The sequence below is a fragment of the Ostrea edulis genome, chromosome 2 (assembly GCF_947568905.1).
Source record: "Ostrea edulis chromosome 2, xbOstEdul1.1, whole genome shotgun sequence".
In the NCBI taxonomy this organism is placed as follows: Eukaryota; Metazoa; Mollusca; class Bivalvia; order Ostreida; family Ostreidae; genus Ostrea; species Ostrea edulis.
In genome coordinates this window covers 62,291,997-62,364,085 of record NC_079165.1, presented here as the reverse complement: position 1 = coordinate 62,364,085, position 72,089 = coordinate 62,291,997, and the positions used below count along the sequence as shown (strand labels likewise).

General features: G+C 35.3%; 5 protein-coding genes across 7 annotated transcripts in view; 2 read left to right on the top strand and 3 right to left on the bottom strand.

The window, feature by feature from the left end:
- Positions 1-14,339, top strand: part of LOC125667217 (sushi, von Willebrand factor type A, EGF and pentraxin domain-containing protein 1-like) — a 14,804-nt gene extending 465 nt beyond the window's left edge. The window contains exons 1-8 of one of the 3 annotated variants that reach the window (XM_056154747.1): positions 774-797; positions 4,687-4,778; positions 5,029-5,586; positions 6,747-6,920; positions 8,650-8,763; positions 11,126-11,371; positions 11,754-11,963; positions 12,987-14,339. In XM_056154747.1, the coding sequence (XP_056010722.1) occupies positions 4,712-4,778; positions 5,029-5,586; positions 6,747-6,920; positions 8,650-8,763; positions 11,126-11,371; positions 11,754-11,963; positions 12,987-13,144 (1,527 nt within the window). In that variant the 5' untranslated portion in view covers positions 774-797; positions 4,687-4,711 and the 3' untranslated portion in view covers positions 13,145-14,339. Of the gene's footprint in view, positions 1-773; positions 798-4,361; positions 4,496-4,686; positions 4,779-5,028; positions 5,587-6,746; positions 6,921-8,649; positions 8,764-11,125; positions 11,372-11,753; positions 11,964-12,986 lie in introns of those variants that run through there. The other 2 variants (XM_056154745.1, XM_056154746.1) reach the window with 2 other exon arrangements.
- Positions 14,340-30,687: 16,348 nt separating this feature from the next.
- LOC125678183 (low-density lipoprotein receptor-related protein 4-like) lies at positions 30,688-49,302 on the top strand. The gene is made up of 19 exons (XM_056154730.1): positions 30,688-30,988; positions 31,995-32,460; positions 38,774-39,029; positions 39,381-39,528; positions 39,634-39,744; positions 39,877-40,125; positions 41,402-41,546; positions 42,762-42,902; positions 43,405-43,510; positions 44,028-44,175; positions 44,545-44,664; positions 44,850-45,080; positions 45,181-45,364; positions 45,692-45,819; positions 45,945-46,101; positions 46,386-46,498; positions 47,687-47,809; positions 47,988-48,201; positions 48,714-49,302. The coding sequence occupies exons 1-19, from the start codon at positions 30,895-30,897 to the stop codon at positions 48,829-48,831; spliced, it is 3,252 nt and encodes a 1,083-aa protein (XP_056010705.1). The 5' UTR covers positions 30,688-30,894; the 3' UTR covers positions 48,832-49,302.
- Positions 49,303-57,457: 8,155 nt separating this feature from the next.
- LOC125678166 (potassium voltage-gated channel protein egl-36-like) lies at positions 57,458-59,622 on the bottom strand. Its single transcript, XM_048916400.2, has 2 exons — positions 59,155-59,622; positions 57,458-58,861 (listed from the first exon to the last, which is right to left on the bottom strand). Exons 1-2 carry the CDS (start codon positions 59,620-59,622, stop codon positions 58,058-58,060), a joined length of 1,272 nt encoding a protein of 423 aa, XP_048772357.2. The 3' UTR covers positions 57,458-58,057.
- Positions 59,623-60,555: 933 nt separating this feature from the next.
- LOC125678171 (potassium voltage-gated channel protein Shal-like) lies at positions 60,556-63,978 on the bottom strand. The gene is made up of 2 exons (XM_048916410.2): positions 62,923-63,978; positions 60,556-61,325 (listed from the first exon to the last, which is right to left on the bottom strand). Exons 1-2 carry the CDS (start codon positions 63,373-63,375, stop codon positions 60,993-60,995), a joined length of 786 nt encoding a protein of 261 aa, XP_048772367.2. The 5' UTR covers positions 63,376-63,978; the 3' UTR covers positions 60,556-60,992.
- A 6,827-nt stretch (positions 63,979-70,805) lies between these two features.
- The window catches only part of LOC125681355 (potassium voltage-gated channel protein Shaw-like), a 9,791-nt gene continuing 8,507 nt past the window's right edge, over positions 70,806-72,089 (bottom strand). Inside the window, exon 2 of the mRNA XM_048921405.2 lies at positions 70,806-72,089. This exon is cut by the window's right edge and continues 3,703 nt beyond it. The gene's annotated coding sequence lies outside the window, so the exon portion shown is untranslated.

The following is a 72,089-nucleotide window of genomic DNA, read 5'->3' as shown; positions in this document are numbered from 1 at the left end:
TCAAGTTACAAATAAATTAGTACTTACGCACTAATAGATATTTTTATGACTATTTTTGCTCTGGATGACTGAAATCTTCACTTTACATTTTTTGTGTAAGCCAGAATATTAATTGGATGTAAAATTAGGAAGAGGTATAAATCTATTGCTGCATATGAACGGTTATTTGTTCATTCATTCATTGTCAAAATAGACAAAGTGAATAATCATTCGTCAAGCGGTTTTGTCGGAAAAACTACAAATCTTAAAAGATGTGTTTTGTATATGAAAGGTGAAGATAACGAACAGTGATCAATCTCCTATAAGCAATACAAAATGGATGATTGGGCAAACATGGATCCCTGGACACACCAGAGGTGGGATCAGGTGCCTAGGAGGAGTAAGCATCCCCTGTCGACCAGTCACACCCGCCGTGAGCGGGAAGATTGACAGTTTTTTGGCAGTCGGAAAGATTTTGACTGAAAACAAAAAAACTGTGTCAATGTCAATCTTTTTTACTTCTATCGCACGTAGAACTATCATTTTAGTATAAATTTGTTCCTGAGAAAATCCTTCAAATTTTGATATAAGTTATGTGAAAATTCGTTATTGATAAAGGTGTTATTTATTCGTTTGAATTTTCCCTTGTGTTGACTTCCGTCGTCATTTTTTCCGGGTGATAGGTCATGCCAAAGTCATGTGATTCGCTACCATGAAATTATATACATGTATATATTATACAATTATTGACATTTTTGAGGTCAATAAGATGCTACAGCTACTTGAGAAGTACAGTATTCACCAAACCCATAGGCGAGGTGAATATTTATAATTCTTTTCTTATATTTCTTTTATTACATGATCGTTTAAGTCAATGATTCAAAATTCACCTTTATTTTATTTGAAACTTTAAACACGAGTCGATGACATCATTGGTGATGAATTGATTTTAAACTATTTCCTTTAAAATTCACAACGTAATTCACTGTAATAGTTGATGAATTGTGACAAAGTTGCAAAATATTGAATATTGCTCTGTGATGTTTGAAATTGGAAGAAAATCCTTTCTCCACCAAGGAGTTTTGAAATATTTTCCCAAGCATTTTTGTGGCCTTGTGAGTGTTTTCTGCATTTTTATCGACGGGAAGCCGTGTGAAGTGCACATCGTCTAGCGATGCAAATCTCGCCATGTTTACTTACCTCCCTGGGCTTGTTCATGTCGTCTGCAAGACCTACCATTGGAATATCGCTTAGCCTTTCCCGTGCGTTTTATCTTGACTTGACAGAGAATCCGAGCAATGCTTCGATTGCAAGTGATTTGAGAGGGAAGTTTTAAATCCTCAATAATTTTGGCTTGATGTTGGAGAAATCAAATGTTATATTAACCTCGAAGGCACGTGAAGGTTATTGTAATGTCCTAGTGTTGTTTTTTTTTACTTTGTTGGATTTCAGGTTATCGGAAAGCTATAAATTCTGGCATGTAAAAACTTTTTACAGTTTATAATTATCTCAACTCTAGAACACCAGCCAGTATCAGTAACATAATAGACATACTAAGTGGTAGATCTGATGCTTGTTGAATCTTGAAGCACGTTAGTCATTGTTTGTACGATCTCTTCTTCAAAATGAATCCAGTTTCTGTGAATTTCCTGTGATGAATAAATATTTTGATGTCGTTAAGTAGTTAAAAGTGATAGGAAAAGGTACTGATTCTCTCCCCATACTATTATTTCTAACTCATCAGACCCATTAGTGAGCTTTTACGATTAACATTTATCTCTTGTCTGTCTGTCGGCCTTCTCATGTTTTTTTTTTTTTTATCTTCCTTTAAACTTCAGCACCAATTTTTACTTTATGTCAGCCAAATTTGAGAGAATGGATTCCAGTTTGTTCAAATAAAGGGGGCAACAGTCTTCTCAAAGGGAGATAATTAGTAGGGATGACAATCGAATATGGAATTGCCGATCAGTTAACCGCAACAGTGACCACCGCAACTTGTTCCGACCAATTAACCTTATCAAATTATACATTTCGTGACATAGTTAATGGTTTCAATTTCCCAAGTTTGCTCTGTTTATATGCACAAAAAGACGATGCAACACACCAGTGATATTCTGCGTATGGATGATTAGAACATTAAATGCAATAAATGTGCAAAACGAAGAAAGCATGAAACGTGCACGAGACTTAAGATTTTGCCAGATAGTTCTCCTTTGAAATATCTCCATACGTGCGATGTCGAAGGGGGCGGCATGTTCAATGACAAATTTAGATGTAAGAGATACATATTAAAACCAGTTTACAGATCACAATAACAATACTCAACAGTGATTTTATTTTCATTCATACATGCTTACGTGTTTCACTGAAGGGTTGGAGCAGTGAAGCAGAGTTCAAACAGTTAGCATATTTCCTCACGTACCGCCAATACAGTTAATTATCTCCAAATTAAATAATTAGATATGTGAAAACACAAACACATCACTATTCAGAGCCTTTAGAAATAAATTGGAAAATTTGTTGTTAAAGATACATTCAAATATACTAATTTCTTATCTTTTTTACGGATTTTGCAACAGATAACCGCGATTAAAAATTGCCACCCCTAATCATTAACTATATGATATGATAGCGTTATATGCAAATGCTTTATACTAGTTTTGGTTAATGAGATAACAACCATTAAGCTCAATTAGTAGACACTGGACCGCCAGCTAGAGGTCCTGGGCTCGATGAATTAGTAGACACTGGACTGTCAGCTAGAGGTCCTGGGCTCGATAAATTAGTAGACACTGGACTGCCAGCTAGAGGTCCTGGGCTCGATCAATTAGTAGACACTGGACTGTCAGTTAGAGGTCCTGGGCTCGATTAATTAGTAGACACTGGACTGTCAGCTAGAGGTCCTGGGCTCGATAAATTAGTAGACACTGGACAAGACCTAGATGTCCCGGGCTCGATCAATTAGTAAACACTGGACTGTCAGCTAGAGGTCCTGGGCTCGATCAATTAGTAGACACTGGACTATCAACTAGAGGTCCTGGGCTTGATCAATTAGTAGACACTGGACCGCCAGCTAGAGGTCCTGGGCTCGATCCTAAGCAGAGGCATGGCCTGTCTTTGTTAAATATGGAGCCTGCGTTGGGACCGAGTTACCTATTTACAGGTGATAGTGATTACCTCCCAGAATTTCGTCCTACAGGCGCTTGCACCCCGGGTCCGGATACTTATTTCTCGGGAGGGTGAAGCTTTGGATTGTGTGTAACATAATGTAACTCTTTAGAAAAAAGGGTCGCTGGTTTTGAAACTATTTTTATAAAAAGGTCATTAGGTCACAAATGTTATAAACAGCTGTATTTAAAATCCCTTTCTCCAGAATAACAATGTTGCAGTTTGTTAAAACTATACATATATATATATATATATATATATATATATTAACGTGGGGATAGAAAATACACAAAGAGTTGGATAGTAATTTTTATCATATTTTATCCCAACAGACCATTGAATTCGCATTTTCAAAATATCCTGCTTGTTTACCTCAACCCACATTCGTCACGTTAACATTACGCTACAAATAGTTCGCTGGGAAATATAAATAAAAATGAATATTGACTATCAGAATGTTTTTCATAAAAGGTCATTTTTAACTGAGAAAAATTACACTTTAGAACGTTTTACTTTGAAGTTGTGTGATTGTTCATGAATATGTCAGTCATCCGCATCTGTGTCATAAATGAAGCGCAGTATTTCTTTGGATTTCTCGTGTGAATGTTGGCGATGAAGTTTCCACCATGTATAGCATCATTCGTTCTAATGACGGCTTATAATGAGTATTTCGTACCTGGAGTTGTGATGACAAATAGAAAAAATATGTAAAGATTAAGTAGAATAATAAATCAATACAATCTGGTACGTACATGTATTATACATGTGTTCCAGGGGTCCGAGTTTGTCCTACTCTTAATGTTGTATTCTTTATGGGTTTTATGAGATCGACCATTATTCATTGTCTTCACTTTATATACTTAGAGAAAATAGAGTATGTAAATTTTGTAAAAATGACATAGAGGACGCATACCACTTTATATTAATTTGCCCTCATTACGAGGAATTTCGTCATAAATATATCAAAAAGTATTATTGGCAAAAACCATCTGTTTTCAAATTTGTACAACTATTAAGTGTTCATAATATACATTAACTTTGTTATTTACGGAAATATTTATGTCTTGCACTTTTAAAAGTTGCGAGAAAACCTTGTTTAAAAGTTATTCTCCGTTGCTTGCTTGAATTTGTACACCGCCATACAATGTCATTTTTATGTATTTATGAAATTGATGTGATAAAACATATATGTCTTGAGCAATAAAGAGAGTTTTTTAATTCACATGTAGGTTAGACGCAGCGCCGGGGGGTCGTGAATGTAATCTGGTCCACCCGTTTGCGAAGCGAGAGCCCTCATCACTACTTTACCACATCAAGCATAAAAATCAAATATGCTCACAATTCTGCGGTTCATCTTTCATGGTCATAAAATTGACGTGAACTATTCATTTTCATAATACTTTTTTCAGCTTACGTGAAATCTTGAAGTGGAGATTATTCGGTTTTAGATGTGCTTTCTCTGTCAATTTCGTAAGGAGCTGTTAGGACAGCTGTATATCTTTCATTCAATAAAAGTTTTAATATTAGAAATAATTTCAGCGGGTGCTCCAAAATTCATTTCAACATGCGGCTTTCTGCAGTGGCCGTCGTTACTACCATCCTTCTATTCCCCTTTTATGAAGTTGTTGCTGGTTAGTAAATTCAACAATTTATAATATAATGCTTCATAATGTCATTCATATGAAAGTGATTTTTTTTTCAAAATCCGTTTTTATGTATAAAAAGATTCCAACAAGAAATACTTTTGTTTACGATCTGTGTAAATTCTTGGTTTAAATCAATTTATTTAGGTTGCGTTAAGATATTGCATAATGTTCACCATTTAGCATTTGTTTTGCATTGAAAACGTAATGACAAGTTAATGACCTCCTTAATTAACAGATTGTGGAAGCACCGCAGCTGATATAGTTTTCATTCTGGACTCCAGCGGAAGTGTAGGGGCAGGCAATTTCCAAACAATGAAGAAATTTTTCAATGGAATGGTGGATGGATTTCAGATTGGTAGAAACAGAGTCAGAATCGGATCAGTCCCGTACAGTAGTTCGGTACACAACACATTTCAGCTGAACTCTTATATGTCAAAATCTGAATTGAAAAAGAAAATTTCAGAAATTCCGTATGATTCTGGGGGTACAAACACGGCAGATGCTATTAAATATGTTCGAATCATCAGCTTTTCGAGGTCTTACAGTAGATCTAGTGTTGCCAAAATTGCCGTGATTATAACTGACGGAAGGTCAAACGACAAATCTAAGACCTTATCGGAAGCCCGAGCCTTACGAAACAGTGGGGTCACCATAATCTCTGTTGGTGTGGGTGATGGAGTGGATGCCTCTGAACTTCGAGGAATGGCATCGAAAGAAAGTTACGTGTTTGATGTCTCCACTTTCAGAGCCCTGGATAGTATTCGAAAAAAACTGACTGAGACAACATGTGAAGGTACTATCGATATCTAAATCCTGAAAATGAAATACCCTGTGCTCGGGTGGTATCACAAAAAAAAAAAAATATTGTGAAATACATGTGAACGGTAGACCTTCGTGGAACCGAAGCATTGCTTCATACAAAAATAGACTGTTGTAGCGTAGATTTTAAGTTTGTTCTGTAGAAAAATACGACAGAAAAATATTTCCTCGGTAGGTCACCAATGAATTTATTTAGATAATACATCTGACGACCGAAAATTGTAGCCGGAAAGGCTATTTTTGTTTGTTCCATGACGATGCGCGGGAATATTTGTGTTCTCAGCAGTTTCCGTAAAGTCACGTGGTAAAAATTCTTCTAAGTAATTCTAAGTACTATGATACACTGTAGAATTTTTTAAATGATTAATTGAACATTTCTTATAACCTCCACTTGCATAAAAGGTAATAAATGTGACACTGGCACTCTAATCTTTTTAAAAAGATAAGCTTGTGTAGTGATCGCTGGATGATTCATTGAAATATTTTTTTCTCAGGCGTTAACGGACCACCGCATGTTCTAGTCTTAGGTATACAGTATTGTTGATCGGGCACAGAACACACTGACTAATGATGTGAAAGACAAAAATTTTTTTCTTCATATCTGCCAGTCCTGGGTATTAAAATATATATCAATGAGGTGAATTTTTACATAATCCTATTCAATTAGAAATGCAATTGAATTACTCGTGACTCACAGGTGCGATTGCTACATTTTTATAGACAAAAACAGGGAAGTTAATCAGAATATGTGAGATGCCTAATCTTTAAAAACTCATGAGTGTACTGGTTAGATATATGTATTTCCAAATGTCTCTTCCGTTATGCAAAGTATAAACTTTGTGATAAAGATTAGACTAGTACCACCACGCGTCTTACCACATGCAAGGGAAATAACTATTCAGCAATTCGGAAGAAATTGTGTAGTTGGCATATATTCAAATGACTTTCAATCTCTTGAAGCGAAATTTGCTTTATTTTTGTCACATTATCATATATAGTTCTGTTAGGAAATACAATGTTTGCTTGAAATAGTCCAACACTATGAGAAATGAAAATACTTCAACTTTCAAATTTACTGTGCTTCTAACTTTTCTGCAAAATTATTTCCCATCAACTTTTACTTGCTTTTTGTAGTTATGGCTTGTGGCAACCCTGGATCACCAGTTCATGGCTATTTACATGGGAGAGATTTTTCGCATGGGACTTCCGTGACTTATAGTTGTATTAAAGACTACAAACTCTTCGGCGATGGAAAGAGGACTTGTCAAAAAAATGGAGTATGGACTGGAAGTCTTCCCAAATGCATATGTAAGTTTAGGATACATCTCGTGAGTATTGGAGATTCATCAATGTATCAGATAATTGATAATAAGCATACTAATTGTTAGGAGATTGAGACTGAGATGTATTGTTTCAATATTTCAAAGATTCCGCTCAAATCAAAATGTCCGATATAATCTATTAGGTTTAGGCAGGATGATTGATGATATAACAAGATCTTTGTCTAAAATGGTTTGAATCGGCATCTCGTGTTGTTGCATTAAATTATTTAACAAGGTCTCTAAAGAAATAACTATAACATTTCAGAAAGATAATATAAGAGGGAAGTAATGCTTGAAACCCCAATTTTCTTTTCATACAAGTTAGTGAACTTTTAAATCTATTTTTGTCAATACTGTGTGCTAGTTTGGTGGGTCTGAATGACAAAATCTTGTTGATGTGAAAATGTCATTTATTAATGTAAATGGCATATAATATGCAATGGTAAATACAACCAATAATAAACAAGATATACATGATGAAACATCACAATCAACACACATTTAATATCCACAATTATATGGCCCACCAAAGATGGATTATATGTATTTCAGGAATAAAAGAATGCTTCTTTTTTATATAGCTATATAAGTTGCACACTTCAGACAAATGCAATTTAACTCGATCGGATTAAATATTAATCAAACTGATTTCCTATTTATCTATTCTCGATGGCCACGTGACTTCACGAGCTGAATTCAGAAAGTAAACAAAAGCGTGGATGGTCTGCGGGCTGTATGGTACAGGCGGACCACGTTCAGCGATAAAAGATAAACGAACGTGACACGGGGTAGGGGGAACCATTTTGATCAATGGACGAGTGACGAGGAGTTAAATTTCATATTTGACATACACCACGACATATTGTAAATAAAATCCTCTTCCTCCTTGATATTTATAATAATACTTTCCCCGCGCGCTTACTTCAGAATATGCATTTAGAAAATCACCGGTTTCCCCCTGCTTTGAATAGGGCCCAAAAAAAATGTTTCCACTTTCACCTCAAAATTTTTAAGGGTCGGTAGGTAGGTAGGTAGTTTTTTTGTTTTTTTTATTTTTATTTTATAGGTTGAATAATTTTCTGATGATTTAGTATTCTACTATGCATAAAATAGTGATTATTTAGTAATCAAATAAAATTTATATGATGAATCAATACATTTCTTCACTTTACTGTAAACAAAAACTCTCTGTGTTTTGGAATCTGTCCAGTATTAGTGCATAATGAATAACTTGATAAATAAGTCAATAAATATACTCTTGTTGTAGTGATGACATTTGCAAAATCTGTGAGAATGGAAAAAAATGTGTTAGGATCGGCAGAAATTTTAGGGTAGGTAAGGAAAATGGAAAACAACATTTGGGGGGGGGGGGGGGGGGGGGGGGGGGGGGGGCTAGATCAGTACTTCGTTCATAGCATTTGATAATTTGTTGAAATTGTCAGATATTATCATTTTACATAGTTTATCACACTGACAAAACTTTGGTCTGTTTTCCATCATCGAAAAAATACTGTTTAATACGGCACAGATACCTCAAACGTAAAGACTTTAATAATGGTTACGATTTTGCGTCTACACGTAGAATAACAAATTCACCATGCACTTAGTCTAAAAGGAAATTCTAGGAATGACTACCATCAGCATGCCGCATCCCCCCCCCCCCCCCCAAAAAAAGGTCACATGTACACTGTATATGTTTTTCATGTATATTGTAGTTGCGAACGCATGTAGAAGTAGCCCATGTCAAAATAATGCCACTTGTGGAAACGTAGGAAGCGATTTCAACTGTAACTGTGTCAATGGCTTCACAGGTGCTCACTGCGAAAACGGTATGGACTACCCGTAGCTATTGCGGATCAATGAGAATTATTTTTTATAAACTCGTCGTTAGCTGGAAGGCATTAAATGTATGTATGTTGTTGCGATGTCCAAGGTCACGTTTTCTGAATTTTTCTCTAACGGATGCATGTACAGTGTTGAAATTTCCCTCCAGAAGCGTAACAGTGAGTTTGCATTTCAGCTGGATTGGTGCACCATGACCTACTTTTGGGCTAAAAGTAGGTCAAATAGCTTTCCCAACCCTTTTCGTTACGGATACAGATATTGCCCTGAAATTTAGTCACAAGCCTCCTTTCGGAGGAATACAAGTCCAGTTTGCATTTCAGCTGGAAGATGTGCACCTGGTATTTTCATATTGATTGGATAATTTTTCTTTAGTCACAAGCTTTTTTCTATTTATGGACTTAGTAATTTTTAAACTAAAAAAAGTATATCTTAAATTTTTTTGAGGAGATGTGATTTAAACATTGTAAATACATTGTTCATACATTTCTTATTCAATTAGAATATTTAAAGTATTAAAGAGTTGTGCTAATTTCTATTTTGCTTACGAATATGTTTGAGAATATTTCAAAAACATATTGAAAGGTTTGAATCAGACCTTTTATATACATTTTTTTTTTATCAAAGTCAAATAACATTTACATTGTATGTACATTACATTTTGATTTATAGTGAATGTATGAATATTTTCATTGGCTATATATCTATTTTCTGTTGGCGCGTGGGGGTCATACTCTAGCAATTTTTAAGCAATGTACTAAATGAAGAGAAATGATAATAAACAAGGAATAGTGTTTACAAATGTATATTGAGCATCACCGGAAATATTTTAACATTTGATTTTTTTAAAGTAACATTTTCAATAAAACAAAATAATATACTAGATGACCATTTGATTAGACAACTTCTGGTTTGATCTGAGGAAGTCTGTTTTTATCCATTATTTAGTACGCGGGGGATATACATGTACATGTTTGTAAATCCCGAAAGGACAGTTCTAATTTTCCTTAGTCATCGTAATGGAATTTTAAATCTATATTTTAGCATTTAAAATGCCAATTTTTGTTTTAGCTCATTTCCATAATCGTCACCATTTTGATAAACGAAATATAGTGCATTTGGAAGTGTACATAATGTATATCTCATGTTCATACAATGGACAAGACATGCATTTAAAATGGAGCTATTATTTATCTAGATTAGACATCGTATCTGATGACTTTCAGTGTCGTTAACAATAGCCGCTTTTTGATCAAAACAGAAACACCCCAGCTGTCTAGAGGTTAGTGCGTTCGTTTCACCACGGGGGTGGGGGAGGGGGGACGGGTCCTCGATTCGATCTTGGATCTAATCGCCACGTCACACATGATGTGAAAAGTGACTCCAAGTGCCTGACATACGGGGGTGTCTCTCGGATATGATCTTAACAGGGGCATGAACAAGATTTTGGTGAAAAGCATTATATAGATAATTAATTACTAATATGATAGTATTAAACTATTTCTTACGCGTAAGACATAACAACAAACTTCAATTTCAAATAATTCCGTGGGGTTCCGGGTTAGAATAGGTCCTTAGTACCCCCTTGCTTGTCGTAAGAGGCGACTAAATGGGACGGTCCTTCGGATGAGACCGCAAAAACCGAGGACCTGTGTCACAGCAGGTGTGGCACGATAAAGATCCCTCCCTGCTCAATGACCATAGGCGCCGAGCATAGGCCTGAATTTTGCAGCCCTTCACCGGCAGTGGTGACGCCTCCATATGAGTGAATATTCTCGAGAGGGATGTAAAACAATATTCAATCAATTTCAAATACTGTCGCAAAGATGTATTTGAGACAACTAAACTTTTCATTTTCAAAACCCTATTCATGTTTACTTGTTAAATGACCCAACTATCAATATGGCGCCAAAGTCGATGGAAAGCTTCGTTGAAAAAACTTCTAGAACGAAAAGTATCAGGGTTTTTTTTCTTTGTATATATCCTTAAATTGTTTATCATTAACCTCTGTTGAATGCTTTTGACATGCATTTTAGAAATCTTGGTGTTTTCCCCTCCGCACGTGGTTTCCTGGTTAATGACAAACGTTTGTTTACTGCTTTATGGAATGCGCGCGCATTCATCTCACTACCACTGTGTTTATTAACACGAGTTTGGGAGCCCTGATTTTATGTAAATACAAAGTGTATCCTGTGTAAGAATAGTTTTATTAGTAAGAAACATAATCGTCAAAAATGTTGTGGTCACCAGATGCATGCAAAAAATCAAGAACAAATCAATACATTGTGAGATAGATAATTAGTATGTAATTGGTATGTCTATTCTAATACGTTCATCTTGTTGTCTTAGATATTCAACCACCAGTTGTCAAAAACTGCCCTTCAGATATACGAATGGCGTCATCATCACGGTTTGTCAGCGTCACGTGGCAAAAACCTGAATTCTACGATCCATTCAACCATGAAGTACAAGTTACCTCTAACTATCCGAATCATGGATCCTCCTTTCCTTGGGGAAACTACATTGCTAAATACAACGCTCTGAATTCTTTTAATGGTCTCAAATCCAACTGTACTTTTACGATAATAGTACGACGTGAGTTTAGACACTTTTACAGCTGGTTTCGTTCTTTTTCATTGAATACAAGGTTCGCTATTTATGTTGTTAGGCCTGTACAAAACCAAGGTTTCAAATACTCAATGAGATATAATTTTTGCTCAGAAATTTGAATCAGACATTTGAACAAACTGGATTTGTCTTCACCCAAGGGTGCTTTGTGGCAACTTTGGCTGAAATTAGCCCTGTGGTTCTTGTGAAGAAGTAGAAAATGTGAGCAGCTTACATATGCCAAACGCTAAACAAGATATGATCAGAGGAGTTCACTTAAGTCTTCGACTCAGTTGAATTATTTTTTTTTAGAATGACAAGCAATGCAAAGTATTTTAATTTTTTTCCTTTTCTGTTTTGAATATTGCAGCCAAACCTTGCAAAAATCTTACTGCTCCCAAGAATGGTTATCTAGCGTGTAATGGGTGGGATACAGAATTCACTCGTGTATGTATAACTTTCTGTAATGGGAGAACCATCATGGATTCCAGTCATGACATCCGGACAAAATACGTTTGTGGTGGAAGTGGGAAATGGCTTCCTGCGTATACAGAAAACCCACCCTCTTGTGAATTTAGTCGTACGTACATGTACGGAGTCGTGTCATAAGTCTTTCACGCTTTAGGTTTTCCAATACGTATTTCACTGATAATAATATTCATTAAACTTCGCTTTACAATTATGCATAAATCAATTCCATCTTAATTAAGATCTAATGCAAACTTTCCCAAATTGTAGAGTGTGTAAAAGTTGTTGAAAATATTGTTTTGAAAGAGAATTAGTATAGTACACCATCTCTCAAAATTGTGCATCAGCAAATAAAGTTAAAGTATCATCATGTAATGAAGAAGTATCGGCATATAAAGTTAAAGTATCATCATGTAATGAAGAAGTATCAGCATATAAAGTTAATTTATCATCATGTAATGAAGAAGTATCGGCATATAAAGTTAAAGTATCATCATGTAATGAAGAAGTATCGGCATATAAAGTTAATTTATGATCATGTAATGAAGAAGTATCGGCATATAAAGTTCAAGTATCATCATATAATGAAGAAGTATCGGCATATAAAGTTAAAGTATCATCATGTAATCAAGAAGTATCGGCATATAAAGTTAATTTATCATCATGTAATCAAGAAGTGGATATGAATATCATCAACATAAGGCAGTTGTGGCGTTCCAATGAACCGCGATGCTTCACGCCGGCATACTTCATGAAGAGCGCTAGTTATACCAGTATGAAGAGTCGTAGTTTATACCCTCATGTGTTTTCGAAAATGAAATTTATTTCTTATATTACGTACCATATTTACCTGTTCATACGCGCATTGTTTACAATATTGCAACGCATTCATGAGGAAATGGCTATCATTAACATTTGCATCTAGATATCAAAAGTAAAAACACTAAAAATGTAGATATTATGAAGTATTCAGTGGAAAAACCTAAGGCTTTAAAGAATTACAACACGTCTCTGTAGATAAATCGTGTAAAATTCTGTAACTTATATAAGCGCAAACGGATTAGATGGACATTTTTCTATGATCTGCAGTCAACACATGTAAGAATAAAGCATAAAATATTTTCCTTTGCTACAGGGGTTAGGCCACGGAAGAACACTGCCTTCTATTATGTGCGCAGGAAATACGTATTGAATCAAATTAAGAAGAAGTACATTACCATTCTCAAGATATCCGCCTTTAAATCTCTTTGTGGAGGAATGTGCAAGGAAGAAAATGTCGATGTTCTGCGTTGAGGAGTGCTAAACAGTTTTCTCTGTAAAATAACTAGCAATTTCTATCCACGTGCATAACAGTTAATACTTGTGTGTTTATAGTAAAACCTTATTTAATGTAAGATTTGCATGCACCACTTTTATGAGGTAAACATGTATGTATGAGTCCCTTCTGTTCGATTTATTTTGTTTATGTAAATATCAAATTGTCTAATATGTTGACACTGCTACCGTAAGGGAGGGGGAGTTGCAAGTACGTACATGTATATACAAGAAAATCCACAATACAAAATCTTTTCCTGGGAGGGGGTTACCGCGTACGTTTCCCCCAATCTATTCTTGGGAGTAATACGTAGTATTTTACATAAGTGCATACGAATAGTCAAATATATTTATTTTCTACCATTTTGTGGGTGGGGGTGGGGAAATAAAATGTTTAATTAGGGGAAAATAATTATAAATTCACAGTCATAATAATCGCACAATAGAATAAAATTATGTTTATAAATATATCATAACGAAAATTGCTATGTATCAAACAGATAATAGAATTCTGATATATGGGGAAGGATAATGAATGAATGGACATTGGCAAAATAATGGGAAACAAAAATCATAGTACGATGCTGAACAAGAGTGTATGAACTTTTCACCGTGAGTTTGTTTATAACTTGTTTACAGGATCATGAGGATGAATGCGATTTCAGAGGATATGTGTAACCAATCGGAGTGTAAGAAATCAGTGACCAGAGGTCAAGCATTTGTCTATATTATTTACAAGAAACAAGAAATTATCCAAAAATTAGAAGTGAAGTTGAGTGCGCAATGCTAAATTACAGATTTTTCAAGAAAAGAATTGTGTTTGCTTTGAGTCTGAATTAAAAGCCAATGTTAGTAATGTTGACTTTTAAGACGTGTCAAATATGGTATGGAATGTTGGAGGATGTACGGGGGTATAGATGCGAGGAACAGAGACATAGTTCTTCAGTAGCCGATACAGAACTTTGTCTCTGCCCTTTCATTTGTACAGGTAAGATATTGAGTATACTTGCGCATTTCTGAAATAACTTTTCAATTTTTCAGATGGCTTAGTTAATTTTTGTGTGAACTTTTATAATAATGTTTGTAAATATTATTGTATATTGTGTAATATGGATTGTAATCAATAATTAAAATGATGAATTGTTTTTTCAATAAAAGAGTAGCCGATACAGAACTGTGTCTCTGTCCTTTCATTTGTACAGGTTGGACGTTCAGCCTGAGAACACAAAGATCCCGAAGTTTACTGGTAGTTGAAGTTCGAGTCAGTTATGGGGCGAAAATTGATATAATAAATCTCTATTTAATGTCAATGTTTATGTAATTATCTCCATGTAGCATCGACGTATTCTTCATATAGCAAATCAGAACGATGTGACATTGTACAGCGTCCCAGATATTCTTGTAAATAAATGTAGGCCTCCCTATTTAATCCCCGTAAGTGTGTATGGGGTGTCTTTCAAGGAATGAGTGAGGATGTGTTGCATTTGGAGTTGCTTTCATGATAAAACAAAAGTAAGAGGATTTGAAAAGACAAATTAGCGCATGTACAGTGTTTATGAAAGGTGAAGATAAAGAACAGTGATCAATCTCATAACTCCTATACGAAATAGAGAGTTGGGCAAACACAGACCCCTGGATACACCAGAGGTGCCTAGGAGGAGTAAGCATCCCCTGTTGACCGGTCACACCCGTCGTGATCCTTATATCTTGATCAGGTAAACGGAGTTTTCAAAATCAGTGTGCCAAGAACGGCCTAACAATCGGTTTGCAACACATCAGACAGCATTTGACCCAATGATAAATTGTATAGGCAAAATATATCATTATAACGACCATAGAATTTGCGAAATGCTGACTTTAAACGAGACTGTTGAAACTCCTGCACCATCAAATTGTTTGACGGTAGCCTACCTTGATTTAAAACCTGACTATACGCAGAACAAGCTCTTGCATATCGAATCAGTTGAGATATATAAACACCAGATACAGGAGATAATGGAATATTGCTATATAAATATGGGAAGTTGACGGTGGAGAAGATGAATTCATCCCGTTTTTCATAAAGTGGAGTTGTTAGTTTGCCGTCAATATCTACTTTCAATAAAATATCTAAGTATGAAGCAGAATTGAACAACTCTGTGGTGTATTTTTTTTTTGACATATGAATCGACATATAAATGAAAATTATTATTGTTAACAGATAAAAACGTCGTCGATATATCTAAATGTCGAATTGAAGGCCACAGCAATGTGTTGTTCTTCTCAGGCCAGAATTAAAAAGGAGTTTGTTTGCCATCGCGCGACCGACCCATTTTTAACCCCCCGACTGGAAAGTTTTTAATGACATCATTTCGGCCATGATTTTTTTTTCCACTCGATTTTCCGACTTCTGTTTTTCTTTCAAGTTCCTATCCGCGTTTGGTTCATCTTCACAAGTCAACGGTTATTGATTCGTTACCTCGCAGTCACCATTCAAAACACGGGTTTGGGACAGGGAATGACGCAATAAGCTAAAATTAAATCATCCAATGAGATTCCTTGTCTAAGATGCAAGTTTGAAAAGAGCAATAACAGAAAGTAAACAATGGTCTTCGTGGGGGTACTTTTCTTAACATCAAGAACATTGCATATTGTTTTTATTTTGTAATGAGGTAACTAATCAATAGCTCATGACTTGTGAAGATGTGTTTTGTTTTGTTTTTAGTTTAGCATTTTGTAAATCGCCGCAATTTTAAGCGCTCAAATGATAGATTCGGTACATGGCATACTGGTAGAATTTTATCTATCCGACGAGGCATCATTCGATAATTATGGACACAAACAACAACTGTGTCCGATGAAAATGTAAATGGGTACCCCGAGTATTCGGAAATGCCCACAATTTACCGAATTGCCCCCAGGAATTAGTTTTAGAAATACCACCTAAAAGTATCGAAATTACCCTCTAATTATATACATTAATGCATATTAAGTTTATATATGTTAATCTTTTATGATAAAACATTTTTAAAATTTGCGATTGTAAATTTAGGGAATTCAATTGTGTTCATTTCTCGCATTCACGATGTTTCATAGAAAGATAACTCTAGGAAAATTTATACATAACATATTTTTATTTTCCAATCAAGGGCCCTCAAGGGGCAGCATGCGATTCCCCCCCCCCCCCCCTCTATACAATATTTGTTTGAATTGCAAAATATATATGAATGTTGATTTAATTCAACTTAAGCAATGTATATATACAATGATTAGGAAATAATGGTTGAACACATCCTTCTAAATGAAAGAAAAATAACATGAGTTACCTTCCTTAGATTAACACAAATTCTAATAAAACAAGACTCTTTTTTTTATTTAAAATTGTTTTATTTTTTCTTCAGAGACGGTATTTTACACATTGAATCAATCCCCAATCTTTCAATTTAACTTTAAAAAATTGATTCAAAGAGGAATTTCGTTAGTTCTAATGGGCATTTCGGTAATTTGAGGTACCGCGGAGCACGGATTTAATGTATCAGAAATCATTTGACCAACATCCTTGAACATGAAATTCTGTTGAGTTTATACGAATAATGTTTTAGAACAACAACAATGCTACCAAGTTTCAGTTGCATAATACATGCATGTTAATTGGCAATTGAGAGTAAAATCAAGGCAACCAAGACTCTAGACAAATTTGAAAAAAACAATGGACATATTCAAGACCTGGAAAACAAACATCCACAAAACAAGTAACATATCAGAATAACAAAATGATATATGAGCCATACACAAACTACTCCTGTCCATGAAGTTAAAACTGCACTTTTTAAGAGAGGTTTCTGACAGTTCTGCAAGTAATTCAATATAATACCCAGCAGGCAAAGTTAGTTGGATTGACGTTGTATTGACGTCGATTTCTGACGTTGGATTTACGTTGGATTGTTGTTGAAAATGAAAGTTTTTTAGACGTCTTTTTCTGACGTCTACACAATGTCAGATTACAACGTCTACACAACGTCAGATTTCAACGTCAACACAATGTCAGATTTCAACGTCTACACACAGTCAGATTTCAACGTCTACACGTCATATTTCAACGTCTACACAACGTCAGATTTCACCGTCACACAGACGTTCATGATCCCATGGGGATCCGGGTTATAATAGGTCCTCAATACCCCTTGCTTGTCGTAAGAGGTGACTAAACGGGACGGTCCTTTGGATGAGACCGCAAAAACCGAGGCCCTAGCTGTGTCAAACCAGTTGTGGCATGATAAAGATCCATCCCTGCTTAAAGGCCATATAAGAGCCGGGCATAGGTCTAAATTTTGCAACCCTTCACCGGCAATGATGACGTCTCCATATGAGTAAACAATTCTTGAGCAAGACATTAACAATATACAATCAATCAATCGACATCAAACTGACACCATTTTTGCAACATCAATAAGTTGAAATGTAATCATTTGAACAAGAGAACAAGAGAACTCTTATTCTTGTCATTTTCCTTCTTTATTCATTGTTCATGAAATAAGTAACACTATCAAATATCAGGGCGTCAAGTGAATTTTGGTCCAAAAAATATAGGACTAACCTCAGAAATATAGCACCTTTTTGAAGTAAATGTTGTATAGTTACGAATAGATGACACAAATTGTTTGTAATATACAGTACTGGTTTTGCTTCAGAATCCAACATTTCTTGCTTACCCTAAAATATAGGAATTTCACAGAAATATAGGAATTTTTGTGGAAATATAGGAATTTATAGGAATAACCCCCAAATATAGGAACTTAAAGGAAACTTGACGCCCTGAAATATAAATCAAAGTTATCATTTGATTCCATTAATTATTTTTCGACCCGTCCACCTCTCCGGTCTGGTGCATATTTAAGGTACTTCGCAACAGCCTCTCGGACTTCGTGTTCCGTCGCATTGAATTGATGAACTGCACTTGCTACAAAAATAAAGAAGTATTTATTAAAAATCATCTTTTACAATATCTAGTGGTAACAAGTTAGAAATTTAAAAATTCAAAATTTATTATCAAGGTTAAAGTTTCAGACAGAAAGACAAGTGAAAAACAAATTCATACCCCCTACTTTAGTTGCAGGAACATAAAATTTTTAATGACATTAAATTTAATGAACCTGACATAGATAAACATACCTATCACTGCCTGAAACACTGATGTCGTGCCAAATGCCATCTTCCCTCTAAGGGTTAATTCATCAAAAGAACACAAAATATAAAAACAGAGTTTTGATATTCAATATATTTTCAGCAAAAATTAAAAAAAAAAAAAAAAAAAAAATCCCTACCGACCGACCCAATATTTTTTATGACCCTCGGGCTATGGCAAACCAACATTTTTTTTAAATGTGGCCTCATGTAGAAGTTTTTGAATAAATTCTGCTTCATAGCGCATACATTTGTTCATTATTTGTGTATTTCTGATGTATTTTATTTCTATTAAATGGCCATGACAAGCACGCCAAAACACAATTTTGTTTATTCATTTGGTATCAAATTGTACCACTGTGGATAAACCCGTTTTTTTTAAGTACAGGTCATATTCAAAGATGCATAACTCTTACTAATGCAATCGAATTTAGATCGGGTTCAGTAGCAATAGTAACCTTGACTTCCTTTAATTTGTGCATGTCATCTAGATAATGATTATTCCTTTCCATTTCATAGTTTGACAGGTGCAGACGCACAATAATTTTTTCAATTCCCAACCTCCCTCCTAGTACCTAAACTTTAGTATAACTATTGTAAAATAAGCTTTAGCGATTCATTAATTCTGAGTACAATGTAGTTAAATGTTCCATTTCCCCACAAGCCTCCTCTTTTCTTTAAACTAAGAAATATTGTACATCAATAATGTAGTTATAGTTCCGGTTGCTGCTTTCGGTTTGTTAATTTCTATTTTCAGCGTCATGGGTTGGACCTCTTGGCTTCTGCGGTGTTAAAGAGTTCAAGAACAGTATTTTGAGGTTTAGAGTCCAATGTGTGTGTCTCCAGTATTTGGTGATTGACGATAAGCATAATTTTGCATGGATTGCTGTCTCCGTGGCGGGGGGTGGGGGGTGGGGTGGGGGGTGGGTTACTGTTTTTTTCGAGGCCTGGATCATATTAAGTATAAGTGTTATATATATATATACACACACACACACACACATACATGTATATAAAAGCACTGAAAAGGCCACGACACTGTTGGTTATTTAAAACTCAAATTTTCGACGCAACCCGCGTCTTTATCAAGAGACATAAATTACATAAACAAATAACACACAAAAACGACAAGTATCGATAAACTACATTGGTGAGAAGAGTGATACACTATTGTACTGAGTGATAAAAATGGTGGTGGTTACGTTGTAAAGCGTGTTTACTGACTATGGTTTAGAGAGTTTGTACCATGGTCGGGTCGGGATGAAAATAAAATTATTCTTGAAAAATTACAGAAATCAGAAAAATTTAGAGGGAAATCTTACAAAACAATGTGATTATGGAATAAAATGGTGGGAAGATAATGATATGGAGTGATAAAGTTCAAAACAATATTAGGTAGTCCGTACCATTGATGATTCGGATATGGTGAACAGCGAAAAATAATGGTTGCCAGAAGAACACGATTAAACAACAAACAAAGTCAATCAAAGGACACTGATCTAGCATTAAAATCAACAATCGAATAGGTGAATGGGAGAGAAGTCTAAGGAAAAAGATTCAATAATATTTTTATTTTTCAAGGTAATATATTTTTCAAGGTCAGACAAATTGAAGCCGCATTCTAGAAATTCTGATATCCCAACATAAAGAGCTATGCGAATCCGAATTTATGTTGATTTAGAATAATGTTTTACCATAGTTTAGAGGTCTTAAGATGATATATTAATAAAATACTAGTCTTCAAGGTCAATACATTTTTTCCTTTATTATCATCCCCCCCTTTTTTTTTTATTTTAAAATTTTAAAAATGAGAGGGAGAGAGAGAGAGAGAGAGAGAGAGAGAAAGAGCTATAAAATTTCATAATTGTAATGATTTCTTACGATGTTCTAACATAATTAGGAAGTATTGAAGGTCAAACAACAATCGCAATCCTGGGAATCCTCGCTATGGCTAAACAGGGAACTCAAGGTTAAATAAAGGAACTCAAGGTCAGAGCCTTGAAACCGGGGAAACGAATTGTATTTATATTAATCAAACAAAATAAGATATCTTATCGGGTGAATTTTGGCGATTAGGCTATGGAAACTGATTTTAACTAAGGATTTATCCTGGATTCATGCGCGTGAAATCATTCAAATTATTCATTCCACCTGGACGGAATGATTTCAAACGGTGCATCCAGGATTTTTCCGTGCTCTTTCTCTCTGCATCGGTCCATAATGGGTTATGATCAATAACAACCACTTGCATGTCTTGCCAAATGTGACCTTCTTTGTTGAAATGTTCCCCTACGGGTTCGGTCACGCGTTTGGTTTTGATGGTTGATCGGTGGTTGTTGGTCCTAAGTCTGATGTTTGTAGTTTCCCCAACATATTGTTGTCCACATTGTTTACAATTGATGAGGTATATGCAGTTGTTGGTTTTACAGGAGAGTTGACCCAATATTTTATACAATGTGGACAACAATATGTTGGGGAAACTACAAACATCAGACTTAGGACCAACAACCACCGATCAACCATCAAAACCAAACGCGTGACCGAACCCGTAGGGGAACATTTCAACAAAGAAGGTCACATTTGGCAAGACATGCAAGTGGTTGTTATTGATCATAACCCATTATGGACCGATGCAGAGAGAAAGAGCACGGAAAAATCCTGGATGCACCGTTTGAAATCATTCCGTCCAGGTGGAATGAATAATTTGAATGATTTCACGCGCATGAATCCAGGATAAATCCTTAGTTAAAATCAGTTTCCATAGCCTAATCGCCAAAATTCACCCGATAAGATATCTTATTTTGTTTGATTAATATAAATACAATTCGTTTCCCCGGTTTCAAGGCTCTGACCTTGAGTTCCTTTATTTAACCTTGAGTTCCCTGTTTAGCCATAGCGAGGATTCCCAGGATTGCGATTGTTGTTTGACCTTCAATACTTCCTAATTATGTTAGAACATCGTAAGAAATCATTACAATTATGAAATTTTATAGCTCTTTCTCTCTCTCTCTCTCTCCCTCTCATTTTTAAAATTTTAAAATAAAAAAAAAAGGGGGGATGATAATAAAGGAAAAAATGTATTGACCTTGAAGACTAGTATTTTATTAATATAGACCTTAAGACCTCTAAACTATGGTAAAACATTATTCTAAATCAACATAAATTCGGATTCGCATAGCTCTTTATGTTGGGATATCAGAATTTCTAGAATGCGGCTTCAATTTGTCTGACCTTGAAAAATATATTACCTTGAAAAATAAAAATATTATTGAATCTTTTTCCTTAGACTTCTCTCCCATTCACCTATTCGATTGTTGATTTTAATGCTAGATCAGTGTCCTTTGATTGACTTTGTTTGTTGTTTAATCGTGTTCTTCTGGCAACCATTATTTTTCGCTGTTCACCATATCCGAATCATCAATGGTACGGACTACCTAATATTGTTTTGAACTTTATCACTCCATATCATTATCTTCCCACCATTTTATTCCATAATCACATTGTTTTGTAAGATTTCCCTCTAAATTTTTCTGATTTCTGTAATTTTTCAAGAATAATTTTATTTTCATCCCGACCCGACCATGGTACAAACTCTCTAAACCATAGTCAGTAAACACGCTTTACAACGTAACCACCACCATTTTTATCACTCAGTACAATAGTGTATCACTCTTCTCACCAATGTAGTTTATCGATACTTGTCGTTTTTGTGTGTTATTTGTTTATGTAATTTATGTCTCTTGATAAAGACGCGGGTTGCGTCGAAAATTTGAGTTTTAAATAACCAACAGTGTCGTGGCCTTTTCAGTGCTTTTATAAATTTCTTTACTGGCCTTGTATCTTCTCAGATCCGACACTTTAAGAAAGTAGGGTGTTGTTGGGTTTTTGTGCTTTTACATACATGTATATATATATATATATATTAGGAACATATGGTGCCTCTCTCTCTCTCTCTCTTTCTGCAACCATATGGTTTTCCTTTCTTTATCGGAGTGGCTCGAGTAACTACATTTTCGCGCAGATTGTCAATGTTTAGGTTTTTCAGTAGATTCACCTACGAGATCTCGCGATAACAAGCATGACGGGGGAGACGAAGAATTTTGCATGCTGTACATGATGTTTAATGAAAAACACCTTTATTAGACATGCCCGAGCACAAAGTTGGTATATACTCATTTTGGTGTAAACAACATTTGGGACTAATACACGGAGCTTATTATCGGTTATTCATAAAATTAGTTTGCACCATTACGGAGATCCTATGGAATTGTAGCCCTATCCCGAAAACGTCAGAATAAAAAAAAATCGGATAGGGCTACATTATTGCAGCTAGAATTACCCAAGTCAGATATAAGAACCCCATCCTTCCTGAATAAAGCCCTTTGCTGTGTACTAATGTCTTGGTAACTAATAGATGCCTCCTTTGATAAAGAAGTAGCCCCCCCCCCCCCATCCGAAATGAATGTCACTTAAAATCAGATGATTGAATATGTAATCTGTAAAGCCTTGTTCAACATGGATGAAAATTGGTGGTTTAGGGTTTTGAGTTCATGTGTGAAAAGAAAATCACTTTCCTCATATATTTAGATAAAGCAGAATAAGTATGCAATGCTTGAAACAACAATGCTGTATCATTTGATCTTTGGACCTGCACAACTGCCCCCAAGCCAGACTGGTCAGTTTTTGAAGTTGATATAAAAACTGAAATAGTATCCCACGATGCAGTAACATGATCAACACCTAACCCCACCACCTGGCTCACTCTAAGTAATGCAAAAATGCCATTGTAAAGGCAGACTGAAATAGAGTTACCTCATAAGTGGAATAACACAAACGAGACAACACACTGATCATCTTCGACAACAAACACTATGGAATGAGCGTTCTAATATCTTGAGATACATTAGATTTCTTGTAACCCGCCATTAACTTCTTGCACTGAATTAGAATTGCCCTTGAAACATTTGACTAATGAATAGAAAGCATTGCACTTGATAAAACTATGGAAAAATTTACAATTTGGTTTGTTGCAAATACCATCATAATTGTAAGCATAACATATATTTGCGCTGTACTTGTTGGCCAGGCTGACGAGATCCCAAATTTGTGGAAGGGGATGATTGCATGTAAATCATCCACAATTCCGGATCAACTGATGCCCAGCATAAGGAAGTATAGTAAGTTTTTTCAGCCGAAACTGAATGTCATAATCCAACCAATTACCTCTCAATTTTTCAGCCCCCTCTTAATCAGTTTCATATGTTTAAACAGTGGGATTGCTTGAGACTTATATTGTGTTAAGTATACTGAAGCAAATATAGAAAAGGCATCTAGTTACTGTGAAAATTTGAAATTTGTTGGTCTCTTTGTTTTGGTTTTACCTGGATAACCCCATCCTCAAATACCACTTGATTTTGCTGAGTTGCAGTAAGATCATGAGATAAGAGTTACAAAATTTACAAACTGATTATTAAATATTTTTTCTTTTGTGTTTTGTGGCACATGAGCAGCAAGTGGAGAACCTACATTAATAAAAGGATTCGGCAAGTTATCGAAAGTGTCATAATTGACCGTACCTGGACTATTTGTACCCGAATGAGTTAAGGCAGTCAATGTAGATGGGCTCGAAGCAGGCTGGATCCCGACCAATATCTCCGTCTGCGTTGCAGTCTGGGTCGCCGCCGGTGCTGTAGACCTACATGAATTTGGTATCGCCGGTTTCGGACCCTGCATCACCTCCGGAGGTTTATTTTGTGTCTCATCCGGTTGCAATATAGCGGAGATGGCACGAGTCACTGTAGCTGCTACTCGCCGATTTCTAGGAAGGCAATTTACAGCCGAATTTACGGTTTTTGTCCTGTATTACGGACTCTTTCGTTTTCCTCGCTGCCCGGAGCATCTTTGTCTTAAACTGACAAAACTCGCAGGATTACAACATATTACACTTGAAAAAATAACTGTGCGTCTGTACCTGTCAAATTATGAAATGGAAAGGAATAATCTAGATGGCATGCGCAAATTAAAGGAAATCAAAGTTAGTATACTGAACCGATCTAAATTAAATTACATTAGTAAGAGTTATGCATCTCTGAATGTGACCTGCACAAAATAACCAGGTTTATCCACATTGGATAAACCCCATTACCAAAATTTTAAATTCACATGGCATAAGAGAGAGAGAGAGAGAGAGAGAGAGAGAGGCAAAATTTATGCTGTAGCCGATTCATCCGGTACACTATGTAGAAACGGACTAGCTAGCGTCAAATGCGTCACCCTAGTCCACGGTTGCGACAGACAAGTATGCTTCTGTTATTTTGCAGCTAATATACAAATTTGGAAATAGAATCAAAGAAAAACGGTCAACAACTGATGACAACTTAAAAATCTAGATTTCCTCAAAATGGACCAAGTTCAACAACCTGTAATTTTTTCAAAAATGGAAGAAAATCAAAATCCTTCCCCAGATGGACATCTTCAATACCCATACAAACACTCCACAAAATAAGATGGTCCTCACTTGAAAACTGTAGGAGGAGTTGGGCGGACAAATTATGTACCCTCCATAGAATATTAATTTCCAAATAGACCAAGTTCAACAACCTGTAATTTTCTCAAAAATTGTAGAAAATCAAAATCCATCCCCCATGCACATCCAAACACTCCACAAAATAAGATGGTCCTCACTTGAAAACTGTGGGAGGAGTTGGGTAGACAAATTATGCACCCTCCATAGAATATTAATTTCCAAATAGACCAAGTTCAACAACCTGTAATTTTCTCAAAAATTGTAGAAAATCAAAATCCATCCCACATTCACATCCAAACACTCCACAAAATAAGATGGTCCTCACTTGAAAACTGTGGGAGGAGTTGGGTAGACAAATTATGCACCCTCCATAGAATATTAATTTCCAAATAGACTAAGTTCAACAACCTGTAATTTTCTCAAAAATTGTAGAAAATCAAAATCCATCCCACATGCACATCTTCAATACCCATACAAACACTCCACAAAATAAGAAGGCACTCACTTGAAAACTGTGGGAGGAGTAGGGTGGACAAATTATGTACCCTCCATATAATAATTATTTCTAAATAAAGGGGCAAAACTCCTGGAAAAAAGGTCGAAATGGATCAACATTGCAGTATGATCTAGAGTGACCCACAAAGAAGCTACACAGCAAGTTTCAGCATGATATGTGAAAGGGAAATGAAATTATAAAGAGAAAACCCCGAACGGACGGACGGGCGTACAGACATCGCTGTACCATAATACGGGCGTATAAAAATGAAGGTAATGGTATAAATACATATAGTGATACGATCCTCAACTTTGCAAGCATGGTGAAATTCTCCGCCTTCTTCAAACCAGAACACACTACTTTGTGGTTAACAGAATTCTTAGTCGGTGTACTTGCTTCGCCAGGTTGAAAAGCAATTGAGTTTCCATCGGATCCAGTAACAACTGAATCGGGCACTATATTGCGAAAATACATGTATATTGTTAATAAGGATTGCGTTAGGTTTCTAGCAATTTGTTAGTCATCATAATTGAAATATTCATGGAAATGAAAGCGAAATTGTTATATTTGTTTAGTTAGAAATATAACGGATATACAAACCGAATTATATTACAGACTTAATGAGTCTTAATGAAAACAATGGCGAATACGAAAGAGCAAAGTTACAAATTGTGAAGAAGAAAAAAAACCAACCAAATTTAACCTTAGAAATTAATCAAATGATATTAGACTAAGCAAATCAAAGGCGAAACTTTCGGCTGAAAAATGTACGTTTTGGGAAAATTTCTGGTGAATATTAAGTCCACCCTCCCCTCATTCCAACACCCATGAACATTCAAATAGTCTAGCTTACATAAATCATTCCCAACATGGGGCCACATTTCATGATATATTCTGATAACAAATTAATTTCGTTGGTTGGTTTTACGTTCCATCGAGAATATTTCACTCATATGGAGACGTCACCATTGCCAGTGAAGGGCTGCAAAATTTAGGCCTATGTTCGGCGCTTACGGCCTTTGTGCAGGGAGGGATCTTTATCGTGCCACACCTGCTGTGACACGGGACCTCGGGTTTTTCGGTCTCATCCGAAGGACTGCCCATTTAGTCGCCTCTTACGACAAGTGGTACTGAGGACCTATTTTAACCCGGATCCCCACGGGAATACACCTGGCTAAATATTGAAGTGAGTCTATTTGTTTATTGACCAAAGGAGCCCTGTGGCTCATAGGTACACTGTGTACAATACAGGCAAATGGCAGAGGATTCAAAATTATTACAATATGTAAACATATATTATCAGACAAATAAATTTAGAAACAAATAAATCTAAGCAACGACAAAATAAACATCATTAATGACAGTTAACAGATAGTGCTTCTCTTTGTTTAGTAGCTTTCACTAAATACTAACAAAGCTTATGAATAGTTTTAAAGTTATATACACTAAAAAGTTCTACAAGTTTGAAAAAGGAAGGTTTTTTGTAGTAATAAGGTTTGATATATTTTTCACGTGAACCAAACAATGCTGGGCATATCAAAACGAAATGAAATTCGTCTTCTATTTCCTGCAAATAACAAAATGAGCATTTGCGTTCGATTCTAGGTAAATTTTTGTACCTTCCATTTTCAACATTCAAAGAATGTGCAGAAATTCGATATTTGCATAGTAATTACTTTTCCTTGTGTGACAATCGCTTTACAAGATATCTCTGTAAACCAAATGTATCAATTATTTCTTTGTATAAAATACATTTCAATGAAATTTCAAAAGCACTAAAACAGATTTGTATAAATGCATCGGTAAGACGCTGTTCCACAAGAAAAGAAAAATAATTAACATACCAACATTTTGCTGTTCCCAAGAAGTTCCAAGACCCAAGAATAAAGTTCTTTTCTAACTGAATTCAACCAGTTTGTGCAGTTTTCCTTTTGAGTATTGTATTCAAATAGCAATTGTTCATAACATGTTTTTAATATACAATTATTTGTATTAAGCAAATTACACCAATATTTCAAAATTCGAAGTTTCCTTTGGATATACATTGGACATCTGCCAAATTCAAAATAAACCAATAGATTATTTGAAGATTTTCGAAGCAACATAATTTTCTTCAAAAATTTACATGTACTTGCTCAATATTTGAGGCTTTATGAAATCCCCACGTTTCACATCCATAATGAAGAACATAACTTACATATGTATCAAATAAAGAAAGTGTAGTCTCAACATTTAAATAATTCTCTTTCACCCTTCTCCACAAAGAGAATGTACATTTTTTAGCTTTGGTTGCAATTGATTGCTGCGTACAGTCAAATTTACCGTTGTATTTAAAATCCACACCTAGATACGTAAATACGTCAACAATATCAATCTCAACATTATTGTAAAAACACTTTTCAAAATCTCTAACTTTACCACCATTTTGAAAAACTACCATTTTTGTTTTGCTGATGTTTACCTCTAATTTCCAGTCATCTGTATATGACTTTAAAGTATCAAGCATTTTTTGCAATCCCTGTACACTTTCTGAGAAAATAACAGTATCATCCGCATATAAAAGTAAAAATAGATTCAAATTCTGAAGCGATAAACTTTCACAACCACTAATGAGCATTTCTTTCTCTAAATCATTGATAAATAATGAAAATAGCATGGGCGAGAGAGATCGCCCTGCATAAGACCTGTTTGTAAAGAAAAATATTCAGACAATTGACCATTAACTTTCACACAACTTTTCACTTCACTATACATAGACTTAATAATATTATATAATTTCCCGTTAATACCATATTTCATTAGTTTATACCACATCCTACTATGTTCAATACTGTTGAACGCTTTTCTATAATCTACGAAACAACAATACAGACGTTTTTTTCACTCAAAGTCTTAGCAATCAATGAGTATAGAATAAAGATAGCATCTCTAGTTCCCGGACCAGGTTTAAAACCGAAATGTGCATCACTAACAATTGTATTTTCTTCACTCCATGCTAGCAAACGTTTGTTCAAGATAGATGTAAACAATTTTGATAAATGACTTAATAGAGTTATCCCCCGATAGTTATCTGGGTTATTTTTATCACCCTTTTTGTATATTGTGACCAAGCAGACGGGTAACAACCTGCATCTAAAATAGCATTAAATAGCTCAGAAGAGGCGAGAAAAATGTTGAGAAGTTTTTGAAAAATTCATTAATAACATTATCAAAACCAGGTGACTTATCTACCTTAGAGTCGGAAATAGCAATAGTTATTTCGTCTATTGTTTATCCAATTCTTGATAGATTGACGGTTCGGATACCTTCGGCAAGTCTATTACATGGTCTGTCTGATCACTCGCAGCAATGTTTTTGAAATATTCATAAAAATCATTTGTCATTATAGTTGTATTTACTTTATTCCTAGTGCCTTTGAACATGCGGTTAAAAAAATTGGGGTTAGAAACGCGAAGCATCTCTAGTTGGTTTCCCTCGTGTCGTTGATACTAGTATATGTACGTTAGCATGTTGACTAGCTTGAATATTCTGTCCTAATCCTCGCCTGCTGCGCTTGCTACAAAGCACAACTGATAATAGATATATTGCATCAACTCATTTACAATTGCAAATTGTGAAATTGGTAAAAGACAATTAGAAAGAATTCGTTATACATGTGCATGTATATAATTGTATTCAGTCACAGGCAATTATATCGCTTGGGTTCGAATTTACTATTAAAGAGTAAAGGTATAGAACTCTAAATATAAGGTACCCAAGTTCACCGGTGTAAAAACAATAAACCAAATGGTATAAAATTCTGTATTCTAATATATTCCTACATAATCAATCTACCAAAGTTCATCCCGAAATTCCGTATCCTTCTCACGATATGCAGACATGAATTAGGAAAAATGCCTATTATTTTTTGGTCGAATTTTAGCTGGGCCCTGACACTATTCGACTAAGCAGAATGTCTGAGCATTGCAACAATTTATTACATAGAATGTGTAGCATCAGATATCATTAATGTTATCCTAATTCATAAACTGAAGTCCGTAATAGCTCCAAGTGATTGACAATTGTAAAACCGTCTGCACTTTCACTTAGCACAGCCATTTTCACCGGTGCAACCAATTACCCATAAAGGATTAAAGAACCCATAACGATTTAGAGACTCAAATACTAATTTTTAACAATGAAAGATGAAGATAACGAACAGAGATCAATCTCATAATTCCTTTAAGCAAGACACACCAGAGGCGGGATCAGATGCCTAAGAGGAGTAAGCATCCCCTGTCGACCGGTCACACCCGTCGTGAGCACTATATCCTGATTTCTGAGGAGAGAAGCTGATCAGAAACCCTTGACTTGGGAAGATGCATCAAATGCGACTTTTGGTGAAATATCGAGTCCGAAACGTACGATTAAAACTAAATGATAAATTTTCTTTAGAAAATTTGTGACGCAGTTTGCGGCACACAGTTCTGGCAAATTTGTGACAAACAATTCTGGCAAACGGATACAAAAATTACAATACAAGGTTAATTATCATTAATGATAAGAAATAACGTCAGTCCAGATATCCAGCCGAGCCGAATCTCCGCCGAGATGAACCGTAGCTCAGTACTAATACCGGTCGTGCAGTGGTAGAGCCTTCGCTTCGTAACTGTGAGGTCATGAGTTCGATCCCCGCTTAGTCGAACCTGAGACGTAAACATGGGTAATGATTGCTCCTTCGCCAAACGCTCGGGATTTAGGATTGAGAATCACGGGTCTTTCAGATATGACCTTAAAAATGGAGGTCCCGCGACGCGAGAGGCATTGGAACGTTTGAAAAACTCTCACTGCAACGGCCTGAGGCTAAGTATAGGTCTAAATTTGTGGAAACTTACCTACAACTGGTGACGTCTCTATATGAATGAAAAACTCTCTGTGGAACACAAAACAAACAAAGAACCATGTTCATTTGACTCTGGTCTTGTAGACTATGTATATGATAATTCTCAATAAAATAATAATGTGTTACTTGCATTCTTAACATGAAACATTACCTTTCAAACTAAAAAAAAAAAAAAAACCCTCTTCGCTACAGGCGTAGCAGACACAGCAACAATTCAATAAGCTATATCGTCCTACGGAGAGGCAAAAATTTCAAATATTTTGAATGTTATACAAAATTGCTTGATAAAGAAATGTGCTGATGAAAAGGAAATAAAACGAAGTAAGCATGTTGCGTATACTAGAAATATGCTTACATTCTCACCATTTATGTATAACCACATGGAGTAGTAATTATCTTTCATATATAATTAAGAAATAAAATATACGTCTGCGTCGGTGTTTCAGGTAACGATTACGACTTTCACCTGAAAATAAGAATGATGACAGTCATATTGTCATGTCGTTTGTATTCAGTGAAGCGTACAAATGTGATTTCGATGTAAGTTTAACAGTAATTATAACGCCATCTCTATCGCCACTAATTGTTACATGGAATACCATTTGTTTTCCTCGCCGTAATTAAATAAGTTTGTGCTCTATCAACTGCCGACGCTTGCCAACATGACTTTCTCTTCAATATTGAATGAAAAATGCAGTTTGGTGATAGGTCTTTTAATCTGTATGTTCAGTGATCTGGAGTTTTCAAAATCCCAAGGTACGTGAGACTATTGATATTATTCTTGGTACTGGCAAATCATAGAGGCTTTTAGTTTTCTTATGTAAAAAGACAATTTGTAACTTTATATCACATTGATTAGCATTTGATATTTGAGTTTCTCTCACGATGGTGAGATCTCTTAAGTTTTTCCTATCTTATATTACAAGGAAAGAAACTTCGACTTATCAAAATTCATAATTTGTCTTACGATTATATCCGTTTTGACTACAAACAGAACATTTGAATAAAAAACTATAATTAATGCATTGTTAATATTCTTTATCAGACATTCATTGTGTATTGTAGTACGAAGCTATACGTAAAGAAATGGTTTCAAGATTAATTTTGATAATTTATGACCATACACAAATGTATTCTACACAAAATCATTATAATACCAAAAATGTTTCTTACACAGCATTAACGTCTGGGAAATTTGAACGGACATATAATTTAATTTACGCAGAAAAGAGATGTTAAGATGATTGATAGAGTTTATAATATGGTATCATCAATTATTCTATATTCAAGTCTTCAAAGTCTCATTATGCAAACTTTTGATTAGACAAACTACACGTCAAAAGAGTTCTAATTTAATCTGACCACAAAGACTGAAAAGACAAAACAAAATTGATAATCAAACCAAGACGGTAAATATGAAACTTTTTGATTGAGAAAAGGTAGCTAACAATAATGTCCTTTCCAATCAAAGAAATGTGTATGGTGTTTAAGAACATTTTGCAAGACGGAAGCAACACGAAATATTGTAGGCATATTTTAGATGTTCATGAATTTGATTTGGAGCTAAGTCACACCTGTACTTTACCTATAGCGTGCTATTCTGGGAATAACCATAATCAAAATTACAGTTATATTGCACTCAGTAGGGCTTCTAAACTCTTTAAGTATCAGAAGAAAATCCTGAATTCACTGACATCTTTTCATGGCCCCTTTTGTTGGTTTTTTTGCTTAATTATGAATGTCTTCAATATTTTTCTTTTAGATACAATAGATAACGGATTGATTATATCGCAACTTCCCAATCTATTTTCTTCCGGATCCTTAACAACATTACCAGGCAGCATTGATGCATTTAAAACTGCATCCATTTTCCCTGTCAGGAACTTTAATTTTCATCAAACAACAGAAATAGTGAGCATAGCGACGGATGCTAACGACAGAAAGATCTACCTCTTAGATGGAAATACTCGTAGTTTGTACAAAATGAACAACTTTAATGTGTGGTTGAACGACTCCTCTCAATCCATCACTTTGTTACATGAAGGTATATCCAAAACATCAACGAAACTGGCTTACGATTGGTTGACGAAAAATATTTACTGGACGGACGAATATTACAATTGGATTGGTGTTCAGTCAACAAACGATTCAGATTCGTCCATGTTTCGGGTTCTAGTGGAGAGTGGTCTTTCTAAACCACTGGCCATTGCAGTGGACCCTCTGGTTGGGTAAGCTCAAGCGACATACTAATGGTAACTGTCACCATTTCACCGCGTCCAAATTTACCCTCTCGCAAAACATAATAAATTGTACCATTAATTCAACTTGACCCATTGATAATACTAGGAGAAGATCAGTCAACTATTATACACATTCGACGCGATGACATTCCGGCATTTTCCTAAACAAGTTATATATATAAATCTCCACTAAATATAGAAAACAAGGGCAAAAGCGGCTGGAGATTAGAATTAGAATTTATAATACCTTCAGAATTTGAATTTATGATACCTTCACATGGTTCCATGCAGAAAAGATCTTAAGTTGCCTTTCATGTTTTATAATCCTGTTCTGTGATGCACCTTTATGTTTTCTGTAAGATACAAACAAGGAATTCAGAACTGTCACCCAGCAGGAAGCACGCGATATCAATGAGACATTTCCTGAAATGAAACTACACATTTTGTCGAATAACATAAAAACCTGTAAGTAATGCATAATTTTTAGGACAGTAAGAGAGAAAAAACCCATGCAGATCGTCATTTTAATCACGGAATGTTGAGAGATACAAGGATTCAAAGTCTAATACAATACAGATCAGTGACTGACTATACTGTAGATAATACAGACAGTCGTACAACATGTTAACAGGCATGCACATAACCACTCTCCTTGTAATACCTTATTAATGGGAACGTAAAAGAATTAATTATGAATGATAAAACAATCATTAAACAAAATAAACATAAACCTATTTTCCTCCATTGCATAATGAACTTGATGACAAATGAATGACACACCCTGCAATGCATTTACATTCTTAAGTAACAAAGAAAAGATGATTTTGAAATCCATAGACCATAATGTATATTTCATAATGATTGAAAGGCTCTCCAATCACTGCAAACTTGTCATCCATGCATTGCTATTCTTTGCACTTGAATATTACAGTTTATATTTAGACTCAATCGCTTATAAAATTTGCGTAATAGTGAGTCCGGGTTCGTTGTGAAATCCAAACGATACATGAAAAGTACACAAAAAACTGGAGTGCTCAGATCTTTGCCAAGACTGTACAAGCCCCCCCCCCCCCCCCCCCCCCCCCCCCCCCCCCCCCCCCCCCCCGGCAACTTTTCATATCCATACATGTAAATCTTTCTCAAAAGTTAATCAGCTGTCTTTAAAATTATGAATAAAATGCAATCTGTAATTTGGCAATTTTGTCCACAGATAGACATACACATACATAAGTACATGTACACAATCATAAACACTAACATTTAAAATTGTTGTCGTTAACGACACGTCTAACGTCATCACATACATAAGTACATGTACACAATCATAAACACTAACATTTAAAATTGTTGTCGTTAACGTCATCACACCTGTATGGTTCTTGTTATGTTGAGAGCTAACCTAAACATGACAAGTTCCAAAGTGACCCGTGTATCGCCAGTCATCCTTCACCTTCGGCCCCTGCGGACCCGTGTTACAACACAGATATACTATTAACGGCGATAGTACGCGCAAGCATCGCACCGTGTGAACGCGGTCAACGGAGAAACCAAACTGGACAGTTTTGAACTAAAACGCCTAAATTCTGACATAAAGGTATCGTAAGAGGGAAACATATTGTAAAATGCTGTTTACTTTAATTGTTCATTGATCTAGACAACAGACATTGTTTTTATTTTCTCATTGGACACCACCTATAGGGCAAATAACACGATACGATCCCAATTCTTAATGAAAAAGTGAATCTCTGGAGAGATAAACGAATATAGATTGTAATGAACGTCACGGTAGTTCAAACGAAAGATCTATTTTTATTGCAGTCCAGACGACCGGGCTGCTCTCTCTCTCTCTCTCTCTATCCATGTATGTGTGTGTGTTTGCGAGATTGTGATGGGGAATTTGACAGGAGAAGTTACATAATATATGTACATGTATTATGAGTGTGATAAGTCATAAATGAGTATGCAAGCTATTTATGAAATTCAAAGGTCGGTGCTATGTGATCAGAAAATAAATGTTATAGATAGATAGATAGCACTAAAAACCAAGAACACCCAATATTCAAAGTGTTCGATCTATATATATATATATATATATATATATATATATATATATAAAAGCACGAAAACCCAACAACACCCTACTTTCTTAAAGTGTCGGGTCTGAGAAGATACAAGGCCAGTAAAGAAATTTATAAAAGCACTGAAAAGGCCACGACACTGTTGGTTATTTGAAACTCAAATTTTCGACGCAACCCGCGTCTTTATCAAGAGACATATATTACATAAACAAATAACACACACCACGAAAAACGACAAGTATCAATAAACTACATTGGTAATAATAATAATAATCCAACAGTGTGTTATTCTTGTTACCAATATAAGAGACCACGGTTTACCTTCAATTTGAAAATTTTAGGGGGGGGGGGGGGCAAGCTCCCTCCCCTTAAATCCGCTAATGAGATATGACTAAGTTGTTGCTGTTATGGACACGGTTTTTCCATCGTGAATCAATGCTCGAGCGATTTCTTTTACTAAATGACTTTTACCAGTACCACTCTGCCTCAAAACCAGTATAGAATGGCCATTCTTCACCTTGTCGAAAATAAGCTGTTGCGTTGTTGTCAACGACATGACGTTTACCTTCCAGTTTGTGAGTTTACTTAGTAACCAATCAAATTACGTTCTAATATTTTGATCTTACGACCGGAAGTTGTTGTAGTAGATGAATCGTCTGAAACTGTTAAACGGTAGGAATCGATGAATAAACATGTAGTTTACAGACATGGGGCTTCGTGTAAGGTGCTGACAACGATATACCAGCAAGGACAATGCCTATTAAAGCGACTTATATCACAAAAGTGAGGATGAATAGCGAACTAATCGTAAAATGAGACTTGAAGCGAGAAGTGTCCAAAATCTAGTTAGGTACCTTGTTGTATTATCATGTATGAAACAAGTGCCTGTGCTTCGGCCGCATTTAACTTCTTCAAAAATACTATGTGAAGCAAACCATTGATAAATCTTCACGTTTTTATATCGAAGCTTATTTCTCTCTCTCCGGTCAGTAGATCATTCTGGCAGAATAAGGTTATAGTTCACATAGTTCACGTTTACCTGATCAGGATATGGGGCTCACGGCGGGTGTGACCGGTCAACAGGGGATGCTTACTCCTCCTAGGCACCTGATCCCACCTCTGGTGTGTCCAGGGGTCCGTGTTTGCCCAACTATCTATTTTGTATTGCTTGTAGGAGTTATGAGACTGATCACTGTTCGTTATCTTCACCTTGCATATTAGATAATATTCTATTGCCATTAAGTAGTTTTCATCTCCGAAGAAAAAAATAAGAATAGTTCACCTGTAGAATATATTCAATTACAATTATAGATTTTTTTTTTTTTTTTTTTTTTTTTTTTTTACATAAATATGAATATAGTCTATTTTAAATTGTACTTTGCATTAGCCCTTTGTAAGTCATGTACATAAAATAGGTTTCAAAGACATAATAATATCAATATTCATATATTTACATTTCCAATGTTTTCGCTTTTGATATCTTTACAAATCGTAATGACAGCCATTTCCTCATACATGCTTTCATTGTAAACAATGTACGTATGACTCTTGATAAATATAGTTAGTCTCTTTCAAAGAGTAGGAATTCAAAAGAAAAAAAGCAAATTTAGGGTGGGGTCATTTAAAAAGCTTCTTATCAAGAACCACTGGGTCAAAAGACTGAAAATTTACATGAACACTTATTTACAAAGTGTAGATTCAAGTATCTTCAAATCATGGTCCCCAGGGGTAGGGTGGACCCACAATAGGGTATTAAAGTTTGAGATGGATATATATAGGAAAAAATCTTCTTCGGACCTTGATACATAGTGTATGAAAAGGGTGCTATATAAATATGGTATTATTATTTATAAGTCATATTACTATACAAACATCCCCGTGTTGCGCATAATCAAATTTGTTAAGATTGTGGTTCCGGGAAGTAGAGTGGGGTCACAATAGGGGATTAAAGTTTTACATACAAATACATTTTGTAAATGGAAAAATATTTATAAATATTCTAAAGAACAACAGGAGCATGGTTAATTATATTGATGTGCAGGCATCCCTAGGTGGTACAAATTAAAGTTTCTTTGAATTATGGCCCCTGGAAGTAGGGTGTGACCACAATAGGGTAAAGTTTTTTAATGTATAGGGAAACATTTTTGAAATATTCATCTCAATAACAGTAATATTAAAATGCAAGCATCCCCAGGTAGTGCAGATCAGCTTTGTTTCAGTCTTGATCAGTAGGGATAGGCTGGAGACACAATAGGGGCTCAAAGATTTATAGAAGAATATATAGAGAAACATCTTTAAAAATGTTCTTCTCAACAACAGCAGGGCCATGATTAGTTATATTGATATGCAAACATCTTCAGGTAATTCATATTCAATTTTGTTCAATACAAGGTCCAGGGGTAGGGTGGGCCACAATACATCAAATTGTTATGTGGGAATGTGCAGGAACTTAATTAAAACAAGTCTTTTCAAGAGTACCAGGGCCACACTAAATTATATCAAAATACAAATGTTTCTTAGGTGCGTGGTTCAATTTTTTTTTAATTCAAGTTATTAACCCTGGGTTAGGTTGGATCTTTTACACAATGAATGTATACATGGAAGAACATCCTCTCCTGAACAGCAAAGTCATGTTAGTCATATTTGGTATTGGGGCATCCATAAGTTGTGTGAATTCAAGTTCGGTTATGTCATGATTCTTTGGGACTAGGCTTGAGTCACGAGATTGGTTAAAAATTTTCATGGAAATAAACATTAAAAAAAAACCAACCCTTTTATAAATCACAACTGAACAAGAGCAGGACAAAAGTGACTCGGGTGAACGATGTGACCCACAGGCCTCTTTTTATTTCAATGAAATAAACAAATCCCACATATTTTTGAATGTCAGATCACTGAACATTATAGATGAACCTTGTATCATTTAAAAATACAGGAGAGAGGATTGGAAGTCTTGTGGTACAGCAATCTAATTAAAATTAGATGTTGGATCCGCTCGCATACTCGCTACACAAACATCTAACAACATCCCGTAGAGGGTCACGTCAGAGGTCAAATTCAATTGACCAATGAAATCACCGCTGGCAAAATCATTGAATGTTTGTTGAAGCCGATAAGTCTAGAGTGATACCGAATTTGACCTCTGACGTGACCCTCTATGGGATGTTTTTAGATGTTTGTGTAGCGAGTATGCAAGCGGATCCAACATCTAATTTCAATTAGATTGGTGGTACAGAACAAAAGAAGTAAATATGGATATGTTCAATAAAAGACATTACACATTATTATTGTTTTAAAAAAACACCTTACGTATGAATATTTAAAAAAAAAAGGCAAAGAAGCATGTGGTCACTGACAAAACCTGTGTGAACTTTCTTACGTAATCTGACACAGATTTAGTGAACAGTTTCTTTTTTCAAAGTTTGTCTATCATATGTCGTTTACATAGTGGGAAACTTCCAGTATATTCAAATTAACAACAGTTGATACATTAATTTACCCGTGCGACAATTGATGGAAACAATGTTTTCTTGTTTTTATAGAAGTTACTGACACCTAAAGTAAGTCTTCCTGAGACAAAATTAAGGTTTGGAAACAAATATATGTGAATGTTCTCCGATTAAGTATATGCAAGGTCGTTTGAATTCTTCTTTGTACCGGACTGTGCTTAAAACCTGCTCAGTCAAAATAGATTATAAAAAAAATGAAATGTAAAAACACATCAAACATTTAAAACAATTCATTTATTTCACAACTTATAACTCGAAGACAGGTCAGAGAGATTGAGTTTGCTAATTCATTATGTATATATGTAATTGCATGTTGCATGTGAAGGAAATAAATGTGCCACTGTCAACTTTACCGAGTGAAAAACTTGGTATGAAACATAAAAACGTTTTGATTTGCAGATTAAGAAAGTTATTCAAAATAACGGACGCAATGTATTCAACAGGCGGAGTATTGGTAGTTTAATCAAATAAAAACTTGATTTCGAGTAATATGAAAAAGGATGATTTGTATTTATGCTAAAAGAATTTTGGCGAAGAATAGTTGCGACAGACAGAAGAAATATTTCGGAGCCGTGTTATTAATTTAGTATTCAGGCAATAACAGTACAATTTAACCATTGTGGATACATTTAATTAGTATCGGAATAAGAAAGGTATGCTTGGGATATTTGATGACATGAAACACCACTTCATTAATTGTTCTTTCATTTTAAGATATCTATTTTGGTCGGAACACGACGAAACAGGAAAAATAGAACGTGCTACTTTAGCTGGGGAAGAACGTGAAATCATAGTGACGGGGGCAGTTTGGATTCCGGATATGGCAGTAGATACTGAAAGTCAAACTATCTACTGGATCGACATTCAGAGAAATACAGTGGAAAAATGTGATTATAATGGAAAAAACCGGAAAGTTGTACGAAGGTCAAAGTTCACCAGTATTACAATGAGTGGTATTACCGTCTATAAGGTATATTCAAGAATACATATCTAGGTTATTTGTGTCAGGGAGGGGGTTATCAAATCAATAGATACCAGGGGGCAATTTTTGTACAATCGTTATCGTCTTTTATTTCTTATATTCATATTTTGTAACCTATTTTGTTTATGTCAGTGATTTTATTGAGAAATATAATGCCGTGAAGCAGGATAGAATTATTACCAATTAAACATGTGTGACTCCTAAAACAAAAATATTCCAAAATTTAATGCACCATGCAACCATAAAGATATCTTTCTGAAATACCAAACACTAATCTGTTCTGTTTATTTAGCAATTGCTCTAATGTAATAAGGTCTTTTACTTTTTAAAATTCTAAAGGACTTGGTGTGTGTGACCGAGTATCATTCCTACTTAGTCACGTGTTTAGACAAAACAACAGGAGATAACAAATGGATGCGCTACTTCCGGTCGCGCACGCCATGGGCCATCAGCGTGTATGATAAGACTACTCAAAAACTCATTGATCGTAAGTATTTCAATCTTGAATTCAATAGAAACAATGGGTCTGAAATACTCAAGTAAACATGTAATTTGAAGACTGTTCAATTAATCACTGGCATTTTTTATTTAGATAGCTGTAAAACTATGAAATGTCAACATTTTTGTGTGAATACCCCCAACGGAGGAAAATGTATGTGCAAGTCTGGTTACCAGCTAGCGAGTGACGAGGTTACATGTAGAGGTAACATGACTGTAATTTTAAAAAAGAAAAGAAAACTTGTGCGATTTTTTTTATAAATTTCCTGCAATATATTCTACAGCATAATTAGATACATATATATGATTTTTTTTATTCTGCTTTTATACATTGTAGTTGATCACTATTTGTTCCCCAAAGGATTGTTCATTGCAAATAAGACAGACATCTGTATGTTGGATATCCGGGTGATTACCAGTTTGTCACACGAACCTAAATGTCTTCCAGTCAAGCCAAAGTCAGTCAGGCTCCTCGCCACTTCCGCTCTGGACAATCGCCTTTATTTCACCGACAGTGGTTTTCTGTACTCTTTTAACTTTGTCACAAACAAAACTTCATCGCATACACGTGTCGGAAAAGTCGCAGGTACAAAATACTATACTGATATTGCAAATTCGAATTGTTACTATCATACTGACAAAGCCTAAAATCAAAAGAAAAATATTACCTAATTACCCATGACAGAACAAATGTAACCAAGACGGTAAAGCAAAAAAAAAATAATTAAAAGAAATGTACGATGTATGGTAATAACTGTTAAAATCAGTGTAGCCAAACAAACATGGCGGCCATCTTGTAATTCATATCTGTTAAGATAAGACCACTGTTATAAGACCGTTTTACCAAGTTTAGAAATATCCAGAGAAAACCTCAGAAAAGCATGTACATTTGCAATCTAAAACAATAGCGAACTCCGTCAGGACCACAGTAGATGTACACTGTATTTCTGCCATGCGTACAAATAGCCTATTATAAACCATGGAGCAAAATCTTTTAGCACATGGACAGCATTGCCATCTGAAAAGTATTCCTAACATATTTCACTGACACATTATAACCTTTATCATTATCGAAGGTTAGAAATGTCGGCCATTTTGTGAATCATATCATTAGATAACTCCGTAATAGATGTTTTCTATTTACATGTAAATACTAGAAGTTATAATATTTAGCTCACCTGGCCGAATGATAGCGCGAGCAGTTACCCTATTCCTGATGTTGAGGAGTGTTGGGACTGAAATGTGTTTTAGATTAGATAGGAGGAAAGTGGACGCCTTCTCCAGAAAGGCGATGCGACCCGAATGACGTGTTATGGCTAAGTAAAAAGCGACTCGTTCTCTAGAAAATTGTATTTTAATCACCTTACCTGGTACAAATGTGCCTTTAGTGATCCAAAATGATTTCCCCCGTAATTTTCGGAGTGATCCAATTACATTAGGGGGGGGGGGGGGAGTGGGGGTCCTTCGTATGTCTTAACGCCGAGTCACCACCATACTTTGTACATATATATTTGTTTTAGAGAAAGTACTTAATATTTGCAAGTCAATGAATCTATTTTTCCATTGAATCTAAAACATTTTTTTCATGATGGTTTCTAAAATTTCATTCTTCGCTACATTTTCGTCAAATTTGATGAGATGGTGTAAAATTAATCGACATACTTTGAAAATTGCAATGACTTTTGATTAATTTGCCTTAGCAGTGTGTTGTACATTTCTCAATTTTTTCATACTCTAATCTTATGATACACAATTTAGGAAAGGATTCCTATAAGTGTAAATAAAAGTCTGGGGGTTATCGAAGATACATACAGGTATTTTGTTATATGTTAATTTTATACACACTTTCCATTAAAATACAGGACTTACGTTCGATTGGATAGAAAATATGCTATACTGGAGTGATTCAAAAAGCATCAGTGTGTTTTCTGTGGCATCAGAGATTGTCAACAAGGTTATAAATAACACAGAGAACCCGTCCTACCTTACCGTCTGTCCTTACCACAAGTGAGTAATTTCATGTGACATATTATACATTGTATATAGTCTATATTAAATATTTCACAAGTGCTTCGAAAGAAAGAAGGGCGATATTTTGCAGGAATCAAGTTTAGCAAGATATTGGGTAACATTTCACAATTTATATAGTGACACCTAATCGAAAGGATGTAATTCTTTTTCTACAAACGTCATAAAATCATACATTGAAACATTCATTGTGTTGAAATTTCAAAGAACATTAACATTAATTCTCCAACAGAGAATCGAACCCGCAATAATAAGTCCAAAAGACTATAAGCTATTTATAATAAATGTTCTAATCGATATAGCTATTCGGGACACTTGATAAAATTGAATAGAGCCAATGTAATGGCAAAAGTACCTTCAAAATGTTACCATCATTTTGTATTCTGTCTATCATTAGAATGTACTAAAGTAGAGAAAAATTATAATTAAATTTTAATCATGCGTCTATATTCCCCTATGAGCTCCACTGTCTTTCTACGTGAACTCGATTATGACCCGAGTGGTATCTATGACCCCTTGCGACGTCAACTCTGTTAAACTCTTTCTGTTGTCCATTTTGTTGACCTCTATGATGTCTTTTGCCTTTTGCTTCAGCAGGACCACATTTTCCCGGTGTCAACATCGTTGACCCTTATGACGACATAAAAGTGTTTCATATATTAAGTCAACATGTTTTGCAGGACGATACATCAATAAGAATGTGCTTCATATCCTTTTCAGACGTCTGTGATTATATGTCCGTCAAAAAAATCAGGCACCGTCTATAACGTAGGTGACACATGGTATGACAGTGGTCACCATTTTTTTTTATCATTCCTGAGTTGTGCATTATTACAATGTACAACATATTTCAACAATATTAACAATTTAACCCTATTACAAATATACATATAACAATTTTTAACATAGTCTGTGATTGGTGTTATGTGTATTGGGGAGGAATGAGGAGGTATAAATGTACATATCTGGTTAGAATACAGATACATGTACCTTGACCCCAATCCCCTTTATATAATGTTTACATATATTGCAGTCGATAGTTATTTGAAATGAATATTCAACATGTAATGAGTATGTGATTTAACTTAATTAATACGAGTCGTAATATGGTGAAACCGAAAGTTGGATTTGCTCTTTGCCTGATTTATCCGAGTTTTAGTCAGACGAGACGAATGCGCTTGCGTGTCTTTTCAGGAGGCTGTACTGGATCACTTCGTCCACCGCCGGGGACAGTATAGTGTCCTCCTCCTTGGATGGGAGTAACATCACCACTCTGTACACCAGTAAGGGCACTGGAGGACTGACGGGTCTGTTTTATAATGTCGGCTCTAGTAGGTATGTTCAGGGTACATGCAGTGATGAAATATAACATGACGGTTTTAGCGTGTTAAGAATTTTGCAACACTCTTCAAACCTTGTTAACCCATTTTCTGACAGGGACTAGAGAATTATAATGTTCGGTACATATCTAAAGGTAGCTTCCACCGATATAAAGGTTTGTCATAAAAGATTAACATTTTTGTAAAGATGAAAAGACTTAAACAGTAGATTGGTATTTCCGTATGTCCTATGTGCAAAATTAAACGAGATTGTGTTTTAAATTCATTTTATTGATATAGGTAATAGCTGCATGCATATGCATTGTGGTATAAATTGCCATTTTGATTTACGACTTCCGCTATATTCATTGGAGCTAGGCGTAAAAATGAAATTTAATTGATGTAGTGAATCACATTTTACGACATATATTTACGTCAATATTTTATTATGATATTTTCCCACAAATTAGGTGCAAACATTTTGAAAGTTTATAGAACGATACTGTTGTATTTTATAGCTTATTTTGGATCGACAATGAAAATTTAAAGAGTGTCAAATACGATGGATCAGACCTGCAGACGTATTTCTCCGTTAATCATGACAAGGAGCTTGTTGTATACAAAGTAAGCGACAAAAAAAAATGTCTATGAAATAAATTGATACCGTAACGAATCTCATTATATACTTTCAATTTCATCTCTTCTTTTTTCTTTAAAAGTTTGCGGGCATATATCACACGATATGTGCCCGGAAACATTCCGGCCCGCAAACATTACGTCACAATCAAATTTCTACGCCGTTAATTTTCAAATTTTTCATCTTTTACTCAGTTAAACCGATAAAGTTATTGTTAAAAATAAAATTATTGTTAGTTTCTAAATGAAATTGAAAGTATATAATAAAAAGGTTATAGACTTTGTATGGGAAATATGACGACCTCGTTTTTTGTCGCGAACGGACCTCGCAAGCTCGGTCCGTCTACGCGCCAAAAAACTCGGTCGTCATATTTTCCCATACAAAGTCTATAACCTATAAATATATTTTATCGAATTAGAATTATAGCATTAATTGTGTCAAGGTAGCGATGGAAATGATATCGAAGATTAAAGAACAGAATTAAATTTCTGTTTGTCATCATAGGACTACAGCTTATCCACAACTACCGAAAACGAGCTCCATTCGGCATCCCTCGCGTCTCGCCGAATCGAGCTGATGGTTGAGCTCGATGGGTTCGGAAAACTTACTGGGATGGCGGTATATGACCCTGGACTTCAGAAAATGGAGAAAGGTAGTTGAAAACATAGCTGCAATATTTACATCTAAGTCAGCCAAAATAAAACTCATTGTCACACAACTCTACTGAATTTCTTTAGTATTGTAAGTTCCTGTGTTTTTAATGCTGAAATTTTAAATCGTTAACTTCGTTAAGGACACGCAACAATAATTCCTAATCAACGTCATCAATTAAATACTGTTGCGATATTCATTACTAAGTGTTCTTTTTTACTTTTAACTTTCAGCACTCATTTACACTTATGCAAAATAGCATTAATTATATGTTCACTGAAGATTTCGTGTATATATTCAATACATGTATATCGTTAGAGATAACTTTTTATGGATTATTCTGCATATTCTTCCAATCTTTGATATCCAGGGCCCTGTGATTTACATAACGGAGGGTGTGAACACATTTGCTTACCAAAGGGAACATTCAGGAAGTGTATATGTGCTTTTGGATATCAATTGGAATTGAATGGAGTAAACTGCTCGAGTGGTAAATAAATGGACACAGCTCGTTCGCTCTCTCACTCAATCTTTCTCTTTCACCAAACTCCACACAACCAAAGAAATTATTTATATATAACTTTCATCTTTCTTTTTTACACACAACCTAATTCACCATCTAGATAAATTTCATCACTCTCTTTCTTAATCACTACGTAATACCATATCTTACAGTTGCCGTGAAGAATAACTACATTCTAACAGTTGACTTCACCCACAAGAAGATTTACCAGATATCAACACAGTCAGCCGTGGTGTCTGCATTGGATATTCAAGAAGACTACTCACCGGCACGCGCTATCGTTCATGATGTGACCTCCGACATCTTCTGGTCGGATTACAGACATCGACAAATTAAAAAAATGTCTATGGACGGCAAAAATGTCACCACTGTTTTAAATCTAGGTAGACCTCATTACATTTGGTTGCACAATAAGAATGTGAGACAGAGAGTACACCAAGTATTCTGTTTATTACTAAACACAATATATGATGCATTTTGTAGGTTCCTTTACTCCGTTCGGGATTGCGCTTGACTATTCCACGGACCTTCTATATTACGCTGCCGTTCTCTCCGGATTGACAAGTGCTTCTTTTATCGGTGTTGTGGATCCATATACAGGAATTGACCGCCGGGTCATCACTGACCTCGCAGCCGCTTATGAAGTTGTTCTATATCCATCAGAAGGGTAAAATCTATTACAAAAGTGAATATAATAATGCTATATTTGTTTCCTTGATATTTTAAATGGTTGATAGAAAGTTCTGCAAATTAAGATTAGTCGCACCTGACGGAGCCTCTACTATATGGCTTACATAGAAGGCCGTTTGCAAACGGCATATCTTTTACTTTCATTGATATATTATAATAGTGTGAATATATTACGAACTAGGATGTATGGTCAATATATGTGGTTATTGTAATCATGTGAAATAATATCAACCTCAGACACGTAGGTAATATTGACTTCGCAAGATCGGTCAAATATACCTGCATATGTGTTATGTGATTGTAGGTACCTCTTTTATACGGACAGTGGTGATGTGCCTTACATCGGGAGAGCATCTATGGATGGTTATTTTAAAAGAGCAATTGTAGCCACTGGTATCCGCCAGATCAATGGGCTGGCTATTGACTATATTTGTAAGAAATCATATGTATGAAGTTAACATTCGTAATATTTATGTTGAATATACTCTCAATCTAATATTTGAATTTTTTGGTTTACCTAAAAGGAAGCATATTCCTTCTGTTTCTTCTTTACGTAGCAAAACGTCTTTACTGGACCGATGGCGTTAAAGACACAATTGAGCATTGCGATTTTAATGGCGAAAACAGAATCGTTCTATTGACCGATGAACAGGCTCACTTAGCTAATCTTGTCGTCTCCGGAAGTTACATCTACTACACCGCTATCAATCGACAGTATGTATCATGCTACTCACAATGTCGAACGGTATGGAATATTTTACAAATTATACTTTAATTATCTTTTTATCACTTTGTCCTGCAACTTGTAATTTTTCCGACTGACCTAAAGATATTGGTACATATCATTATATAAATATTTTTTCTGGAATGGATGAAAAATTATTAATAAGTTAAATTTAATTCATGTAAAAAATATCACAGTGTTTTGTTCAAAGCTGTGATTGAATGTTTACCTTAAAGCTAAGATTACAATTTGAGTACCCGTATCTTACATTTAGACGGGTGACTAAAGTGAACAAGAACTCGGGCTATAAGGTACACTGGATGATGGACTCGTACGAGTATGGCAGACTAGAATCCGTGGACACCCATCCAGGGGATTTACAGCCAGGTAATTCATTTAAACACATAACATCTGTGGCTATTTATTTTAACCAAATGGAAAGGTAATTCGAACAGGGTCAATCACGACAGAAAACGTGGAAATTGAATTCCATGTCACATCTTTCTGAACATTACAAATCATTTTTGACATAAAAGAGTGAAAAGGCGAAGATAACGAACAGTGATCAATCTTATAACTCATATAAAGAATACAAAATTTAGAGTAGGACAAACACGGACCCCTAGACCTACCTGAGGTGGCATCAGTTGCCAAGAAATAACCATCCCCTCTCGACCGCATACACCCGCCGTGAGCCCCATATTTCGATCGGGTAAACGGGATATATGTAGTCAACGTGTATAGAGAAGCAAAAAAGTAGCAATTAAAGGATGAAAAATTGTACTGAAATTTCTATCCTTTTTTCACAAAAGAAACATAACTGTTATTGAATATGGAGGTCAAAAAGTGGGGAAAACAAAGTGGGACAACAATGAGATCTGCATATGGCGTTTATATCTTTTACCTGATTCGATATACGAGAGCATTTTCTGCGTATGATCAACTTTTAAATCGAGACAGGCTAATAATGACAAACGACTTGATGTCACACGGCTTTCAACTGTCTCGTTTAAAGTCAGTATTTTGTAATTTCATGATCTGATTTGCAAATACAATCTGTCATTAAGCAGAATGCTGTCTGACGAGTTTGATATCAGTTGTTAGGCCGTTCTTGAATACAGATTGTTCCGTCTATAGGGGTGAAGGCGGGTGTGACCGGTCAACAGGGAATGCTTACCCCTCCCAGGCACCGGATTCCACCTCTGGTGTTTCCAGGGGTCCGTGTTTGTCCTATTCTCAATTTTATAATTCTTTATGGTATGTAAGACTTATACGGTACCAATTTTGATGCACCAGATGCGCATTTCGACAAATAATGTCACTTCAGTGATGATCAACCGAAATGTTTGAAATCCGAAATAACAATAAACTTGTTAGGGTTATTATAGGGGAAAAAAAGAGTGCCAAAAAGTGGAGTATATATATGGTATATATGAGATTGATCACTGTTCGTTACCTTCATTGTTTTCGTTAAGAAGAAACATACGAGTTTTTCCTAGTTTCATTGGTAAATGGGATGAATAACATTAATTCTAACCAATGTTACATGTAGTTATGTTTGACAATATTTTGCAGTGAATGAAAATTGCATAAATAATAATGGAAACTGCAGTTCGTTATGTATACCAACTCCTACTGGTTACGTATGCGCATGCGGAGATGGAATTGAAATGAAAGACAAATATACCTGTTCAAAAGGTATGTTGACATAACTGAATTTGGAATATTTCTTTAAGATAAAAAACACGTGTATGTGTACATAGATTCTTCCTAATGGTTACGACTATGGGAAGAAATGCATTTGATACTGGCTGATTTGTCTCTCAATTGGGAGGGGGACTAATTATGATAGCTCTGAAACAAAATTTCATTTCAGGAACAAAAAGGAAGCCACTAGCATATCTACGAAAAATTAACTATCTTGAACCTGAAGATTCTGAAAACCACCTTGGACCAGAGACTGACAGTCCAAGTGCCAGAAAAGTGGATGAGGGGAGTGACAAAACTCCACTTATTGCGGGGGCCGTCCTAGGGGGCGTAATTCTTATCGGTATCGGGCTTATAATTGCGTTCATATACTTCAAACGCAGGTAAATATATCTAGCAAAATGTATTTAAATCCAATTTTATTTGAATTCTATATATCAACAAGGCTTTATATCATCTTTGGAAATTCCTGTATGCTCTACTTTATCAATAAACCACAAATTTGATTTTTCTCCAACTCGCGTTCATTATTTAATCTTTTCACAAAAACATGAGATTTGTATCATTTGTGAATTAACAAAATAAACTAACAAGAGTTTAATTAAGGAAACTAGTGAATAGAAAGCGATTTCACAACATGTTATACATTTCAGATCGGTGTCAGAGTTCAGTTTAATAACATAAAAAGCACAAACTGTTTGGAAGTGATGTAACATACAATTATCATAGCAGAAAATTGATGAGCGTTTTACGAATTTATGTATCAATGAAACTGTACATTCTGACAAACCCAATGATGCCGATGAAAATTGGTAAATCCGATATAATTTCTATTCCAATGTATTATCAAATCAAAACCTAAAGCAGACTAAGTATTAATGATTTCTATTTTTAGAAGAATATCCAAATATGAGGAGCAAATAGACACACCTAAAGTCAAATTTGCAAATGATAAAGGAATTGGGAATACTGGATTTGCGGAAGAAAATCCTGATGTAAGGATCACTTCGTGAATGGAGCTCCCATTACATAGACCATACAATCTGTCATGTCATGATTCTACAATGGGTAATAAAGTATTACTAGTGTTGTATCATCATCAGGGAGCCAGAGGATTTGTATATTGTACAGGTTGTGATATGTTAAAATCATGTGTGTTTTGATAAGAGACATTTTATTTTGTAGTATATTTGTTGAAAATGTTAAAAACAGTTCACACAACAGATAGTTTTATCCTAACTGTCATAACGTTACCAAGTAATATCTTTCATTTTCTACAAGTACACTTGTCTCGAAAAACGTTTTGATTTACTAATAATGGAGGATTGATTTAAGCGACACCTAGTAAGTGTTGCCAATATTCTTCATTTCATGTATACATGTACATTTAACTTAGTGCAATTTCGAAAAAAAATTGTAATCATAATTCTCATCACACAAATATACATGTAGCATCATATCAACAAATAAATAAATTTTATATACGTTTTGTTTCTGATTTGTGTGCTTTTGTAAAAACAAAGAACACTTACATGTACACCCAATCATCAATCAGCGTGTTAGCATTAAATACGAACACTACTCCTGTGTATTAAGCATTGCAGCAGACATTTATCCGAAAACATTGGTTATCATTTTTTATTCAACACATATTGGATGCTGTGGAACAGTATACCAAGGTTTAGAAAAGAGGATATATAAACAATCTTTATATTAAAATATTTCACTCATGTATTATTTACCCCTTTATCCAGTGGATATCACTCATACAATAGTTACTGTGTCCATATACACATTTTGTGTATTCCTACGCCACATGACGTAATATAAGTTAACAATTTATACATTTGCATAGGAAATAAATCGGGGTGACAGAATTCCAATAAATCAATTGTAAAAAATGATGGGAGGTGGCACCACAGGCACCTGAAGTGTGGATATCTTGTATAGATCTTATGTACATACTCCATCCCCCTCTAGAATGAAATAATTTTATACAGAACCAGAAATGTATCCAAGATGTGTTATTTCCCCTCATAAGTCGTTCTGAATAGTCAGATTGTACCTTCTGTAAGCTTTAGAGATGATCACTTGTGAGATACTAATATATGTAAAGATGTGCTACAAATCATGTAAACAAACAGGGGGCTACCTACTTCGAGACCGATTCACGGGGTATAAACCAACTTCGAAGGAATTTCTGCGAATATCTTGTCAGGCTAATGTCTTTTATCTAAATCCCATGCCATCCGTTTTATTTGTCGTATTCTACCATTTATTTCATCATACTCCGGCTTTCATGTCCATGATGAAGGATGATGATATCTACAAACCAGTGTCGAGGTCAAGTGACATTAGTGACCTTGAACATACAAACTCATGAAAGGTGAAGATAACGATCAGTGATCAATCTCATAAATCCTATCAGCAATGCAAAATAAATAGTTGGGCAAACACGGACCCCTAGGTACAGGTGGGATCAGGTGCCTTGGAGGAGTAAGCATCCCCTGTGGACCGGTCACACCCGCCGTGAGCCTTATATCTTGATTAGGTAAACGGAGTTATCCGTAGTCAAAATCAGTGTGCCAAGCGGTATGAAACATATCAGACAGCATTTGACCCAATGATAGGTTGTGTTGACAAACTAGATACTTATAACGACCATCGAATTTGCGAAATGCTGACTTTAATCGAGACTGTTGAAACTGCGTACCATCAACTTGTTTGTCAGTAGCTAGCTTGTCTCGATTTAAAACTGACCATAGCAGAACAACCTCTTGCGTATCGAATCAGTTGAGAGATATAAACACCATATGCAGGTGATAATGGAATATTGCTACATAAATATGGGAAGTTGACGATGGAGAAGCTGAAATCATCCGGTTACAATCAAAACTGGAAAGTCAGATTGCTGTATTACGTAATAAAACGGATTGTGCTGAGAAACGTATAGTACAACTCAACAGTGAAGTTAACACTCTAGAAGAGATGGTGGAATCTAAGAACTCCCAAATCACAGAGCAGGAAAAACGACATAAAATCTTGACCACAAAGATTTATAAGCTCCAAGATGAAAGAAACCTGATACCAGCTACATCTAGCCATCAAAAGAATCATGATGATTGGCAGATCCAAAGGCCAGCACAAAACACCCAAGCTAAGAGGTACTACCCAGTACAGAATGATATCAGTGATAATGATATACGTAAGAGGTGCCCTGCACAACAGACTGTGCAACAGAATAAAAGGAACAGAGAAGAGATGAATCCTAAACGGAACTTCAGAAGAAAACAAGTTCTCCTTATTGGAACCTCAAATGTGAAGTATGTGAATTCCAGATTCGTTGCTGGATCAAAGGCGTATGTGTACAAAGTCCAGAAATTTACAGTTGAGGAGGCCCTGAAATACATACAGGAAAAGAAGCCTGAAACAGATTTTGATCCAAAAGTTGTAATCTACCATCTTCTCTGCAACGATGTGGAAAAACACGACAAGGATGCCTTGACCAAACAATTGCAGAACCTTGTAACCTGTTCGAAGTCGAAGTTCCCTAACTCGAAAATTCTAATATCACTTGGCCTCCCAAGGAAAGATCTAGATCTCAACCTAAAAGTAAATACTCTAAATGTCACCCTACAAAACGTGTTCCGAAGTGATCCGTGTGTTGAACTTTGTGACAACAGCAACCTATTTTACAGAGGCTATGCACAAAGGGGCATCCTGAATGATAGAAAACACCTAACAAAGAGAGGAACTCTCATCCTGGCAAACAATCTGAGGGATGAACTCTATCGGATGATATGACTGTCAGAAAAGTGAGAAAACACTTGAAACTCGGAAGTTGGAACATTCACTCCTTAAAAAATTCCTTGTTTGATAAATCAACAGAAAAAACGTTTTTAGAGGAAATCTCTAATTATGACATATTAGGTTTGCAAGAAACCAAACATGATGACCTTGATATTTATTGTGAAAATTATGAATCAATTAGAATATCTCGTAAAACTGAAAATGGTTTTCCTACTTCTGGAGTAACAAAGATGTTAAAAAGGGGTCACAATTTTGAAAAACTCTAGTAGTGAAATTCAGTGGCTAAAACTCTGTAAAACTTACTTTGGTTTTAACAAAGATGTCTATGTTTGTTACGTATATATGCCACCTTCCAATTCCTCGTATGTAGTTAGACATAACCTAGATGTCATGAGCATGTTAAATTCAGATGTTATAAAATATGGCAAGTTAGGAAACTTAATAATATGTGGTGATTTGAATGCAAGAACAGCCACTGAAACAGAAAATGTAAATTTTGACTATTATGTACCTATGCCTAGTGATGATGTGGGTTACAATTTACCCCCAAGATTCAGTCAGGATGGTGTATGTAATGAGAGGGGAAAAGACCTTATAGATTTGTGTGTTTCTACTGATGTACAAATTTTGAATGGCAGAACATTTGGTGATCTCTCAGGAAAGTTTACCTCTTTCCAATACAATGGAAATAGTGTTGTTGATTACTGTTTAGTTTCAAATTCCTTTGCCAATAATGTGTTATACTTCTATGTACATGATCACATACCAGTTCTTTCAGACCATGCAAAAATTACAATTCATATTAATTGTTCATTTGAAGAAATTGTTGCTCCCAATTTAGACCATTGCACTAATATACCTTTTTCATATGTATGGAACAAAAGCTCTGAAATGCCTTTTTTAAAAGCATTTGATAGCTCAGAGGTTAAAGACAAAATGTTACGATTTGATGAATGTGCAAAAAGGGTATGTAGTTCTATGGGTTCAACAACAGATACTGATGAACTATTGGGAAACTTTAATAATATATTATATAGTGCCTGTAAGCGCTCACTAAAGATTAAATCAAGTAAGCAAACTAAACGTAATAAAACCCCTAATCATAAGAAATGGTATGACAAGGATCTTGCCCATATTCGCTCTGAACTAATAAGGAAAAGCAAAATGTATTCAAACTTTCCAAGTGACCCAATTATAAGAGGGTCCTTCTTCAGATTCCGTAAGCTATATAATCGATGTTGCAAACAAAAATATAGGAACTTTAGAACAACAATCATAAACAAGTTAGATTCCCTATATGAAAATGACCCAAATGCATACTGGAAACTTTTGAAAGATTTGAAAGCAGAACAGCAAACAAATGATCAGTCCATTAAGATATCTAGTGAACAGTGGGTAAATCATTTTTCCACACTACTCAGTATTGATAGTAAATTTAGTATTCAGAATAAATATTTTGAAGACCTCCTTGCTAAGTCAGAGAAATCTTATAAAACATTTACTTCTTTAGACTATACAATTAAAGAAAAGGAAGTCATTAATGCAATAAAACATCTTAAAAATAATAAAACAGCTGGATTGGATGGCATTAAAAATGAAATGCTAAAAACCAATGTACATTATGTTTTACCATATATGCTAAAGTTATTTAACATTATCTTGTCCTCTGGCAAATACCCAGATGAATGGAAAACAGGCTTTATTAAACCAATTCATAAGAATGATAGTCCATATGACCCCTCAAATTATAGAGGAATAACAATAACTTCTTGTTTATCCAAAGTATTTAATAGCATACTGAATACCAGGTTACAAAATTACTTGGACTCCAACAATATTATTAATAAGGTTCAAATTGGCTTTCAACCAAAAGCCAGAACTAGTGACCACATGTTTGTACTTATAACCCTAATTCAAAAATATACAAATAATAAATCCAAACTGTATGTTTGCTTCATTGATTTTTCTAAAGCCTTTGACACTGTTTTACACTCTGCCTTATTACACAGGTTGCATCAGTTAGACATAATGGGGCCTTTTTGTAAGGTCATTAAGAATATGTACACGGCAAACTCAATGTCAGTAAAACTTCAAAACAAACTTACCAGATCATTTGAATCTAAAGTGGGTGTTAGACAAGGAGATAACTTAAGCCCAAATCTCTTTAAAATATTAATCAATGGTCTACCATCTTTATTTAATGATAATGATGATCCGGTTAAATTAGGTGACATTTCCCTAAATTGTCTATTGTATGCTGATGATTTAGTATTAATTTCTAAATCTGAAAGAGGACTTCAGCAATGTATAAATAAGCTTGAAAGCTACTGTGAAAAATATTGCCTGTCTGTCAATCTCAAGAAGACAAAAATTATTATATTTTGCAAAAGTGGTAAAAAATCAGCTGAAATTTTTTTCTATAAAAATCAAATTATTGAACAAGTGTCATCATATAAATATCTAGGAATTGTTTTCTCCTCATCAGGCTCATTCACAAATTGCCAGTTTGATCTCTACAAAAGAGCCTTAAAAGCATATTTTAAATTAGTCAAATCTTTTGGAAATATTAAACTTAAAATACATACCCTGATACACTTATATGATCATACTGTAAAACCTGTACTGCTATATGCGTGTGAAATCTGGGGCACAATAAATACAGATACATGTTCTGCAAAACGCCCCAATTATTGTATGGAAAACTTCTTTAACAAAATGTACTGCGAAAAAATGCACATTAAATTTTTGAAATATATTTGTGGTGTACATAAAAAAGCCTCAAATCAAGCTATTGTTGGTGAACTTGGTCGATTCCCAATGTATATTGATGTCATAAAAAGCTGTTTTAAATATTTACAAAGAATTTTAAATTCCGAAGTAAATTCCTTATTAAAAAATGCTGTACTTGAAACAATGTATTATACGATAATAACAAAAGCAGCTGGATCAGTAGCATTCATTATATTTTGAATAAGTTGGATATACAATGCCCTATACATGATAAAAATATTGTTTCAATTGTTGCTAATAAGTTGTATGAAAGATTTAAATATCAGTGGTGTAATACACTCTCAGACAATGCAGACAAACAATTTGGTAAATTACGAACCTATGCACTATTCAAAACAAGATTCTGTAGAGAAAAATATTTTTCAGTAATTCGTAATCCTCATGTTTTGAAATGTTTCACAAATTTCAGAATCAGTTCTCACTCTTTGGCTATTGAAACTGGACGTTACACACAAACACATGTAAATGAGAGAATATGTACTGTCTGCAAGTCTGACTGTGTAGAAGATGAATTCCATTTTGTATTTGACTGCATAGCATACCAACACTTAAGAAAACCATTCATAGAGTCCATGAACATTTTGTGCAAGAATTGTATAAACCTGTGTAATAGACAAAAATTTATCTGGCTTATGAGCAACGAATGTGACAGTATTATTGAAAAATTTGCCAATTACATATATAGCTGTTCATTACTAAGAAAAGTTGATTTATCATGAACTTGTAAATTTTATTTTTCATCTATCTTTTGGATAATCACTCTTTTATGGTTTATGTACATGTATATGAACTTTGTATTCTTTGTATGCCCTCTGGGCCCAAAATTGGAAATAAATTACTTACTTACATACTTACTTACAGTTGAGTTGTCAGTTTGCTGTTAATGTCTACTTTAAATACAATATCTAAGTATGAAGCAGAAGTGGACGACTCCGTAGTGTTATATTTCGAGCTCACAGGGTAATATCGAATCGACATATGAATATAATTTTAGAACTGGAAGTGATAGAGACAATGGATCTTCAGAAAGGGTAAGGGGATGATAAGATCTACAAACTAGTATCAAGGTCAACTCCAGTGACCTTGACCATAAACTCGATATTCCTTAAAAACTTAGTCTGATAAAGACATGCAATATTTAGAAATACAGTAATAATAGGATAATGGGATCTACCATGTGGTATCAATGTCAAGTTACTCCAGCGATCTTGACCTCTGACCTTAAACATAAGTCTGCTATAACTTTTGAACTGGGACTGATAGAGACATGCAATCTTCAGAAATTTTAAAAAGGTGTAGTAACCTACACACTAGGATCAATCAATGTCAAGTGACACCAGTTTTATTGAAGGAAAAAAAGGGTATCTTTTGAAAAATTTCAAAATCAAAGTCTCCGTAATCTAGATTTTTCAAATGAAGTTAAAATTGACATGGGTTTTGTCAAGGGGGCGGGGGGTAGTCCTCAGAAAAAGCCACTTTTATACATTTTATACAGCCAGTACTTCGTTTGGGAGACTTTATAATCGGTAGATTATACTCATATCTTGTCTCAATTAAAAATGATCTTTTCTGATTTAGATATTGTGATAGTCAATATGAATTTTTATTTATATTTTCCAACGAACTATATCTAGCGGCGTGATTTTACGAATTACTGTAGTTTGGGCTAAGATAAATGAAAGGGAATATTTTGAAATGCAAATTAAATAGTCTGTAAGGATAAAATATGTGATAGAAAGAATATCCTTGTTGGATAGTAATCATATCCAACCACAAAACGTGGGGGATCCTATAATTATACAGTTGTATAAAGTCAAGAAACGTAAAGTAACGTCAACATATCACGACGTAAGTAATTGTCCTTTGTGACGTCATAGTAAATTACAATGGTAGCGACTTTCGGAAGGTCAGTGGTCTCTTCCCAGGTACATTGTAACTAGTTCTTTCTTCTACCAATAAAAACTGGGCGCCACTAGATAATCGAAGGATTGTTAAGTGTGGCGGAAAACATCAATCAATCAACAATCGTAGCGATATAATACACACAATATTAGACAACACTGGGAAATCATTAGAGATTTCGGTTAAATGTAGTTTCAATTTTAAGCAGTTATTTTTCATTCAGTTTAGGATTAAACAATTTTATAAAGTAGTTTTTAGGATTACATAAACAATTTCTATTAAATTTACTATTATACAAACTACATTTAACCGAAATATATAATTGACTCCCCAGTGTTGTCTAATATTGTGTGTATTAAATCGCTACCGTGGTAATTTATTATGAAGTCACAAAGGACAATTACTACTTACGTCGTGATATGTTGACGTTACTTAGCAATTGTATTTCACTATATAACTGTCTGAAGAGACATTAAAGCCTAAAGCCCTAACAGCGATGCTAGTCGATTTTTGTTTCTTGACTTTTATTATTAGATTACCCGCAGAACTGTAGCTCTCTGAAAAATATTTGGACATATCAGAGAGCTACAGTGGACTGATCTACCCCTTGCAAAAACCTTCGATTTACGGCGCACAGAAACATGCGCACGGTTGAGGCCTTATATCGATAAATTCTTGCATTGCCGTCTCATGGATTTAATATAGTGCATCAAAATTGGTACCGTATAAGTTTTACATTTATAAGATTCCTAACATAATTTCCTACTATACCTGTGTCCAAACATACCTTCAAATATCAATTAAATCCTCATACGACCTGATACAACTTTTCATGATTTCGATTCATTAATCATTAAAAGATGAGAGTTGCTGGGTCGTTTGGGACTTTAATGGATGTTTGAAGGTATGTGTGGACTCAAGAGAGACGTCTCGAGTGATCTGATGATCTGCGTCTGTCAACTCGTTGTGATCCGACTCTTCGGATCAAGTTACTGTAGTAATAATTTATGATCCAAAATGTTAAGATAAACACCGATTTAAAACAAATTCTTAGTTTGATTTTAACCAAAACATAATTGCCCTTTTTGTGGTGTTACCTTGGCTACATTAATCATTTTCGATCCGTTCTGTTTTCCGTTCCGTTCCGTGTTGTAGCAACACCCATTTTATTATACAGAAGCTCCGCATTAAACAAATATAGATATGAGTTATAAAGAGTAGTGCAATAAATGAAAATGACCCTTTACCAAAACCAAAAGTTTACATGCCAAAAAGCATGAATAGCAATTAATATTGCAAGTGTCAAAATGTGAGGTCCAAAGGTTCCATTCTGATGTGATGAAATGCTGCATTGAGATTTGGAAGATCACGAGCACAACGATCATATGGAGATATGATATACTTTATGTCTATACAATATCATGCAAAGTCACCAACACAATATTCATCGATTGAAGTCACATTCCACCGCATACACTGTATTCGTTAGGCACTAATGAAATTAACTTGTCTGCATCGTGGCAAAGCAATGCAGAAATAACAAACATGAATCATGAAAAGTGTAATGAAACGTACATTTCGTCCATCAAGTATTCGATCAAATGAGCACAGACATTTGAGAAACGTTTAATTTGGTCCTCCGTTCTTGGGTCTTTCGAAGACTTACCCAGTAATTAGACTGGCATAATAAAGATGTCGTGGAGTACACTGTTCCATGATGCAGACTGTGTTTGATAACTACTTAGAAAGTAAATGTCTTTTCCTGTATTTATAACAGTTATAAAAACTGTTAAAGTTGGATGCTAAAATTGTGATGGGCATGGCCAAAAGCATCAGACCGAAAACAGCTGCAATAATGGCAACCAAGTACCCGCCACTTGACTTGGGGTAAAAATCTCCATATCCTACGGTAGTCATTGTAATTATACCCCACCAAATACTGACAAAGATGTTTGGAAATGTATCGGGCTCCTCAAGCTCCATCCAGAAAATCGCCGATCCGAAGATGAGGGAAAAAGACGTAAGCACTACCAATAGCAAAAGAAACTCTCGCCAACTCTTGTATAACGATAATTTTAATATCTTCATTTCTGGTGTGGATTCAACTAAACGTAAACTACGAACTACTCGTAAACCTTGAAGCACACCAACCACGATAAAGAAATTATTCAAATTGTTACCATCCATCATGCTTAACAGGTTGACATCATAGTAGAAAACCAGATATGCTGCTATCCCAGTGGCTATTTCCAAAATATTTTGCACGTTCAATACAAACTTCAGTTTTTGATGAGTTATAACAAATTTCAGCGAAATATCGAGTAAGAGTACGGAGTTTGTAATAATTTCCAAGGCACCTTTAATAGGTTCACGTGTTGTTCTTAAGAAAACCAGTTCTTTATCATTCAGGGACATGTCGAAGGTGTAATTGCCTGGAAGAACCTGCAGTCCCTCGCGGGGTACTCGGAAATGATTGTCACTATTGAACAAGTACGTGATATTAGAAGTAATTGTGATTAAGGCCAAAACACAAATCCATATCTACAACAATAAGGATCAATAATTAGGTAAAAATGATTTTTGAAAGATTTGAACCCACACAGTGAAAATTGCTGCATGAACTTGTTTCTCGTGTTATCTGTATCAATCGGTGTGCAGGTGATTAATGGTGTGGGTTTTCAACCTCAGCTGTGAATATTTATCGATGGTATAGATTTTGCAAATACAAAAGTATGTCCATTTAAAGATACTGAACGAAAAATATTACTTGTAGCAGTACAATAGTGTTTCTATTGCTATAATAAAGAAATATTGTTTATTCATCTTAAACCTACCCTTCCGGTCCACGTAGAAAATGGATGTAAATGTGCTTCCAGTAGCATGTATCGAAGTCTTCCAACACAATTATTAGCCTGAGGGCCTGTTACTATAGGCGAAATTGATTGCTTCGTCTGGGTTTTCAAATCGCTCTCTAAGTTCTCGATGGCGGTATATTGCGATTCATTTTCATTGTAGAGGACTTCATAACAGCATGTTGGAATATCCTTTGGGGGTATCTTCCAAAACTCGATTTCTTTTTGTGCCTGAAGTGGACAGATATTCTTTGGTAGATGGAATTCGCCACCACAATAATAATCTAAGATATGGTGAAAAATAAATGGATTTCTGTCCACATAGATTTGTCCATTTTGACGAATGATTGCGCTGTCTTTTGTAACAAGGGTATGCAAAAAGTCTTTTACAAAAGGAGACGAGGAAAGGAATTCAGTACCTCTTAAATTAATTTGAATCACGTCATCCATTTTTCTGAATTTCACTTTCCTCCAGTGAATTTTTAATGAATCATTACGATAGCATCAGTCCGCAACAACTGAGATATATTATTCAACAGATCATGATTTTATGAAAACAGACCCGTCAGTTCTGATGTTCGATAATGGGTTATATGAAATTTAAGTAATTTCTATGGTTTGAGGATTTCATTAGAATATGAAGTATTCTTGTTTGATTTACTAATGGTGTTGCGGCTCAGTAATAAGAGAAGACAATGGACTTCGTTCTATCGAGAGAAGAATATTGATTGATGGAATAGATGCAGTGCCATCCCAATTATACTGATTTAAAATCAGAAAAATAGCAAATGTAAAAACTCTTTTATTCTCAAAATGCTTTAATACATAAAAACAGACATCAAAAATAACATCAACGCCATAGAACCGATACAAAGGAGAGATACAATTGATGCAATTCAAACCGCAAAACAGAATAATTCTAAGACTTGCAATGCAATAATCTAATCGAACAGAAGTTGCCAGACTCGCACATATTTTTACACTTCACATATTTGAAATTTATTTTGATGGGAGTCGTGCATTGTTTAATGCCTCATTTGATTCTTTTTACCAGTATCGACCAATGCATGGCGGCTCTCAAGATTGACAATGTGGGCTTTTTTTATCTCCATTGTTAAGATCTTGTTCGGAAGATGTGACTAATTTTGGCTTAGTTGAATGCCGGGTGCTTGACGAGCAGTCACTAACCTACTAGTATCTTATACGCCTTAGATCGATGATAAAATCGCCCACGATCTCTTGACTGTGAGGCAAGTTCCATGACCACTATGGAACTGCGACAAATAATTTATTATCTATGAACATGAAAATTATCCTCATTGCTACAAATTACTGGTTTCCTGGGAAAGGTTTGGTAAAGTCCATCTATTTTTTATGCTTCTTTTCAAATGAGTTTTTCTAAAATTGTAACAATCATATATCTTGCTGATATTGGATGATATCGTTGCTATTGGCATGGTTAAGAGTATCAAACCAAAAGTTGAAGTCAAAACTCCTACAAAATATCCAGAGGTTGTCTTGGGGGTAGAAATCACCATACCCAACAGTCGTCATGGTAATAAATGCCCACCAGATGCCGATAAAAATGTTGGGATAGGTATCGGGATTTAGAAATTCTGCCCAAAATATACATGACCCAAAAATAAACGCGAAAGATATTAGAACCATTACAAACAGTAAAAATTCATTTCTACTATTTCAACATTTTTACTTCTGAACTCGTGTCTATTATGCGAAAAATTCGAATTACACGGAGGGAATAGAGAACTTGCAGCCAGAACGCACCTTCGTACGAAAAGGCTTTTACCGACTCTTCAAAATCAGTCAAATATGCCGCAAGCATAAATAATCATCTCTGTCATAAACTCCAAGATATTCTGAAGCCTTTTACAAAATTGTTTTTTCTTGCGACTAATGCTGAACCTCAGGAGGAAATCAAATATAAGGACAGTGTTGGATAGAAGCTCTGCAAATGCAATTTCATAGGACGTTTTGGTAATCATAATTTTGAGCAGCTTTTTGTTGTGGCCGAACAATTCATACGTTTTATTGTTCGGATGACCACTTCTGAGGACACGGTATAGAGCGGAACTTTCCAGGAGGAAAACGGTAATGGATACAGCTGTAAACACTGCAACGATGAACAACCATATCTACAACATCAAATCAAAATGATTCTTTTATTACAACAAACAGTCATATTAACAACAAAATAGTCCCGTGGGATCCAAATTAGGACGGGTCCTTGGTACCCCTTGTATGTTGTAAGAGGCGACTAAATGGGGCGATCCTTAAGCTGAAACCGCGAAAGCCGAGGCCTCGTGTCAAATCAGTTATGGCACGGTAAATATTCCCCCTGCTCAAAGGTCATGAACGCACCAAATACCCGATAGTCTTAAAATCTCAAATACCTTAAGACTGATCAAAGCATTATTCTTGTGATATTGCACCTAGAGAAGGAAATTGAACATTAGTTTTTGGGATTTTTTAATTTTTTGTTTTTGTTTATTCTATTTCATTTAGATTATTATTACCCATTTCCCCCTGCTTTAAAGTTTTAGACATTTCGGGTATTTAGTGTTTTCATTAAAATAACAGATCTTGTGAACAGTTGATGCTGCTGAGGAAAAATAAGTCGTGTAACGTCTACACGAAGAACATTATTAAAGTATGAGGAAGTAAGTAGCGTATAATTGATGCGAAGTTTTAATTGACAGGTCCGAAATCGTCCACACTAGTCAGAATTTCGCTGCTGTCATAGGCGAAAAACGACTCCGTGACCTGGACCGGTAAATTCCTAGTAAAAATAAACAAGTGAAATCGAGAGAACGATGACGTGTATCTTTGTTATTTTAAGAACCTGTGACTTGAGATTTGGCATGCAAGTGGTTAAAACATTAATCTATGTAAAGAAAACGACAAATTACGCATAGCGTACCTAGTTTAAGATTTTTTTTAGGCATTTGAAGCGAGTGGTTAGTTTTTTTTTTTATCTTGGTCAGAGTTAGACCCCTTTCTATATTTATGGTATCGCAGAGTTCGGGCCCAAAACGGGCTTGGCCCCTGTGCTGTAATTGCGGAAATTTGAGCAGGGATGGATCTTTATCGTGCCACACCTGCTACGACACGGAACCTCGAATTTTGCGGTCTCATCCGCAGAACCGTCCCATTTAGTCACCTCTTACGACAAGCAAGGGGTAGGTACTTAGGTAGATGCCATCTATATTCTATGGCTCCAATTGTGAGAAAGCATCATGGACAAATATGTAGACCACCTCTGGTATTTCCAGGGGTCTGTGTTCGCCCTTCTCGTAATTTTGTATTCTTTACAGGATTTATGAGATTGAGCTAGTAACCCAGATCGTGTCTATCTCAAAATAAATATGGTATATTCAAAGTTCATATATAGGAAGGTCACAAAGTTAAGAACAATTTAAAACTTCCTCATTTTTGCGAAATATTGATATAGTTGAAGAATATATTGCATCTGATAATAATAGCACACCATTGCCTACAATGTACCCCTCAAAATTACTCTCGAAGTCCATAAGCGCCGAGCATAGGCCTAAATTTTGTAGCCTTTCACCGGTAATGGTGACGTCTCCATGAGTGAAAAATTCTTGAGCGGGACGTTGAACTATATACAACCAACAAACCAACGTTATCTTTAAATGGCAAATTGCCTAAAATGATACCTACATGTACATACACAAGTAGTTCACTTCCCTTTTTATTCAAAGTTACATGTACCTTTCCTAGCCATGATTCTAGTGGATGATTTAGCGCATGAAGAAGTTTGCTTCGAATGTTGGTTAATGAACAGGAGCTAGAGTAGACTGTTCGTTCTAACGTAAAGAGATGTTTTCCTTCACTACTGCCCTCATCTAGAATTATCGCCTTGTACTCGGTTTGTTTGTCGTCATGCAATGTTTCGTAGCAACAGAAAGGAATTTCCTTCATGGGAATCATCCAAAATTCCATCTCTTTCTGTGCTTGCACCGGACAAATATTCCGTGGCAGATGAAATTCGCCTTCACAATAGAAGTCTAAAATGTAATGAAATATTAACGGATTTCTGTCTAAAGAGTAACTACCGTCCGCAAGAATTTCTGTTTGATTTTTCTTTGACAGGTTTTCTAAAAGATGCTGCACCGCTGTAGAACTTGAGGAAAACTTTGTTCCTCTTAAATTTACTTCAAACATTTTCACGACTGGATAACATGTAACATACGTTTCAACTACATGTATACCAAAGAGGGAACAATATTATAATATCAGTAATTGCTCGATTCTCTAATACGCGTGTTCTATATGCGTCTACAATGCATATTTAAGTTTGCCTAATTACAATTGTAATATTGATGGTAGCATGACTTACATCATGTATTGTGGACAATTATTGACTGAGCTGCTGCACACATTGTAGGATATCTGAGTTGACATTGTCAGAGAATGGAATTTGATATACATATAATTGTTTGATTCCCAAGAGAAAAGGCGTGTATTCTTGTATTTGATGTACCATTTTACTGAAGTAGTGCTAATGGATATATTGATTCATTAAATATGTATGGCATGAAGCCCATGAGCGGATTCAGAATTATACTTTCCCCAAGGGCTACGAATAATTGGTATTTCATGGTTTTGTCATTTTAAAAATGGTTACGATCAAAGTTCATTGAAGTCGATTGGGTATCGGAGGTTGATATACAATGTGCAATATAACTACTAAAACGGTGGTAGTCAACCCCATTGTCTTTTTCTTGGATCCGTCCTACAAAAAATTAGAAAAATCAAATTGGAAGGAGTAGAAACAAATGTGATTCATGTTAATAAATGTCCGATTAAATTATTCATATGTTTATTCATACAGTTTCTAAATTCCATTTCTAAGTCCCTTAAACTTTTAATTTTAGCTCACCTGAGCTTTTCTGATCGCCTGTTGTCCGTCGGTCTAGACTTTTTACATTTTTCGACTTCTTCTCCAGAACCACTGTGCCAATTATAACCAAACTTAACCAAAAGCATCCTTGGGTGAAGGGCTTTCAAGTTTGTTTAAATGAAGGGCCATGCCCTCCTTCAAAGGAGAGATAATCACACAAAGGCAAAAATAGGGTGTGGTCATTTCAAAATCTTCTTCTACAATAGGGGATCAAAGTTTTACATACTATTAAATAGATTTTTTTTTAAAAATCTTCTTTTTAAGAACCATTGGGCCAAAGAAATTTACATTTGCACAAAAGCTTCCTGACATGGTGCAGATTCACATGGTCCTCCGGGGTAAGATGGGGCCACAGTAGGGGATCAAAGTTTTTACATACAAATGAATATCGAAAATCATTAAAAATCTTCTGAAGAATTACTGGAAAAGTTTACATTTACATGAAAGCTTCCTGATATAGCGCAGATTCAACTTTAGTAAAAATCATGGTCCCGGGGAGTAGGTTGGGGTCATAATAGGAATCAAAGTTTTATAAGCCGATATATATATATATATATATATATATATATATATATAAAGCACAAACAAACAATTATAACACCCAACCTTACGTTTACCCCTAGGATCTAAACGATACATGTGTATATATATATATATATGGATTGTTTTTTAGATATGAGCCAAGGTGACTCAGGTGAGCGATGTGGCCCATAGGCCTACTGTTTAATACAAAAAAATGCTTTTCAGGATGTCACGTCTCAGACAACAAACTGTTAATTCCGTTTTGACTTTATCCTCTGAACATGTACATACTGTCTCTGATAACCGGGTGATCATTACACAAGCATGGTCTGAAAGCCTCGGACAATTTCGTTTCCCATGCGAAATTACGAGGGTTATGAAGGGACTCGTCAAGTTTTGAAACGAATGTGCAGAGTAATTGGTTCCCTCGAATGTGGAATTTGTTCCATCAGACTAGCAACATTGTTGTTGCTGCGCATCAGGGTTCTCCATCACCTGGAATTTAACTGTAGAAGAAAGCGTGTATAGATGAGATTTTTGTATTCACGAGATGTCGTCGTGATCAGATCCGTAATAAACACACAACAAGAGTATTGATCATTACTTTTAAACAATAATTAATCTAAATTTAATTTATTTTCATATTGTGACAGTTTTCTCCCATATGTATAGAGGCAAACATCAGACAGTTTAACTCTGAATCGTTGAGCCTGTCTCTTTTAACGAGCCCTTCATTTGGTTCCCTACCGACGAAATCGAAGGCGACTCTAGGTTTGCACTCCGTCCGCTAGTCCGGTAAATCAGTTTTCCGCACTTTTTTTCTGTATTCTTGCAGATATTTATTTGATATTTGATACATTGCTTTGCCATAACAGGTTACAGATAAAGATCGAATTTCGTCTTGGTCCGTTGATTTTTCACTAAGCTATAGCCCTTGGACTTTAAAAATTAGCATGAATTATCAGTTTACATCCATGTTTCTTATTTCAGTAGATAAGAGTACTACACCCATTAAAAGTTCTAGTAATGTAATAGTAATTATGTAAAACTTATACGGTACCAATTTTGATGCACCAGATGCGCATTTCGACAAATAATGTCTCTTCAGTGATGCTCTACCGAAATGTTTGAAATCCGAAATAACAATGAAGTTTTAGAGCTATTATAGGAAAAAACAGCGTGCCAAAAAAGTGGAGTCAAATTCATCTAAGGATAAGAGCTATGCATGAGGGAGATAATCCTTAATTTTGAAATGAATTTCTAAATTTTATAACAGCAATTAAATATACATCCGTATTTTCAAGCTAGTAACGAAGTACTTAGCTACTGGGCTGTAGAGACCCCCGGGGACTAACAGTCCATATACAACAATATAGCTAACTTATTCATGATCACCTACATTTCACAGTTCATTGACTTGGTGAAAGACCTAAACCTAATTATAGACTTGTCTTTTTCCCTGGTCTAGTCTTGTACTTGAAGAGTAGTCGATTTTCATGCAAGGTGAAGATAACGAACAGTGATCAATCTCATAACTCCCACAAGCAATACAAAATAGATAGTTGGGCAAACACGGACCCCCGCACACCAGAGGTGGGATCAGGTGCCTAGGAGGAGTAAGCATCCCCTGTTGACCGGTCACACCCGCCGTAAGCCCTATATCCTGATCAGGTAAACGGAGTTATCCGCAGTCAAAATCAGTGTCCCAAGAACGGCTTAACAATCGGTATGAAACACGTCAGGCAGTATTTGACCCAATGCGAGGTTGTATTGACGAACTAGATCGTTATAACGACCATAGAATTTGCGAAATGCTGACTTCAATCGAGACTGTTGAAATCCCTGTACCATCAACTTGTTTGTCAGTAGCTTACCTCGATTTAAAAACTGACTATACCCAGAACAAGCTCTTGCATATCGAATCAATTGAGATATATAAACGCCATATGCAGGTGATAATGGAATATTGCTACACAAATATGGGAAGTTGACGATGGAGAAGCTGAAATCATCCTGTTTGTCATACAGTTGAGTTGTCAGTTTGCCGTTAATGTCTACTTTCAATAAAATATCTAAGTATGAAGCAGAAGTGGACGACTATGTGGTGTCCTTTATTTCGAGCTCACGGGGATATATCAAATCGACATATGAATGAAAGCTATCATTGTTAATAGACAAAACGTCATCGATATATCTAAAAGTCGAATTGAAGGTCACAGCGAGAGATTTTTTCTTCTCACGTAGAAGTTTTTGAATAAATTCTGCTTCATATGAATATAAAAACAGGTCAGCTAACAAAGGAGCACAGTTCGTACCCATGGGAATTCCAACAGACTGTTGGAAGACCTGATCACCAAAGACCACGAAGATATTGTCAATGAGGAACTTTAGCATATTTTTTATTTCAACTTCAGAGCACTTGTGCGTGGAATGAGAGTGGTGTTTAACAAAGTAAGTTTTTGAATGACTGATCACTACATATGAATATTTCCGTTTTTGTTGAAGAAGCAACTGTCTATGATGTCAAAAAGTCTAGTCTTTAATTTATCGTGAGGAATGGTCGTGTATAGTGTTGAAAAGTCATAGGTTTTAATGCTATTCATTTGGGAAAAATTCTGTGATTTCAAGTTTACTAAAAGGTCTTTAGAATTTTTCAGAATCCACATTTGATTAACACTTCTGGCATATGTAGTCGCACAGTAAGTTTGAAGTTTCTCCTTCACAGCTGTTAACATTTTCGTGAGGAGCAAAGCTAGGGGCTTGGTAGAGCACTTACTGGATCCAGCAATGTATCTTTGTTTGTATGGGTTTTTATGTAGTTTAGGAATCCAGTATAGGTACGGTAACTCATATTCATTCGACCCATTGACTGGAATATTAAATGTGTCTAAAACTGAAGCATGGTTTTAAATTTCATCTTTTGAAAGGGCAGTTGGAGTATAAGTATGATTACCAAAAGTGGAATTAATGCCAAGTTCGTTTAAAATACAGTTGTAATAATGAGCCTTACAAACAAAGACAATGTTGTTACTAGCTTTGTCAGCTGGAACCAAAACATATTCCTCTGCATGTAACCTATCTAATTCTTTTATCACTTCTGGTTTACTAAACACAGAAGGATAGATGGTACGTACTTTTGTTTTCATGTGTCTAATGCGGGATTTTAATATCCCTCTTATGCTTTTAACCCATTCTGACAATGTATCAAGTTCTTCTTTTTCAAATTTAGCCCATCGTCTGGCATAATCTTCGACAGAACTCATAATAGAGATGAAGTTCTGTCGCCAATTAAAAGACCGAGGTTCTCTGTATTTAGGACCTTTAAGAATAAGTGATTTGAGGTCCTCATTTTCAACTATATCAACATCACCAGTAATGGCATGTCCAGCTGGACTATAGTTGAAAGAAGATGAAGAACAAGAACATGTTGGTGGATTACGTATAAGATGGGCTATATCTAAGCACTGCAAAATTTGTTTATAATTAAAAAATTATGTAGACCGATATAATTATTCATTTTCTTAATAGCAAGCCCGGCTGTGATAATCCTGAAATTTAATAAATGTAAAATAATCCAAGTGTAACGTTGGAGTATATTTCAAGAACAAATTAGAACAACACCATATTGTACAAAATACAATTAATAAATTATATTACAGCATTTGCGTATAATAAAATATAAATAATTTGCTATATGTAGACCTACCATGTTAGGATCCCTCCCCTCATTTTTATAAGGATACACTGAGACTCATTCAAAAGCCTCAGTAGAATTTGATATACAGAGTTTGTAGGATGGCTCATTTTTGGCGTGTAGACTAAAAATTGGGCCCGGTAGAGGTTCACGTATATATATATATATATATATATATATATATATATAATATAGTTATTTTGTATGTGAAATTTACGCAAAATTGACATCGTCACGTTAAAAAAAGACAAACAGTAACACACACATACACACACACACACACACACAGAGAGAGAGAGAGAGAGAGAGAGAGAGAGAGAGAGAGAGAGAGAGAGAGATTGCTCCTTTGATTTTAGATGGCTTTGTATTTTATGTTACACAGAACAGTTTCTTCAATATTAGATCCGCCACTTCATCATTTGCATTATGATGTCAAAACATAGAATATGACGTCACATGTCATTATTTATTGTGTGGAGATTGAACTCGATTTGAAACCCGTGTCAAAATATGGCTGTGGTATCCTAAAAAGTATTCTTGGAGGTGAAAATTTGGGAAATTTCCAGTGAACTGATTAGGCCTACGTGTTTTCGAAAACTTATAGCCTAGCGTTCAATGAGTTCTATATTTGTCACAGTGTGAGAACTTCGCTTCTGTCGCTAAAATTTCAACGAGGACGCAGAGGTTTGTTTTCATTTTGTCTCAAAATCGAACAGCATGAGGGCAGCCATTTTTATTTATTAACAATTAACTTACCAAAAAAAAAAATTAACTTAAGATAGCCCAAAGGCTGTCGTGGAGTTACGAAGATTTTTTTAACGTAACTTAAGTTATGAAGTTTGATAAGACGGATTTTTATCGTAAGTTAAGGTTACGATGAAATCTTGAACTTACGAAGTTTAGTAAAACTCAGCCCTGATCCAGTGATCTTCTCGTTGTCTACGAAAAGGGGTGCTTAATGTAGGATTGTTTGTGTGATGGTAAATTTTTTCTAAAATCCTTACCCTCATGGACAAGATGGAGTGGTCAGGTGCATTAAAATACTTGTAAAGAAGTTGGTTACCACCATTATTAATTTGAAATATGTGCCCTGATATTCTTTTATTAAGTGAACCCTTTGTTTCTCCCACATAAATTAAGCCACACAGGTTACACTCAATGGCGTAGACAACGTTAGAAGATTTACAAGTCAGATTATCAAACGTTTTGGTACAGAAACTACGTCCAGTTAGATTACTACTAAATGAAGTTTTGCAATTTTTTGCAGAACATTTTGAGGTTGAACACATGGGGTCTGAAAAGGAATTATCAAATATATCTCTTAAAGGAACATAACAGTCTTTAATTTGGGTATAAGAATTTTGGTTTTTGTACCAAAGCTGACAATCTGACGATTGTACATACGACAAATCTTTGATATCTCGAAGGATAATCCGAGGGACACCAACCGATCTGTAGAAGCCTTTGTCCCTTATAGACTCCACAGAGTGACACCTTTTTATACTGGGCGACGTGTCAGCCAGTATTGTTTCATTATTGTGTATATTCATGAAGGAACATATATCGAGCGACAAGTATCCTCGGGGACAGACTGTCCACCAGCAGAGATAATAATAATAATAATGATTGGTTTTATATAGCGCCTTTTCCAGCGTATGCTGCTCAAAGCGCTTTACAATAATCAATATACATTATTACCCCGGCAAACCTTATATCAATCTATAACTTTCTCAGCCTCCTAGGAATCATACAGTGCAAGCTGCCATTACAAGCGCTAGAGCACTAACATAACTAACAATATCTTTCACTGTCTATAGCCAGGTACCCATTTTACACTTGGGTGGAGTGAGGAAATTCATGTAAAGTGCCTTTCCCAAGGACACAACGTCAGCCCTGCCGCGGCCAGGACTCGAACCCAAGACCTTTCGGTCAAGAGTCTGACGGCCTAACCACTAAGCCACCGATACAAACTCGATGGTTAAATGCAAGGTGAAGATAACGAACAGTGATCAATCTCATAACTCCCACAAGCAATACAAAATAGATAGTTGGGCAAACACGGACCCCCGGACACACCAGAGGTGGGATCAGGTGCCTAGGAGGAGTAAGCATCCCCTGTTTACCGGTCACACCCGCCGTGAGCCCTATATCCTGATCAGGTAAACGGAGTTATCCGCAGTCAAAATCAGTGTACCAAGAACGGCTTAACAATCGGTATGAAACACGTCAGACAGCATTTGACCCAATGCGAGGTCGTATTGACGAACTAGATCGTTATAACGACCATAGAATTTGCGAAATGCTGACTTCAATCGAGACTGTTGAAATCCCTGTACCATCAACTTGTTTGTCAGTAGCTTACCTCGATTTAAAAACTGACTATACCCAGAACAAGCTCTTGCATATCGAATCAATTGAGATATATAAACGCCATATGCAGGTGATAATGGAATATTGCTACACAAATATGGGAAGTTGACGATGGAGAAGCTGAAATCATCCCGTTTGTCATACAGTTGAGTTGTCAGTTTGCCGTTAATGTCTACTTTCAATAAAATATCTAAGTATGAAGCAGAAGTGGAGGACTCTGTGGTGTCCTTTATTTCGAGCTCACAGGGATATATCAAATGGACATATGAATGAAAGCTATTGTTAATAGACATCCATTCCTATCCTGGTTCCCCAATTTTCCCCTTTACCATAACCTACATAATTCATATTGTTGCGGTCCAAGAATTTTTGCAACTGGTAGGGAAGTACTGCAATACTCTCAGAATGCTTGTTTTTCATGGCACTAAATTATTTTACACAACTGCAGAACACTACTTGCTATATGCAATATTGAAATGGCTGATAATGCTTAAGTTGACTCAGACTGATCACTGTATAATTACATCAGAATGTAACAAAGACAAACCTCCAGTTTAAGCTGGTACAACCATGCGAAGTTGTGTCAGTTGAGTGAGATTTTGATTAATGTGACTGTAGTTCTAGACCACTCCGAAAGATTCCAGACGCCCATTTTCTTGTGCATGTTGCTTCTGTATACGAGACTGTTTCCTGTTCTTCCAGAACACGGTGGTAATGCTCAATGGACATAAATCGTAATGTATATAGATGTGTTCTTGTCATTTTATAAAAAAATCTCTCTACGAAATACATGTACATTAGATATTTAAGGAATGACATTAATTCTGGGGCAAGTTATACGAGTATAACCTGGTTTGGGTAAGTTTACGCTTTATAATCCTTATAATCTAATGCAAGAGAAAAAGATACGAACCTTCGTTTATCAAAATGTACATAAATTCGGAAAAATACAGGTCAACTGAGTCGCGCAATGATTCACTTAGCAACAACGACGAATCGTCTAGCTGTGAAGGTCGCCATCTTTAATCTTAGTTCTACGGAGCCTAGGCTATTTATCAAAATATTGTATGGAAAACACTTTTTGACAACATAAAAAAATCATAATTTTGCTATTTCAAGCAATATTTTTTTCTCTACATTTGAAGCCACATGTAATTTTATCTATTTACTCGAGCTCTGTATTGTTATCATTTTTCTCTTACAATTATATTAAAAATGTAAGCACTTACCGGTACCAACAAAAGTATGAGTGCGAGTAGTGTGTGAAAGTGGTTAGAAAAAAATGACAAATTTTCTTCTGTCTTATGTCAATATTTGTGAAATTAAAAAAAAATTATAAATTAAAAAAAAAGTTTGTCATGATAGAAAATATGTGTAACCTACAAAAAA

Coding starts and splice junctions, on each gene's coding strand:
- LOC125678171 (XM_048916410.2), bottom strand. CDS start 63,375: ATGTTTGAAGTAAATTTAAGAGGAACAAAGTTTTCCTCAAGTTCTACA. Junction 61,326..62,922: donor TAGAATCATGGCTAGGAAAG/GTACATGTAACT, acceptor TTGATGTTGTAG/ATATGGTTGTTCATCGTTGC.
- LOC125678166 (XM_048916400.2), bottom strand. CDS start 59,622: ATGGATGACGTGATTCAAATTAATTTAAGAGGTACTGAATTCCTTTCC. Junction 58,862..59,154: donor TTTCTACGTGGACCGGAAGG/GTAGGTTTAAGA, acceptor TTATTGTTGTAG/ATATGGATTTGTGTTTTGGC.
- LOC125678183 (XM_056154730.1), top strand. CDS start 30,895: ATGACTTTCTCTTCAATATTGAATGAAAAATGCAGTTTGGTGATAGGT. Junction 39,529..39,633: donor TACTCAAAAACTCATTGATC/GTAAGTATTTCA, acceptor TTTTTTATTTAG/ATAGCTGTAAAACTATGAAA. Junction 47,810..47,987: donor CAAATATACCTGTTCAAAAG/GTATGTTGACAT, acceptor ATTTCATTTCAG/GAACAAAAAGGAAGCCACTA.